Genomic DNA, 63,578 nt, shown 5'->3' on the forward strand with positions numbered 1-63,578 from the left:
CCTTCTTTGGCTGCTCACGCAGCTTCAGGCGAAGTGGCTGTCAGACCTGTTGCCAGGGCGCGGCTGAGGAAGGAATGAGTGGAGAACAGGCGAGCACGTGAGGAAAACCGTCAATACTGGGCAAGAGGCAGGCTTGCGCCAGCAAAGGACGCGCGCGTGCAAATTCCGCGTGCGTGTGCAAAGTCAGCATGCACGTGCAAAGTCTGCATGCACGTGCAAAGTCTGCATGCACGTGCAAAGTCCGCGTGCTTGCACCAGATGCAGAAGAAATAGGCAAGGGAACTGCGTGCCTGGTGCGTGCGTGGGTCCTGGGGGACTGTTGAGTGCTGACACTTGGATGTGATTCAGATCCCGCTGGTCCACCTCCTGACCCAGTGAGGTTTCCGGATCATCTCGGAAGGGTTGTAGATGCTGGGTTTGAGGGGTGGCAGCTATGGCAAGGCCAGGGATCTCTCCCCTCAGACTGGTGCAACGACCCTGCCCCTCCCCAGAGGCAGCCAGGATGGCAGCACAGATGGGCTGAACTCCGATGGACGTGGGGGCAGTCAGAGGGCTGAGCAGGCTCTTGCTGCAGGTTGAAGGTAGCTCTTGGGGCGTGGAGCACGTGCGGACTAGGGTGAGGCAAGGACACCTTGTCCTCCCTTGAAGGTGTGAGCTAGTGTTTGTATCTAGCGTTGCTATGGTGAGGGTGGGCGGGGCTTAGTTTGACAGCCGGGAGCTCTTGCAATGGCAAGAATCCCTCAGCCCATGGCCCCGCCCCTGAGCTGTCAGAGTTCTGTCTTCTGTCCTGCCTGGGCCTGGCCAGTCAGAAGGGGAACTGCTGGGGGGCAAGTTTCTTTTTTTTTTTTTTAAGAGAGAGTGGGGGAGAGAGAGAGAGAGAGAGAGAGAGAGAGAGAGAGAGAGAATTTTTTTTTTAATATTTATTTTTTAGTTCTGGGCTGACACAACATCTTTGTTTGTACGTGGTGCTGAGGATCGAACCCGGGCCGCACGCATGCCAGGGGAGCGCGCTACCGCTTGAGCCACATCCCCAGCCCCGATGGGGGGGCAGAAGGCCTTCTTCGGCTGCTCACGCAGCTTCAGGCGAAGTGGCTGTCAGACCTGTTGCCAGGGCGCGGCTGAGGAAGGAATGAGTGGAGAACAGGCGAGCACGTGAGGAAAACCGTCAATACTGGGCAAGAGGCAGGCTTGCGCCAGCAATGGACGCGCGCGTGCAAATTCCGCGTGCGTGTGCAAAGTCAGCATGCACGTGCAAAGTCTGCATGCACGTGCAAAGTCTGCATGCTCGTGCAAAGTCCGCGTGCTTGCACCAGATGCAGAAGAAATAGGCAAGGGAACTGCGTGCCTGGTGCGTGCGTGGGTCCTGGGGGACTGTTGAGTGCTGACACTTGGATGTGATTCAGATCCCGCTGGTCCACCTCCTGACCCAGTGAGGTTTCCGGATCATCTCGGAAGGGTTGTAGATGCTGGGTTTGAGGGGTGGCAGCTATGGCAAGGCCAGGGATCGCTCCCCTCAGACTGGTGCAACGACCCTGCCCCTCCCCAGAGGCAGCCAGGATGGCAGCACAGATGGGCTGAACTCCGATGGACGTGGGGGCAGTCAGAGGGCTGAGCAGGCTCTTGCTGCAGGTTGAAGGTAGCTCTTGGGGCGTGGAGCACGTGCGGACTAGGGTGAGGCAAGGACACCTTGTCCTCCCTTGAAGGTGTGAGCTAGTGTTTGTATCTAGCGTTGCTATGGTGAGGGTGGGCGGGGCTTAGTTTGACAGCCGGGAGCTCTTGCAATGGCAAGAATCCCTCAGCCCATGGCCCCGCCCCTGAGCTGTCAGAGTTCTGTCTTCTGTCCTGCCTGGGCCTGGCCAGTCAGAAGGGGAACTGCTGGGGGGCAAGTTTCTTTCTTTCTTTTTTTTTTTTTTTTTTTAAAGAGAGAGTGGGGGGAGAGAGAGAGAGAGAGAGAGAGAGAGAGAATTTTTTTTTAATATTTATTTTTTAGTTCTGGGCTGACACAACATCTTTGTTTGTACGTGGTGCTGAGGATCGAACCGGGCCGCACGCATGCCAGGGGAGCGCGCTACCGCTTGAGCCACATCCCCAGCCCCGATGGGGGGGCAGAAGGCCTTCTTTCGCTGCTCACGCAGCTTCAGGCGAAGTGGCTGTCAGACCTGTTGCCAGGGCGCGGCTGAGGAAGGAATGAGTGGAGAACAGGCGAGCACGTGAGGAAAACCGTCAATACTGGGCAAGAGGCAGGCTTGCGCCAGCAAAGGACGCGCGCGTGCAAATTCCGCGTGCGTGTGCAAAGTCAGCATGCACGTGCAAAGTCTGCATGCACGTGCAAAGTCTGCATGCTCGTGCAAAGTCCGCGTGCTTGCACCAGATGCAGAAGAAATAGGCAAGGGAACTGCGTGCCTGGTGCGTGCGTGGGTCCTGGGGGACTGTTGAGTGCTGACACTTGGATGTGATTCAGATCCCGCTGGTCCACCTCCTGACCCAGTGAGGTTTCCGGATCATCTCGGAAGGGTTGTAGATGCTGGGTTTGAGGGGTGGCAGCTATGGCAAGGCCAGGGATCTCTCCCCTCAGACTGGTGCAACGACCCTGCCCCTCCCCAGAGGCAGCCAGGATGGCAGCACAGATGGGCTGAACTCCGATGGACGTGGGGGCAGTCAGAGGGCTGAGCAGGCTCTTGCTGCAGGTTGAAGGTAGCTCTTGGGGCGTGGAGCACGTGCGGACTAGGGTGAGGCAAGGACACCTTGTCCTCCCTTGAAGGTGTGAGCTAGTGTTTGTATCTAGCGTTGCTATGGTGAGGGTGGGCGGGGCTTAGTTTGACAGCCGGGAGCTCTTGCAATGGCAAGAATCCCTCAGCCCATGGCCCCGCCCCTGAGCTGTCAGAGTTCTGTCTTCTGTCCTGCCTGGGCCTGGCCAGTCAGAAGGGGAACTGCTGGGGGGCAAGTTTCTTTTCTTTTTTTTTTTTTTTAAAGAGGGAGTGGGGGGGAGAGAGAGAGAGAGAGAGAGAGAGAGAGAATTTTTTTTTTAATATTTATTTTTTAGTTCTGGGCTGACACAACATCTTTGTTTGTACGTGGTGCTGAGGATCGAACCCGGGCCGCACGCATGCCAGGGGAGCGCGCTACCGCTTGAGCCACATCCCCAGCCCCGATGGGGGGGCAGAAGGCCTTCTTCGGCTGCTCACGCAGCTTCAGGCGAAGTGGCTGTCAGACCTGTTGCCAGGGCGCGGCTGAGGAAGGAATGAGTGGAGAACAGGCGAGCACGTGAGGAAAACCGTCAATACTGGGCAAGAGGCAGGCTTGCGCCAGCAAGGGACGCGCGCGTGCAAATTCCGCGTGCGTGTGCAAAGTCAGCATGCACGTGCAAAGTCTGCATGCACGTGCAAAGTCTGCATGCTCGTGCAAAGTCCGCGTGCTTGCACCAGATGCAGAAGAAATAGGCAAGGGAACTGCGTGCCTGGTGCGTGCGTGGGTCCTGGGGGACTGTTGAGTGCTGACACTTGGATGTGATTCAGATCCCGCTGGTCCACCTCCTGACCCAGTGAGGTTTCCGGATCATCTCGGAAGGGTTGTAGATGCTGGGTTTGAGGGGTGGCAGCTATGGCAAGGCCAGGGATCTCTCCCCTCAGACTGGTGCAACGACCCTGCCCCTCCCCAGAGGCAGCCAGGATGGCAGCACAGATGGGCTGAACTCCGATGGACGTGGGGGCAGTCAGAGGGCTGAGCAGGCTCTTGCTGCAGGTTGAAGGTAGCTCTTGGGGCGTGGAGCACGTGCGGACTAGGGTGAGGCAAGGACACCTTGTCCTCCCTTGAAGGTGTGAGCTAGTGTTTGTATCTAGCGTTGCTATGGTGAGGGTGGGCGGGGCTTAGTTTGACAGCCGGGAGCTCTTGCAATGGCAAGAATCCCTCAGCCCATGGCCCCGCCCCTGAGCTGTCAGAGTTCTGTCTTCTGTCCTGCCTGGGCCTGGCCAGTCAGAAGGGGAACTGCTGGGGGGCAAGTTTCTTTTTTTTTTTTTTTTTTTTTTAAAGAGAGAGTGGGGGAGAGAGAGAGAGAGAGAGAGAGAGAGAGAGAGAGAATTTTTTTTTTAATATTTATTTTTTAGTTCTGGGCTGACACAACATCTTTGTTTGTACGTGGTGCTGAGGATCGAACCCGGGCCGCACGCATGCCAGGGGAGCGCGCTACCGCTTGAGCCACATCCCCAGCCCCGATGGGGGGGCAGAAGGCCTTCTTCGGCTGCTCACGCAGCTTCAGGCGAAGTGGCTGTCAGACCTGTTGCCAGGGCGCGGCTGAGGAAGGAATGAGTGGAGAACAGGCGAGCACGTGAGGAAAACCGTCAATACTGGGCAAGAGGCAGGCTTGCGCCAGCAAGGGACGCGCGCGTGCAAATTCCGCGTGCGTGTGCAAAGTCAGCATGCACGTGCAAAGTCTGCATGCACGTGCAAAGTCTGCATGCTCGTGCAAAGTCCGCGTGCTTGCACCAGATGCAGAAGAAATAGGCAAGGGAACTGCGTGCCTGGTGCGTGCGTGGGTCCTGGGGGACTGTTGAGTGCTGACACTTGGATGTGATTCAGATCCCGCTGGTCCACCTCCTGACCCAGTGAGGTTTCCGGATCATCTCGGAAGGGTTGTAGATGCTGGGTTTGAGGGGTGGCAGCTATGGCAAGGCCAGGGATCTCTCCCCTCAGACTGGTGCAACGACCCTGCCCCTCCCCAGAGGCAGCCAGGATGGCAGCACAGATGGGCTGAACTCCGATGGACGTGGGGGCAGTCAGAGGGCTGAGCAGGCTCTTGCTGCAGGTTGAAGGTAGCTCTTGGGGCGTGGAGCACGTGCGGACTAGGGTGAGGCAAGGACACCTTGTCCTCCCTTGAAGGTGTGAGCTAGTGTTTGTATCTAGCGTTGCTATGGTGAGGGTGGGCGGGGCTTAGTTTGACAGCCGGGAGCTCTTGCAATGGCAAGAATCCCTCAGCCCATGGCCCCGCCCCTGAGCTGTCAGAGTTCTGTCTTCTGTCCTGCCTGGGCCTGGCCAGTCAGAAGGGGAACTGCTGGGGGGCAAGTTTCTTTTTTCTTTTTTTTTTTTTTTTTAAAGAGAGAGTGGGGGAGAGAGAGAGAGAGAGAGAGAGAGAGAGAGAATTTTTTTTTTAATATTTATTTTTTAGTTCTGGGCTGACACAACATCTTTGTTTGTACGTGGTGCTGAGGATCGAACCCGGGCCGCACGCATGCCAGGGGAGCGCGCTACCGCTTGAGCCACATCCCCAGCCCCGATGGGGGGGCAGGAGGCCTTCTTCGGCTGCTCACGCAGCTTCAGGCGAAGTGGCTGTCAGACCTGTTGCCAGGGCGCGGCTGAGGAAGGAATGAGTGGAGAACAGGCGAGCACGTGAGGAAAACCGTCAATACTGGGCAAGAGGCAGGCTTGCGCCAGCAAGGGACGCGCGCGTGCAAATTCCGCGTGCGTGTGCAAAGTCAGCATGCACGTGCAAAGTCTGCATGCACGTGCAAAGTCTGCATGCACGTGCAAAGTCCGCGTGCTTGCACCAGATGCAGAAGAAATAGGCAAGGGAACTGCGTGCCTGGTGCGTGCGTGGGTCCTGGGGGACTGTTGAGTGCTGACACTTGGATGTGATTCAGATCCCGCTGGTCCACCTCCTGACCCAGTGAGGTTTCCGGATCATCTCGGAAGGGTTGTAGATGCTGGGTTTGAGGGGTGGCAGCTATGGCAAGGCCAGGGATCTCTCCCCTCAGACTGGTGCAACGACCCTGCCCCTCCCCAGAGGCAGCCAGGATGGCAGCACAGATGGGCTGAACTCCGATGGACGTGGGGGCAGTCAGAGGGCTGAGCAGGCTCTTGCTGCAGGTTGAAGGTAGCTCTTGGGGCGTGGAGCACGTGCGGACTAGGGTGAGGCAAGGACACCTTGTCCTCCCTTGAAGGTGTGAGCTAGTGTTTGTATCTAGCGTTGCTATGGTGAGGGTGGGCGGGGCTTAGTTTGACAGCCGGGAGCTCTTGCAATGGCAAGAATCCCTCAGCCCATGGCCCCGCCCCTGAGCTGTCAGAGTTCTGTCTTCTGTCCTGCCTGGGCCTGGCCAGTCAGAAGGGGAACTGCTGGGGGGCAAGTTTCTTTTTTTTTTTTTTTTTTTTTTTAAAGAGAGAGTGGGGGAGAGAGAGAGAGAGAGAGAGAGAGAGAGAATTTTTTTTTTAATATTTATTTTTTAGTTCTGGGCTGACACAACATCTTTGTTTGTACGTGGTGCTGAGGATCGAACCCGGGCCGCACGCATGCCAGGGGAGCGCGCTACCGCTTGAGCCACATCCCCAGCCCCGATGGGGGGGCAGAAGGCCTTCTTCGGCTGCTCACGCAGCTTCAGGCGAAGTGGCTGTCAGACCTGTTGCCAGGGCGCGGCTGAGGAAGGAATGAGTGGAGAACAGGCGAGCACGTGAGGAAAACCGTCAATACTGGGCAAGAGGCAGGCTTGCGCCAGCAAGGGACGCGCGCGTGCAAATTCCGCGTGCGTGTGCAAAGTCAGCATGCACGTGCAAAGTCTGCATGCACGTGCAAAGTCTGCATGCACGTGCAAAGTCCGCGTGCTTGCACCAGATGCAGAAGAAATAGGCAAGGGAACTGCGTGCCTGGTGCGTGCGTGGGTCCTGGGGGACTGTTGAGTGCTGACACTTGGATGTGATTCAGATCCCGCTGGTCCACCTCCTGACCCAGTGAGGTTTCCGGATCATCTCGGAAGGGTTGTAGATGCTGGGTTTGAGGGGTGGCAGCTATGGCAAGGCCAGGGATCTCTCCCCTCAGACTGGTGCAACGACCCTGCCCCTCCCCAGAGGCAGCCAGGATGGCAGCACAGATGGGCTGAACTCCGATGGACGTGGGGGCAGTCAGAGGGCTGAGCAGGCTCTTGCTGCAGGTTGAAGGTAGCTCTTGGGGCGTGGAGCACGTGCGGACTAGGGTGAGGCAAGGACACCTTGTCCTCCCTTGAAGGTGTGAGCTAGTGTTTGTATCTAGCGTTGCTATGGTGAGGGTGGGCGGGGCTTAGTTTGACAGCCGGGAGCTCTTGCAATGGCAAGAATCCCTCAGCCCATGGCCCCGCCCCTGAGCTGTCAGAGTTCTGTCTTCTGTCCTGCCTGGGCCTGGCCAGTCAGAAGGGGAACTGCTGGGGGGCAAGTTTCTTTTTTTTTTTTTTTTTTTTTTTTAAAGAGAGAGTGGGGAGAGAGAGAGAGAGAGAGAGAGAGAGAGAGAGAGAGAGAATTTTTTTTTTAATATTTATTTTTTAGTTCTGGGCTGACACAACATCTTTGTTTGTACGTGGTGCTGAGGATCGAACCCGGGCCGCACGCATGCCAGGGGAGCGCGCTACCGCTTGAGCCACATCCCCAGCCCCGATGGGGGGGCAGAAGGCCTTCTTCGGCTGCTCACGCAGCTTCAGGCGAAGTGGCTGTCAGACCTGTTGCCAGGGCGCGGCTGAGGAAGGAATGAGTGGAGAACAGGCGAGCACGTGAGGAAAACCGTCAATACTGGGCAAGAGGCAGGCTTGCGCCAGCAAGGGACGCGCGCATGCAAATTCCGCGTGCGTGTGCAAAGTCAGCATGCACGTGCAAAGTCTGCATGCACGTGCAAAGTCTGCATGCTCGTGCAAAGTCCGCGTGCTTGCACCAGATGCAGAAGAAATAGGCAAGGGAACTGCGTGCCTGGTGCGTGCGTGGGTCCTGGGGGACTGTTGAGTGCTGACACTGGGATGTGATTCAGATCCCGCTGGTCCACCTCCTGACCCAGTGAGGTTTCCGGATCATCTCGGAAGGGTTGTAGATGCTGGGTTTGAGGGGTGGCAGCTATGGCAAGGCCAGGGATCTCTCCCCTCAGACTGGTGCAACGACCCTGCCCCTCCCCAGAGGCAGCCAGGATGGCAGCACAGATGGGCTGAACTCCGATGGACGTGGGGGCAGTCAGAGGGCTGAGCAGGCTCTTGCTGCAGGTTGAAGGTAGCTCTTGGGGCGTGGAGCACGTGCGGACTAGGGTGAGGCAAGGACACCTTGTCCTCCCTTGAAGGTGTGAGCTAGTGTTTGTATCTAGCGTTGCTATGGTGAGGGTGGGCGGGGCTTAGTTTGACAGCCGGGAGCTCTTGCAATGGCAAGAATCCCTCAGCCCATGGCCCCGCCCCTGAGCTGTCAGAGTTCTGTCTTCTGTCCTGCCTGGGCCTGGCCAGTCAGAAGGGGAACTGCTGGGGGGCAAGTTTCTTTTTTTTTTTTTTTTTTTTTTTTAAAGAGAGAGGGGGAGAGAGAGAGAGAGAGAGAGAGAGAGAGAGAGAGAGAGAATTTTTTTTTTTAATATTTATTTTTTAGTTCTGGGCTGACACAACATCTTTGTTTGTACGTGGTGCTGAGGATCGAACCCGGGCCGCACGCATGCCAGGGGAGCGCGCTACCGCTTGAGCCACATCCCCAGCCCCGATGGGGGGGCAGAAGGCCTTCTTCGGCTGCTCACGCAGCTTCAGGCGAAGTGGCTGTCAGACCTGTTGCCAGGGCGCGGCTGAGGAAGGAATGAGTGGAGAACAGGCGAGCACGTGAGGAAAACCGTCAATACTGGGCAAGAGGCAGGCTTGCGCCAGCAAGGGACGCGCGCGTGCAAATTCCGCGTGCGTGTGCAAAGTCAGCATGCACGTGCAAAGTCTGCATGCACGTGCAAAGTCTGCATGCTCGTGCAAAGTCCGCGTGCTTGCACCAGATGCAGAAGAAATAGGCAAGGGAACTGCGTGCCTGGTGCGTGCGTGGGTCCTGGGGGACTGTTGAGTGCTGACACTTGGATGTGATTCAGATCCCGCTGGTCCACCTCCTGACCCAGTGAGGTTTCCGGATCATCTCGGAAGGGTTGTAGATGCTGGGTTTGAGGGGTGGCAGCTATGGCAAGGCCAGGGATCTCTCCCCTCAGACTGGTGCAACGACCCTGCCCCTCCCCAGAGGCAGCCAGGATGGCAGCACAGATGGCTGAACTCCGATGGACGTGGGGGCAGTCAGAGGGCTGAGCAGGCTCTTGCTGCAGGTTGAAGGTAGCTCTTGGGGCGTGGAGCACGTGCGGACTAGGGTGAGGCAAGGACACCTTGTCCTCCCTTGAAGGTGTGAGCTAGTGTTTGTATCTAGCGTTGCTATGGTGAGGGTGGGCGGGGCTTAGTTTGACAGCCGGGAGCTCTTGCAATGGCAAGAATCCCTCAGACCATGGCCCCGCCCCTGAGCTGTCAGAGTTCTGTCTTCTGTCCTGCCTGGGCCTGGCCAGTCAGAAGGGGAACTGCTGGGGGGCAAGTTTCTTTTTTTTTTTTTTTTTTTTTTTAAAGAGAGAGTGGGGGAGAGAGAGAGAGAGAGAGAGAGAGAGAGAGAGAGAGAGAGAGAATTTTTTTTTTAATATTTATTTTTTAGTTCTGGGCTGACACAACATATTTGTTTGTACGTGGTGCTGAGGATCGAACCCGGGCCGCACGCATGCCAGGGGAGCGCGCTACCGCTTGAGCCACATCCCCAGCCCCGATGGGGGGGCAGAAGGCCTTCTTCGGCTGCTCACGCAGCTTCAGGCGAAGTGGCTGTCAGACCTGTTGCCAGGGCGCGGCTGAGGAAGGAATGAGTGGAGAACAGGCGAGCACGTGAGGAAAACCGTCAATACTGGGCAAGAGGCAGGCTTGCGCCAGCAAGGGACGCGCGCGTGCAAATTCCGCGTGCGTGTGCAAAGTCAGCATGCACGTGCAAAGTCTGCATGCACGTGCAAAGTCTGCATGCACGTGCAAAGTCCGCGTGCTTGCACCAGATGCAGAAGAAATAGGCAAGGGAACTGCGTGCCTGGTGCGTGCGTGGGTCCTGGGGGACTGTTGAGTGCTGACACTGGGATGTGATTCAGATCCCGCTGGTCCACCTCCTGACCCAGTGAGGTTTCCGGATCATCTCGGAAGGGTTGTAGATGCTGGGTTTGAGGGGTGGCAGCTATGGCAAGGCCAGGGATCTCTCCCCTCAGACTGGTGCAACGACCCTGCCCCTCCCCAGAGGCAGCCAGGATGGCAGCACAGATGGGCTGAACTCCGATGGACGTGGGGGCAGTCAGAGGGCTGAGCAGGCTCTTGCTGCAGGTTGAAGGTAGCTCTTGGGGCGTGGAGCACGTGCGGACTAGGGTGAGGCAAGGACACCTTGTCCTCCCTTGAAGGTGTGAGCTAGTGTTTGTATCTAGCGTTGCTATGGTGAGGGTGGGCGGGGCTTAGTTTGACAGCCGGGAGCTCTTGCAATGGCAAGAATCCCTCAGCCCATGGCCCCGCCCCTGAGCTGTCAGAGTTCTGTCTTCTGTCCTGCCTGGGCCTGGCCAGTCAGAAGGGGAACTGCTGGGGGGCAAGTTTCTTTTTTTTTTTTTTTTTTTTTTTTTTTTAAAGAGAGAGTGGGGGAGAGAGAGAGAGAGAGAGAGAGAGAGAGAGAGAGAGAGAGAGAATTTTTTTTTTAATATTTATTTTTTAGTTCTGGGCTGACACAACATCTTTGTTTGTACGTGGTGCTGAGGATCGAACCCGGGCCGCACGCATGCCAGGGGAGCGCGCTACCGCTTGAGCCACATCCCCAGCCCCGATGGGGCGGCAGAAGGCCTTCTTCGGCTGCTCACGCAGCTTCAGGCGAAGTGGCTGTCAGACCTGTTGCCAGGGCGCGGCTGAGGAAGGAATGAGTGGAGAACAGGCGAGCACGTGAGGAAAACCATAGCTCAACTACACATGGATATTTAGCACATAATAAAAGTGACATATTAAATCAGTGAACTTTTCAAATAAATGGTGTTGCAACCAATGATTGGCTCTTGGAGAAAGATAAAACTGTATCCATACAAGAAACAATTTAAAAACTCTGAATTACTCAGAGAACAAAATGTAAAAATATGAAGCTATATAACTGTTAAAAGGAAATTTGGAAATATTCTTTTTATAAATTAAATACAGGAAAAATCTTTCTAATTGTGGTTCAAAAATTAAAAGAAAATAAAAGAAAGGACATATTTTTTTATTTATATAGTAATGGGTATGGAACCTAGGGCTTTTCATATTCTAGACAAGTTCTTTCCCACTGAACTTTAGCTCCAGTCCCAGGATGCATAAAGTTAACTACTTAAAATTTATGAACAAAAGCTTTAGTACTGCAAATATCAAAAGATCTCTGGAAAGCCAAAAGGCAAATTAAAAACTGGAAGAATATATTTGTACTATGCACTGCTTAAATATGAAGAAATAAAAATTAAGACACAGAGATTAAAATACTGATATAAAAATAGTAGGCTTGCACAGAAAAAAAAGTAAACAAAAGTATTTGAAGCATGTGTTAGAAAGCAAATTACAACTACACTGAAACTAGCACTTCATACTTATTAGGTAAGTAATAATCATCAAATATGAAGGCTTTATGACCATTGCCTGGACAAAGATATAGTGAAATTGACAACCCATGCATTGCTGGTGACAGGTGAAAGCTGTCCTGCTATAAAAAGTGTTGGCAATATCCAACAAAATGGCATATGCATTGACCCTTTAATCTACCAACCTCACTCCTAAAAATTTACTCCACAGAGGAGATCATGTGTGAACAAGTTAATTTAGTGTTTCATTATTGCATGATATTAAGTAGAAAAAATGTTGAGAAAAACTGCAATACCCACTGTTTTAGTTAGCTTTTGTACTGCTGTGAAGAAAAGACCTGAAAAGAACAACATGGAGGAGAAAACTTATTTGGCCCATGGTTTCAGAGGTTCCATCCATGGTTGACTGACTCCATAGCTCTGGGCCCAAGGTAAGTAGATCACCATGGTGGAAGGGTGTGGCAGAGGAATGTAGTTCAGGACATGATATCCAGGAAGCATATAAGAGTTCTTCTATCATTTGTCATTTGTAGTCCTATGAATGTCATTAAAGTCCTTCCTGACATTATAAATATAGATACACACATCAGTATAGATATAAAACTTTACAGAATTAGAATTTTTGTCTTATAATCTTTTTCACACATAATCTATGGTGGATAGTTTCCTATATCACTGAGCAGTCTCATAAAATATTATCTTTAGTGGCTACTAAAAATCACCATATGCTTGAAATGATATTTACTAAAACAATTTTTTACTTGGGGACAGACCATTCAGGCGGCCTGGCCTGCTATCTATCTTCTCAAGCAAACTACTTGGAGTTTCCTCTTAAGAAAATTTGAATAGGCCCAGAAAAAATAATTACATGTTATGGATTTCATGGTCACTCAGTAAAGGAGACAGACCTTGTAGTATTAGCCCAAATCCTATAAAATCCCATCTTTGAATTCCTAGCTATTTTATAATCCCTTTTAAAAGCTACCTATGGTAAGCCCCAGGCCAACATCATTCTAAATGGAAAAAATAAATGAAAGCATTCCCTCTAAAAACTGGAACAAGTCAGGGATGCTCTCTTTCACCTTTCATCACTTCTATTTAACATAGTTCTTAAAACACTGGCAGAGCAATTAGACAGATAAAAGAAATTAAAGAATTTGAATAGGTAAAGAAGAACTCTAATTAGCACTATTTGCCAACAATAGGATTATATACCTGGAAGACCCAAAAAATTCCTCCAGAGAACTTCTAGAACTAGTAAATGAATTCAGCAAAGTAGCAGGATACAAAATCAACACCCATAAATCAAAGGCATTTCTGTATATCAGTGGCAAAGCCTCTGAAAGGGAAATGAGGAAAACTACCCCAATCTTAATAGCCTCAAAAAATAAAATAAAATACTTGGGAATCAAAAAAATAGGTTAAAGATCTATACAATGAAAACTACAGAACCCTAAAGGAAAAAAAAATCAAAGAAGACCTCAGTAGATGGAAAGACATAGACCCAGCTATCCCTCTCCTCAGTCTATATGCAAAGGACTTAAAAACAGCATACTACAGGGACACAGCCACATCAATGTTTATAGCAGCACAATTCACAATAGCTAAATTGTGGAACCAACCTAGATGCCCTTCAGTAGATGAATGGATAAAGAAAATGTGGTATATATACACAATGGAATATTATTCAGCATTAAAAGAGAATAAAATCATGGCATTTGAAGCTAAATGGATAGAGATGGAGAATATAATGCTAAGTTAGTCAATCCCCCCAAAAAACAAATGCTGAATGTTTTCTCTGATTTAAGGATGCTGATTCATAATGGGGTTGGTGGGGGGCATGGGAGGATTAGATGAACTCTAAATCGGGAAAACAGGAGGGAGGGGTAAGGAGGGGGCATTGGGAGGTAGGAAAGATGGTGGATTGAGGTGGACATCATTACTCCATACCTTACAAGTATGAAAACATGAATGGTGTGACTCTGTCTACAACCAGAGATATGAAAAATTATGCTCTATATGGATAATATGAATTGTAATGCATTCTGCTGTCATATATAACAAACTAAAATTTTAAAAATTGTAAAATAATATCGAGAAACAGAATATTTTTAAGGGAGTAAGAAGGATGAAGAAAACAAAACAAAACAAAACTTAGATAAAACAAACAATCAGAAATTGAAGGCAGCTTTAAATATATTTACATAAAGCAAAACAAAGCCAAATATTTTTTTTTATTATTTTCACAGAGATTGGAGAAGTCAGCCTTCCTTAGATGGAACAGAAAATCCCTTTTGAAAATTAACAACACATGAAAATATTTACTACAATGTAATGTATTTATCCTATGCTTTCACAATATTGATTAATTTTTTAATTTTATGAAGAGTTTGAGCAAAAATTATTATAAATCTATAGACTGTATCTCCATTGAAGTTTATGATCTCTTTCATTAATTTGTATAATTTGTTGTTTTTTTCAGTAAAATATCATTTTTACTATCTCTTGATTATATGCATTTCTTATAAAAATTATTCTTTGTTATTTTCTATAATTCTTTTTTTTCAGATTTGGAACTGTCTTTATTCACAGGTGACTTGACAGTATTTGCAGAAAATATCAGATCAAGAAATCCATAAAAGAACTGTTAGAATAAAACACATTTAAAGTTTGTAAGATCAAAATCTGCATATATATATATATATATACATATATATATATATATATATATACTATATTTCTACACTGTAGTAAGAAGGAATTTTAAAAAGAAATGGATTATAATGATTATATTCACAATAACCTCAAAAACAAAACAACAGAGATTAAGAAAAATATTCTAAATCTTCTATTATTCTTTATCTTAAAGGAATTTTTTCTCCTAAAACTCTGAGTGTGCCTTATTGGCAGTGTATTCTGTCAGAGACAACTGATGCTGCCCTCTCTCCTTTGCCTTATTAGCTGGAAAGAAAAGCATTGAATTATGGGTCATAGTTTCCTGGAAATGTGATTTATGGAAAGATTTATGTCATCATTATTCCTCTTTAACCACAACCCTAACCAAATAACCACTTCCTATGCTCAGGCAGCTTCTCGTTTCTACAAACATTGTGTGTTGTTTTTCTGAGGTTCTCAAGGTAATTTTAGATTAAAAATATATTTATATATAATGTGTATAAATGTGGTATATCTGTACAATAAAATGGTGCTAGACAATAGAAAGGAAGACATCATCAACATACACAACAATATCCATATACAAGATATGAATATATACATTCATTCATTCATTCTTTGGCCAATCCTCCAACATATGAAGAAGATCAGAACAAAACTATTCACAAGTAACAGCATCATAAAAGTATAGTTTAAAAGTATGGTCACTATAACAGAACTTTCAACTAGACTCTGTTCTACAAGACACTTTCTGGGCATATGAATCTAACATACACTAATTACATTGTAGAAGATTTCCCAAAAGAAAAGAAAGCAGGTGGTAAGTCCATGGAAATAAGAACAACCTGAAGTTGTGTGGTATGGCAGTGAGAGTGGTGGATAGCTCTGGGCCAGCCACACACAGCTGCCGTCTCCATTCCTTAGAGGAGTGGAGCTTGAACAGTGAGATTGCATTAACCAGGACTGTATATGTAGAGGTCACACTCAAGCAGAGATTAGAACAATGCTATCTGCCTGTTTAAACTAGTAGCAATACAAGAGCCCCCTGCTAGAAGCCAGTCCCTTGAGTCTTAAGCCCCATGCATATACTGGGCCTTGAATAAGGGCACAGTATAATTTTTGGAACATGAATCCTTCAGGACCTGAGCTATGTTAGCCAGGGCTTTACTGTCTCTGACCCCACTCAGTGGCAAATCAGAAAAATTTGGCATGATTTACTTTGCATTACACAATTTGCAAAATGTACAAATATGCCAAAATAGATTATACTGTAATGTATAACTAAAAAGAACAAATAAAAAATTTTAAAAATTAAAACAGAAAACCAGTGATGGCTGATATTTTGAGCCAAGTTGGTTTATAAATATTCCTGAATCAAGAGTGATATGTAATGGTAACCTGGGCATGAGAATAGGTTTATTTATTGCAGTGGAAATTTACCAGTGACAGATAATACATCTCACTACCCACTTTGTATATGTTTTTTTCTAGTGCTGAATAAATATATACATAATACTAAGAATTTTGCAATGACTGGTACAGTGAAATGCTCATTTTTAGCACTCTTGGATTTTCTCTCTTGCAGTTTTCTCTTAATGCAGAATGTTTTCTCTGATATAAGGAGAATGATTCATAGTGAGGTAGGAAGAGGGGCATGGGAGGAATAGATGAATTCTAGATAGGGAAGAGGGGTGGGAGGGGAAGGGAGGGGGCAGGGGGTTAGCAAGGATGATGGAATGTGATGGACATTTATCCAAAGGACATGTATGAAGACATGAAATGGTGTGAACATATTTTATAAACAGCCAGAGATATAAAAAATGTGTTCTATATGTGTAATAAGAATTGTAATACATTCTGCTGTCATTTATTTTTTTTAAATCAATTTAAAATTTTTTTAAACCTGAATATATTTTGCTCTTTAAAAAATATTCTCTCTCATTCCTAAAACTTCCCTATGATCATTTGTAAACCAGCCCCACCCCCAGCCAACAAGCAGTTACTAATCTGATTTCTGTCACTATAAATTAGTCTGTATTTTCTAAAATTTTATCAAATTAATCATAAAATATGAACTCATTTTCTGTCTTCTTTCATTCAGCTTAATTATTCTGAGGCCTAAGCATATTGTTGTATATATCAATGACGTCTTCCTTTTTATTGTCTAGCAGCAGTTCATTGTATAGATATACCACAAGTTCCTTATCTACTCACCTGTTAATGGACATTGGAGTCGTTTTGGGAATTTGGGCTATTACAAGTAAATTCTGAATAGACCATACAAGTCGTCCTATGTTAATTATTTCCTTTTCTCTTGGGTAAATAATTAGTAGTGAAATAATTGAATCATGATGTTTTATTTTATTTTTTTAAATGTTGCCCAAATATTTTCCAAAGTGATTGTACTATTTAACAGCAGTATAAGAGAGTTCTAGTTATTTCACATCCTTGCCCACACTTGGTATAGTGGTCTTTAATGTAGCCATTTCAATGACAATATAGCAGCATTTTGCTGTGGTTTTAGTTTTCATTTTCATAATGTCTGCTGCTATTGAATATTCTAATGTGCTTAATTACCATCCTTGATGAAGTGTCTATTCAAAATTTTTGACCACTTTTAATCGGGTTGTTTTCTATTTTTGCTAAGAACATACATGTTCTTTATTTATATAATATAAAAGATCTCTGTCAGACATTGGTAAATATTTCTCCCATTTTGTGGTTGTCTTTTTAATTTTGAAATATATCTTTTCAAAAACAAAAGTCTTTATTTTGATACAGTTAAACTGGTTGATTTTTTATAGTTTTTTTTTTTTTTTATTTCTGTATGTTAGTTAAGAAGTCTTTGCCCAAGCTGAAGGTACTTAGATTTTCTCATTGAATTTTTAAATTTTTCACTCCTGTTTAGGACTAGTATTCATTTCAAGTTAATTTTTGGTTGTGTAAAAGTCTAGTTGCAATTTTCATATATAGATACTCAATTGTTCTGGCACTATTTGTTAAAGAAGATTAGTATTTCCCCCATTAAATTGCTTGGGTTTCAAAAGTTGTTTTCATGCATATATTGGTGAAATATATGTAAGTAGACCTCTGGAATCTGTTCTATTCTATTTGTCTACATATCTACCTTTTCACTAACACCATACCATCTTGATGTTGACAACATAAAAAGTCTTAAAATCAGGAATCATAAACTTCCACCTTTATTCTTTTTTCAAAAGTATTTTTCCTATTCTATCATCTTTGAATTTCCATTCAATCTTAAAAATAAGCTTATCAATTTTCTTCAATAAATCCTGTATGTATTTGAATTGCAGTTGTATTGAATTTATACATACATAAGTTAGGGAAGAATTATGTTAACAATATTGATTCTTCCACTTCATGAACATGGTATATCTCTCCATTTATTATCTTAATTTCTCTCAACCATGTTTTATGGTTTACAATATAAAAATTGTCAGGTTTATCTCTGCATGTTTTGTATTTTTGATGATACTGCAAGTTAAAATTAAAAATTTCAATTTTTGATAGTTCTTTACTGCTACATATAAATAAAAATGGTAATTGTTATTGAATTTGTATCCTGAAACATTGCTAGTTTCACTTTTTCTTTATCCTGTTTGTTTGTTTTTGGTGGACTCCATAAGACACTCTGTTGTAGGGGCTGACAAATCATAGTCAACAGGCCACATCCTGTCGGGGTTTTTAGCCCCCTGTTCCCTCCTGACCCGTGGGAGAGATTGGCAGAACATGCCCCTACCAGGAGGAACCAAGAAAGGTAAAGGTGGACTGGCCGCCCACACCCAGCCCTCCCTCTCTGGAGGACAATCAGATGCGCCAGGGAGAACAGTCAAAGCAGGATCTCGTTTATGGAGAAAACACACACAGCTAGTGTAATGTACAGGAGCCAATCAGGGTAAAGGTCAGCAGGGTGGGGAGAATTTACATCTACACCTATCCTACAGGCAATAATGGGAGACACAAGCTGTCCAAGCTGAGCTGTCCATGAGGGCAGAAGGGTTCTGAGCCTATCCTAGAGGTGGTCCGATTCTTCACCACAACCCATGGCAATGCCTTCTAGCTAATCACTAGGTGCTATCTTAGCCTCATGTGGCCCCAGGACTGGGAATCAGCAAGTTAGGTTTCCTTTTTTTCTGATGCAACATGTCCCACATTACATCATGCCCTACAAAATCCAGCCAACCACCTGTTTTTGTACAATCTATGAGCTAAGAAAAGTTGTTACATTTGTCAATGGTTACATTTGAGATGATTGTACAAGTATCTATACAGTATCCTTGATTTCATGTCTTAGACCACAAAGCCCCAAATGTCTGCTTTTTCTAGAAAAAAAATGCCAATCCCTTTCAATCATGTTACCTATGGGGAAAAAAAAATACTTTGCCCTTTCCAATTGGAACCTCTCTTATTTCTTCTCTTGCTTTTTCCACAATTGACTAGGAGTAGGAACAGCAGACATTCCTTGCTGAGTCCCTATATAAGAGCAAAAGCTTTATTCTTTCAATATTGAGTTTGATGTTTGTTGCCCTTTTTCAGATTGATAACATTTCTTTTCTATTTCTAACTTTCTAAGTATTTCCATCATGAATCAATGTTGATTTTGTCAAATTTTCATTTTTGCAAAAATTGAGTTAATGATTATTTCATTCATTTTTTCCAATAATATTATAAACCACTTTGGTAAATGCTGAGAGCCACGGCCGAGTCTGTATGGCCCCTGGCATTTTGCCAACAGTATTGATTGACAGGCGAGGCATTACTATCCGCCTCTGCCGCAACTTTTGAGTTCTCGCACTATTTTGGAGTTCTCATGGGGATTTCCGGGGATTCCCCGAGAGTTCCCATTGGTTGGGGAAGTGCAGGAGGAGGGATTTCCGGGAGAGATATTTCCGGCTGGGGGTTCCTGGACAAGCCTCCTGGCGCGTTTGGGAGGATTCCCCGGGAGCTGTGTGAAGTGTTTTCCTGCAGTTTAAAAATAAAGTTTGTTCCTGCTTCAGTGGCTCGTGATTTGTGCCCAGCCAGACTGCGGCAGGTAAAGTTTTTCAGGCTAAAAAAAAACTTGCATTCTTTGATTAGTTGTGCTTAATTATTCTTCATATATGTTGTTGAGTTTGGTTTAACTAAAATTGCATTGAGAACTTTTCATCTATACTTATGAAGATATTAGCTCATGAGGGTTTTCTTGTAGTATATTTAATGTGGTAGAAGATTAATTTGATGACAAGAGGTGAGATGTATGCCTTCTTCTTTCATTTTCTGTAACAATTTATATAATGATGTTATGGATTCTTTAAGTGCTTGGAAGAATTTGTCAATGAAATCACCTGGGAGGGCCTGGAGCATCCTTGAGGAAAGGATTTTAGCTAAAAATTCAATGTATTTATTAGGTACAAGGCTGTTTTAGGTTATTCCTTTTTTGTGGGGTGGGGTACTGGGGGATTGAACCCTGGGGCACTTAACCACTGAGACACTCCCCAGATCTTTTTTATTTTTTACTTTGAGACAGAGTCTCACTGAGTTGCTTAGGCCCTTGGTAAGATGCTGAAGCTGGCTTTGAATTCAGATCCTCCTGCCTCAGCTGCCAGGATTACAGGCATTCACTACCACGTGGGCTAAGTTACTGCATTTTCTTGAATGACCTTCAGCAGTTTTATTTATCAAGGAGTTTTCCTATTTCATCTAAGTGGTCCAATTTATACGCATAAAGTTTTTCATAATTATTTTAATCTTTGCACAATCTGCAATGATGTCTCTTCTCTCATTCCTCATATTGGTAAATTGTCTTTTTCTTTCCTGGTTAGGCTCACTATAAGCTCATCAATTTTAGTGACCTCCAGAAAAATAAATATATTTTTATTTCACTTAGTTTTCTCTCATTTCTCTGGTTTCCATGCCAATGATTTGTACTTTATTATTTCCTTTCTTCTGCTTAATTTAGGCTTATATTGATATTAAGTTTATAATTTCTTATTTTGTACATCAGAAGGAGGCTTTATTAGGATTTATACTGCAATGGAAAGGGAAGTAATACATGGTTTTCTAATTTCTTTTTTTAGCATTTAAATAATTTGTTATTCAAATTAAGAAATTATACATTTTGTTTTGATTGACAGTCATTGTCTTAAAAGTGTCGTTCTATTTGTTTTCCCATTTAGAAGCATATTGCTAATTCTGGTCTATTGACTACAAAGGCCTACAGGCCTCCAGTGGAGGGGACTTGGGTGCAGAGGGACGGGGTCTGCAGCTCTCCCCAGCACCAGCTCGGCTGCCCAAGTAGCCAGCACCCCGATGCTGTTGAGGGGACTGAGGACCTGATAAAGTGCCTATGTGAGACTCCCTGTCCCCACACGCACCAGGGATGCCTATCTCCATGTCAGAGCAGCAGCTGGAAGCACAGGGTGTAAGGTACCTCAAGACGCCCTGGGTGATGGGCACTGCAGTCAGACTGAGGAGGGCGTGTGGTCACGGAGAGACACAGCCTGCCACTTTGGTCAAATGACTTTAATAGAAGCTGATGGGCCTCCAAGCCCCCAGCTACTATTCACTGCAGGTTACATGTGTGCTTGGCCTCCCCCGGAAGCTCTCCAGGCACCACGTGGAGATACACAGAGGAGAATGCAGTGACCACCTCACACCCTCACGGCAATACCCAAGCCATCATGATGCAGGTCAATGCTATACTGAGAACAAGCATGTCAGTCCCAGCTGAGAGAAATGGTAAGAAAAACACAATTACCACTACCATCACCTACTGTCCAAACCTAACCAGGGTGGGGGGGGAGCAGCAGAAAGTGCCTTTAGTTTTAACAATTAGGCTTGTAAACAATCAACCACATGAGAAGTAGTGGCAGCACCTGGGCCTCTCAGTTGGTCACAGACTTTGGGGTGCCCACACAGGAGGTAGTGGCCAAGGCTCAGAAGGAGTCTAACAAGATCAGCAAAGCCAAAGCTTCATCTTTGGTTAATTTCACTGAGATGCCACTAGTCTAAAAACTGTGCTCTTCTTGGCAAAGTGACTACATCAGCCACCTGGCACAAAAACAATTGTTATTTTAAGTTATCTGAAAAGCAACGTCCATCTAAATAAGTGACCATGTTGTAATAAAAATCATCTAAAAAATGAAGGGAGGGAGGAATGTCAGAAGGAGGGAGGAGCCTGGAGAGCCGGGGTCCATCCTGAGCTCTCTCTGGGCCTGGGAAGGTGCTGGCTGCTCTGTGAGGGTCGGGTCCAGCTCAGCTCAGCTCGAAGCCAGCAGCACACTGGATGGCATAGAGCAGCTTGATTCGCAGAAGGGTCTCCTCGTAAAACTCTGGGAGCTTCAGTAGGTTCATGCAGGTGCTGGCTGTGGGGAGCCCCCATTGTGAATGCAAAAGGCCGGGTATAACTCCTGGAACCCCAGGAGAGGGGTCACAAACTTGAGCAGCTTGAGCTTCTCTTCATCAGTGAAACCTTCTACCACTCTCCAGAAGATTTTAAAGACAGGGTGATTGGCAGAATAGCCTCCATAATAGTTCGTAAAGGATTTTAGGTCCTCCAGACTTATGGGAACTTGTGCACCAGAAATTAATACCTGAATTTCCTGCTGGTCAAACACTAGGAGCCACTCCAGGCTAAGGATGTTAGGCAGGCCCTGTGGGAAAGCCAGGCAGTGTGGGTGGATCTGCTTGTTCAGCCTGTAGTCGGCCACCAGGAGGATGTATGCAATGTGGTTGGCACTGGTGACAGGGATATCTTTCCCACCAAGCTTGAGTTCAACCACCTGGGGCTCTCCCAGGTCATTGTTCACCATGGTGAAGTTCAGTGCCAGCTCCTCTGTGTCTTCCTTGAGCTCTTGAGGAACAGCAGGTTCCTGTAGACCTCGGGGTCTAAGGAGGTCAGTGGTGGATGGCCACGTCAGCACTGGTGCCCAGCGGCTTGGAGAGGAAGAAGCCAGCAAAGGGCAGCTCCACCAGCAGGTTTTCATAGAGAGCCTTTCCAAGCACCCTGCCTAGGAAGTAGTAATGTCTGTCAAAAGAATCTCCCAGAGCATCTGAGCAGCTGGGCTGGGGTACAGAAGCCCTTTATTAGTAGTCTTAAAGAACCCCTGGTTAGGGTTAAATCCTGATTTTAGTAGTTCATTTAAAAACTCCCTGAAAATACCACCACCATCGATGCCAGCTTCATCCAGGCCATGGACGTTGAGCAAATGCACACAGATCTGCTTTTCCAAATCAGGTTCATTTTCTGGGGAAAGTTTGTCATAAGCATCTTTGTAAATATAGTTTCTTCTTATTGTGACATTAATTCCATCCAGAAATGGGCCATCCCCTTGAACTTCTTGTTAATCTGCGTAAATCAACCTTGAAAGATCTTCACTTGCTCCTCAAAGGGGACCACAAAAGGCAGCTCTGTCAGGACAGTCAGTTGCCACTCCTCAGACACAGACAGCTGTGGGGACTCCAGGCCCACCTCCAGGGTAGACTGCAGCGGGCCAATCCTCCCCATCCGAAGGAGCCTCCATACATGTCTGGATGTGGGCACATAGAGCTGGGTGACCTTATCTGCTTTAATATCTTCTTGTTCTGATAGCCAATGATTTGGAGGACAAAAGTTTCCCCTCGTGTCTCTGGACTTCAGCATTTTCACTAGGTTGGTGATAACCTTAAACAACTGAATTCCAATGCTTCTGCTCCATCTGTATACACTGCTGCATCTCAGAGCTGGTGGTCACGCTGATGCTCTGAAAGGTGGTGACATGCTTTGTTTCTGGGTAGGCCAGCTTGATGATGCCCAGGCAGGCATGGCGCAGGCAGCGGGACAGGGCGACCAGCTCCTCCAGCGTGAAGGGCATCATGGAAGACCGCCTCTGCCCTACAACTTCTATGGGATCTCAGAAGAATTCGTTATCATGGATGGAAATCAGTGAGTGACTGAAGAGGGAGCTGAAGAGGTAAAAGAGCGGGGTGATGTGGCCTGAGTCCTCCAAGGACATGGGATAGCCCCTGGATATCACCTGAAGCAGCAGCACCATCGGCCCTGTGATCATCCGTGTTGTCATAGAAGAGATGAGGACCCAAAGATGCCACAGAAACCTGGCATTGAAGGCTAAACTGTAGAGAAGCCTGACTTTGGGCACCATCAACGTGTGGCAGATGGAGCCATCCTGGTGAAGACCTCCTCACTGGCCGAGTCCCTCCACACCAGGTTCAGCAGGGCACTGGTCTGTTGCTTCGTGTCCAGCTTCTTCAGACATTCCTGGGTGATGTATGGGGCAGAGACTCTGCAGTCCTGGGGCCTGGCGGGCTTGTCGGCCTCCTCACTCTCATTCTCAGAGTAACTGGTGGAGTCCTGGGAGCTGGCACCTTCAGGGGAGGCAGGTAACTGGGAGAGGAAAGTCTGGGGCACGTGCAGATACACCAGCAGGCCCTCCTCAGAGAGCACCCCCAAGTCATTTTCGCCAACAGTTAAAACAAAATAGAAAAGCCAGGTGCTCCACCACTCCTTTTTGAACATCTACTCTCTAGTAACAATAGTGCATTCAGAAAGGGCTCTTAAGGGACAATGGTCTGTACATCTGCTAATGCCAGAATGACAAGCGGAAAATCTGATCTGTAAAAGGTGCTGCCAGAAACTCCTCTGTGAAGGCTGAAAAAGCTTGCTTCCTTGCACCTTCTGGGCAGGAGCTGTAGGTAAAGTGCAACGGTTTTAGGACATTCTCCAGCAAAATGTTTGCTATAGGAACTCGTGATAAATCAGAATATTCAATACTTGATGGAATCTTGCTGTTAATCAACAAATAGAGAGACCTATAATACCCATTGTGGATCATGTAGTGCAAAACCTGTTCAATTACTGACACCACATAGCTAGCATCTAGTAAAACAGGCAAGGAAGTATTCTCAGAGGAAAAGACCTCAAGCATTCGCATTGGAAGTGCAACATTCAAACGGTCATCATTACACCTCTGCAGCCACCTGCAGCAGAGGCTCATGAGCCTCTTTATCTGAAATAAGCATGTTGGTCTCTCGGATCCATCCAGTTGCTTGACAAACAGGGAGCTGTGTTTAATTAAGCTCTAATACAGCCATATCAATCATTTTGCGTCTTCGTTTTGTTTGTATAAAAACAGAAGCTGCCTTACCAGAAGGGTAAGATAGGGGGCATTAGTGATGGAGAAAGTGCTACCAGACTCTGCCGAGTGTGCACAGAGATCGAACGCACTTCTCTGGAGGGAATATTGCTGTTTTCTTTCTCTGTAGCCTGGAATAAATGACTGAATAATTATTGCATTTTTTTAATCTTCGCCTTTCTTCTTCTTTTCCTTCTTTCTTCCTGAGTGCGACGTAAAAGAGAAGCCTTTTCTTCCTTCCTGCTGGCGCCACCAAGCTACACCTTGGGCCTCCTTTTTAAGACCCCTTTGAATTTGAACATCTTTGCCTCCTATCCCATCTGCGCGGCCGGACGTGGGGGGAAGGGGGGACGCGGGGCCTCTGGCGGGTCTGGCGCTCCTGGCGGTGTCTGCGCTCCGCACTCCGCCGACGGCCACGCGCGGGCGGCAAAGGGGCGGGCATCCTCCAAGCTCCTGTCTGGTCCACGCCCGCCGCCAAGCAGAGCCCGTGGACCCCGCGTCTTCACCGCTGCTGTGACCGGACGGAAGATGGAGGCCACCGAGCTCCAGGGTTTTCTAATTTCTTAGGGTAGTTTCGTAGTTCATTGATTTGAGATCTCTCTTCATTGTTTTCTGTCTCTGTAGCCTCCAATAAATGACTGAATAATTATTGTGATTATTTATTGAAACACTGCTTTAGATGTATAAATTGTGGTATATTGTGTTTTATTTCATTCATCTCAAAATAATTTTTAAATCCCTTTCTGATTTTCTTCCCTAATCCATGTTTTATTCAAAAGCACTGTTTTAGTTTTCAAATATTTGACAATATATTTTTGCATTTATTTCTAATTTTATTTCATTTTGGTCAGTAGGCAAACTTTGTATAATTTGAATCCTTGCAAATTCATTGATCCTTAGATAATCCCCAAAGAAGCATTTAACATAACTCAGAGTCCATTCATGTTTAAATTACCCAATAAGAATCTATCAATATTATTATTATTATATATGTATGAAGTTCCCCCGTTTTTTACTAAAACACCTCTCTATTCTTTAATATTTAAAGTATGTGTACTCTTCTGATAATTTTTAAATATAAATTATAAAATGAAATATGACTTGTTGAAGTATCAAGAATTCATTTGACAGTGGCAGAGAATTATGAAAGCAGTAGGAACAAGCGTTGTGGCTTGCACTAGAGGGAAGGTAGTGAAGTTACTTTCCTAAGCATGTAATTTTACATAAGTAACCTCATAGTTTCTGAGTCTGAAAGCAAAAGCAGAGTTGAAGTCCTGCTCTATTTCATGCTTTTTTGCTGCTCAAACATCCAAACCCACACCTCAGATAGCGTCATTTACTAAAAATATGATGGAATAGTCAGTGAAATCAGAACTGAGCTGGTTGCCAGGCTCTGGGTAGAACTGCTGGCCTTTCCCAGGGAGACCTGGGAGGGGAAGGGAGAGCAGCAGTGCGCCTGGAACTCCTAAAGTGCAGAGTCTCCCCCTGCTGGTGCGCATGACCTAATTAATACCCTTCAGATGTGGATATCCTAGGCATCTTGAACTTCTCACAGCAAATCAATGTGTTTTAGCACAATTTTTCAAAAGAAAGACCAAACATAACTCAAAAAATGTTTACTGTAATTTAAGTCTCTGAATGCATGGCAAAAATTTTGAATCTGCCACACAAGGAAAGGAAAGTTTTGAAATAACTCTTCTTAGCAATACTTTTCCCCACTATTTCCAATGGTTGTTGCTCAGTTTTTCTTCTTTCAGAAAATAAATATTTTCTGTTTGGTTCTTATCCTTTTACATATAATTGTTGGCCTATTGCCTTTCTGAAAGTTTCTTAGACATTTTAAATATTTTTTTTCTTTTTCTTTTGTTTCTCTATCTTGTAGTCAAAATTTTTATCACTACCTATGAATCTGCAGATTTAATTCCTGTTTAATTCCTTTAAATTATGAATGAATCTTTTCCATCCAAAGACTTTACTCAAGAAAAGTGTTCTATTGTTTTTTTCTATTTTCTTCCTAATGTCTTTTTTCTAGAATACCTGTACACAGCAATATATTTTCTTAATTATGTGTTTCAGTATAGATTGAACAGGAGTCTAGTTTTTATTTCTTCTTTCTCTCCCTCCTCTGGTTTTCCATGACTGTGACACCATTATCCAAAGACTCTAAATTGATAACTGTTTAGTACTTCTGCATCTGCCTTAAGGACTGCCCCCTTTTTATACCCAAGAATGAAAGCAATTTAGAAATAGAATAACCCTAACACTGTCTTATTCTTTCTTCTTTATGGATTTCACTCTGTGTATGTTTGCCTTCTTTTGCCTGTCCTCTGTGCCAATCACTGCATCACTGTGGCAGATGTACCACAGGAAGATCAAATGGATAGAGAATTCAGTCACACAAAGGATCCTCTCACCTGTTCTCTCAGCTGTTGTCCCTCAACCACCTCAGCAGAGAGCACACAGAGAAGAGACTGTCTCAAAAAGATTGATGGATGTGGCTTTTCACTCTACTAGTTTGAATCTCCCTGAAATACGCTGAAAACACAACAAAGGTTTTAAGAAACGTGTTTGCCTAAACTAAATGGGAAAAAGCAGGTGAAAGCAGCCTTGTGGATCTCAAAATTCCACTAGCAGGAAGTGAATGGATAAAACTATTCAGTTGCAAACACATGCACATTCCATGAAACAAGAAGGATGATTCAGGGCAGACCCAAAACCCAGAGAACACAGCAAAGAGCCACCGAAGCCTGGAAGAGTAAGGGGCATTGTCATCCTGCAAGAAGGAAGCTGGCCCTTCCCTTCCACACCTGTAAAAGGGTGTAGATTACTCCCAGTCCTTAGAACCTAGCCCAAGTGGTCTGGATAGAGTTTTCCCATCTGGAATTCAGAACCAGCATGGACCAGTGAGCCCTTTTAACTTTCTACTTTCTCCCTTTTTAAACAAGAATGCCTGTATCTCTTACCCTATGCCTGCCCCACAAGGATAAACTGGGTATTTTGGAGGTAGATAATTTGTCCCTAGCTTCACAATTCCACAGATGGAAAAGAATCCTATTGCAGAAGTTGTACTGAATTATTCCCAGGTGCCTCATCCTCAGCTGGACCTGATTTATGTGAAATTTTGGACTGTGGGCTGTTGTTATCATAGAATGAGACTTTTGGACTTTGGCATATAATAAATATATTTTACACATGGGAAACATATAAGCTATTAGGGCCAGAAGGTAGATGTACATCAAAGTGACCCCTAATGAGTAACACCCTGTGTAATCTCCTCCCTCTAGTGATTTGAATTTAACCAGAATGATGTGGCAAAGATGATAAGGCTATGCTACTTGGCATATGTAATAGGATGTCCTTCCTTCACTAGAAGTTATAGGTCAAAGGTGATAGAATATTGCTCCATGGTTGTGTTTTGTATGTGAAACTTTATCTTAACATGTTTGAGAGATTCTCTCTTGCTGCCTTTGAAATAAATTTCAGGTTGTGTTAGCACCTGTGAAAGTTCATGTGGCCTGTAGCAACTAAGTGGGGATCCTGGTCAGCAGTCTGCATGAAACAGGACCCTCAGTGCTTCACCCCCAAGTAGATGGATCTTGCCTACTTGAGCTTGGAAGTGGATTCTTCTCTAGTCAAACCTCCAGTTAGCAATGCACCCTGGCCTAGCTTGATTGTAGGCTGTGAGACCTCAAGTAGAGGACCCAGCTAAGTTGCAACTGGACTTACGGCCTACAGGAATTATGAGGAAATATATTTGTGTTATTTCTAACTGCTCTTCATGGTAACATGTTTTGCAACATTAGGAAACTCACGCAATTGCTGATACTCATTTACCTATTTACTTCATCATCATTTTCTTTACTGTTCTTATGCCATTTTACAATGCCCTTTGTTATGTTTTAATTTCAAAACTTTATTCATTTGTCATTTAGTCTTTGTTTTCAAAGGGATTTTTGTCTTTTTCTTCTTTCCTGAGTTAACTCATGTCTTTCTGTATTCTGTTCATTTGATTTCTAATTTGAATTTTCCTTCAATTCATGAATGCTTGATTCCATCTGGGCCCGGTGTTACACTTCCCTTGGGCTTCATTACTGGTGTTGAAGTTGTTCTTGTTCCTCTCTTTATTCTTGTATTGGAGACACTATATGCTAGATAGCAGAGTCTTTAATAGATCACATCTGCAGTTTTTGGTTTATTCTGTGAAGTCTATTTTCCTGTGCTATGCACAGTGGTTTGAATATTAAGGGAAGAATTTTTGTGGCTTGCTGAGTTTCTTAGTTCAAGATGACCCTCTAGTGCTAGTACAGGGCAGTGCAGTTTCAATAACGTATCAGAAGTTAATTGGTCTGATTTTGTGATTCCTTTTTGTTTCTGAAAATACTTCAATCCCTCCACTTACTTCCTTTTTCTTTTTACTGCTATGTCTCTTACAGGAGCCCAAACCATTGAAGTCCCCACTCTACTCCCAAGATCAACACCTTCCCAAGTCTATCACCTCTGATTCTGTCCACATTCAAGCCCCTTTCATTAGATTCCACAGCAACCGTGGAATACAGCATCCTGTATTCTAGGTCCCAGGCTAGTTTTCAAAATGTCTTCACTCAAATTAGAAGGTTATTTTTACAAGATTGATTTTCTGTCTATTCCTCTGAAGCCCCCCATGCAATACCTTCTTCTCCAGTCAGTCTCCATTAGATGAGTCATTAAACCAGTATCCAATGTGGCTTTGATAGATTTGGGTATTTATTTCCCTATTGATGCATTAATTCAAAATTCATAGTATTTTCTGCCTTTTGGTTATACTGTAACAGTGGGTTACATATGAATTTCTTGTCTGCCTTAGAACATAAATCAGAAATGGAGAGTTGGATTATTGTTAGCAATGTGAACACATCAGTTGGACCAACACTATATCGAAATATATGAGATTCAGTTAAAGTAGACCTCAAAGGGAAATTAATCCCTTTAAATATATGCACTGCAACTGAAGAGAAGTTTAATTAGTGATATGAGTTTCAACCTTGAGAAGGCAGAAAAAAGTCATAGACCTAAAGAAAGTATAAGATAGAAAAAAATATAAAACTAAAAGCAGATACCAATGCAAAAGAAAACTGGCAAACAGCATTATCAAACACTAAAGATGATACTGTGTAATTATTAATAAAAATGTATAAACTTCCAGGAAAGAAGAAAGAAAGAGAAATTACCAGTAAGAAAATGAAAGTAGGTTGGGCTGGGGATGTGGCTCAAGCAATAGTGCGCTCGCCTGGCATGCGTGCGGCCTGGGTTTGATCCTCAGCACCACATACAAACAAAGATGTTGTGTCTGCTGAAAACTAAAAAATAAATATTAAAAAATTCTCTCTCTCTCTTTAAAAAAAAAGAAAATGAAAGTACGTCTATCGTTACAGATCCTACACACAGCAAAATGATGAAAGGAGATTTATGAATAGCTTATGCCAACTAATTGAATGCATATATTTACATATGATTTAGGTTACATTTACTTCATTATCATTGTCTTTACTGTTTTTATGCCAGGCTACTAAACAAAATTTTTATCAAATAATAACAGATCAAATAGCAAAAAGTGTTTGGTCTGCTAATTATACGGTAAGACTTACCATTTCTGTTTTATAGATAAGAACACTGGGCTAAGATTATGTACATCAATTGTCCAAAGCCACGTAGCTGATAAATGAGAGAGAACTTAAATTCCTGTCTTTTTAATATACTTCTTTAGTTGTAGATGGACTCAATATCTTTATTTTGTTTATTTATTTTTATGTGATGCTGAGGATCAAACCCAGTGCCTCAAGTGCGTCAGGCAAGTGCTCTACCACTGAGCCACAACTCCTGCCCCAAATTCCTGTCTTTTTAATATGAAGTCCATGCACTATCCTAAGTCTTGCTCAACTCTCCTACCATGATGAACTTCAACCTCAGGTGGATGCTGTGACTACAAAGAGGTTATGGAACTAATAGCAAAACTTTGATTGTACAGCCCTTGAAAAAATACAGATTTTTATTGTATTATCCATGTTGACTAATACTAACTTGAGTGCTGTTCAGGAAATCACTCAGAAAACCTGCATTAAAGAAAAGAAGGATGGGCACTGTATACCATTCACTTTGAGTATAACATTTTATATCAAAAAATATTTGCCCTTAGTATACTTCTAATGTTTGAGACTACTAGCATATTGTTAGAAAAATTTACATGATTTAAGCTTCAGTATACTTCTAATGTTTGAGAATACTAGCAAATTATTAGAAAAATTTACATGATTTAAGCTTCCATCTCCTCCCACTAAATTAGCAAGAGAAACATTTTCTTTCCTCATCAAATAAAAGGAAACCTTGTGTTAGTCATTATCAAAATGTTATTCTTTCTTTTTACTCAGATAATTATGCTAATAACTTTGCTTTGCTAACTGTAAAGTTACCATGTTAGGCTCAAAACAACCAAGAAGTGGTTAAAAGTTTAATGGATACCTGAGCACAGTGGTGCACACACACCTATAATCCCAGAGACTTGGGAGACTCAGGAGGATAACAAGTAAGTGACACCCTGTTCAAAATTAAAATTAAAAAGTGCTGGAGGTGTAGCTCAGTGGTAGAATTTTCCTGGGTTCAATCCCCAGTACCAAAAAGGGGGAAAAAGTATAATGGATAAAGGAGACAGAAAAACAGAAAAAGTAATTGATCTCCCCAATCTTCCTCAAAGTTGCATGCACAATACACACACAAATGCATGCATGCACATAAAAATCTGCCATCTATTATCTGGTAGCAGGAATTTGACTGGATTTTCCTTCATCCTATCTGAGCTCTGAAACTAGACACTGTTTGATGGTGTTCAGATCTAATGCATTAAAAATCTCAGACTACTAAATGAAATTTTTTATCAAAAAAATAATAGATCAAATTGCAAAAAGTGTTTTGTCTGCTGCTAGAAACTTGCCGCAGTCTGGCTGGGCACAAAATCACGAGCCACTCACAGCCTTGTAGATTCAAACAACAATTCTTTATTCCCGAACTCACACCGGCACTCTACACACGTTCTGGGGGAAAATCCCAAATACTCTCTCAATTCCGCGAGAACTCAACGGGAACTCAAGGAGCAGGCGCGCCTGAGGCAGCAGGATATGCCCTATTCCCAGCAGGGTACACCTTAAACCTGGAACCGCCTTAAACCCGGATTGTCCTAAACCCCCATCCGCCCTGGTCCTTGAGCAAGGTCACCTTACATGCAATGTCACTGCAAATGACCTGGGTCATGCCATGCGTCATTCTTACTTAGCAATGGCCCTCAGCAGAAACTCAAGAGATTTTAAAGACAGAATGTAAGTTAGAATGATAAAAGCAACAATTATGGTGTGTTATTCAGAAAGTTAGAAGCTACAAAGTAAATGGAATAGGTCCTGAGTGGATCCAGAAACAACTTCTAATTACAGATGCATATGTGGAAATAGTAAAGCATAAGACTTTCAGTAGCTTCAAAAATCTATGCCAAAAGTTTTAATGCTAACTTTAGATAGATGTGAAACTCCACAGGGGTTCATAGTTTCTGGGAGGCATAATTAATGGAGGCAGTTATCATTGATGAACATATCCACAAACTTCAACTTAAAATATGTAACACCATACACAGACAGATCATAAGGAGCACATTAAGTAGAAAAAAAATCAGGAAGATGTAGAAAAGGACATGTAGTGTGGGTGGTTCTACTTGATACTACACATTTTTTTAATTATTTGAAAATATAGATGTTTAAATTTCTGGGGCTTTTGAGACTATGAATGAAGAACTTGCTTAATTGGAAGTACAGAAATAGGACAACATAAAATGTTACTTGATTCCTACTAATTGAGATCTTTTTGAGAATAAAGCTAACCCAAAATATAGAAAAACATATTGAAAACAAAATTTTGCTTATTTGGTTTCTCTAATGTCCCAGTCACCAAAAACACTAGGAGGAGGGATGTGGAGTGGGGTGGAGTGGGACATGACACAATGAAGATTTCCTGGAGAAGTAATAATTAATACAGACTCAATGGACACCATACAGTGACCATCCATGAGGCTTCCCAGCAACATCCACCTCCAGGCTCCTCCCTAGATCTGCACATTCTGCCAGGGTCCATGGAGGTTCCTGTTCCTCTCCTCCATCTGCCGCAGTCTGGCTGGACACAAATCACGAGCCACTGAAGCAGGAACAAACTTTATTTTTGAACTGCAAGAAAACACTTCACACAGCTCCAGGGGAATTCTCCCTAAAGCCACGGCTCATCCAGGAACCCGCAGCCGGAAATATCTCTCCCGGAAATCCCTCCTCCTGCACTTCCCCAACCAATGGGAACTCTCAGGGAATCCCCGGGAATCCCCAGGAGAACTCCAAAGTAGCACGAGAACTCCAAAGTAGCTCGAGAACTCCAAGTAGCGCGAGAACTCAAAAGTAGGAGGCGGATAGTAATGCCTCGCCTGTCAACCAATACTGTTGGCAAAATGCCAGGGGCCATACAGACTCGGCCATGGCTCTCAGCATCCATCTACAGAATGAAAGTTCCCTCTGCTCCATTGTGAATCTGTGCTCCTACAGCATTCAAAACAGGGGAAGTTCACAGGCTCCTTCCAGGTCTCTTTGTAAAAGTACTTCAACTGGCAACTGAGGTGTCAGCTCTAGGGGTTTCTCTAATGGGCTGAAACCCCAGACAGCAAGGGTAGCTCTGGGCTCCTCCTAAATGCTTTCTTCCAGGAGTTCTCTTTAGGTCACTTTCTTTGCACAGTTCTCATCCCTTCCCCCATTCAGAAAAGTGACTTCGGAGGTTTCCCTTAAAGGACAGTGGCCATGAAGAAAGCTCTGATCCTGGAGGCCCTCACCCTGCCGGCCATCGTGAGCCCCTGTGGAGGTGAAGACATAGTGGGTGAGTACATGGTGGAGGATTTAGGACTGAGAGAGAAAATTGAAAAACAAAACCTGTCTGAATTTGTTGCCCCATAGTAGTATATGAAACCACAGTTCCCCTGAATCTGAATTGTTATACTTATTTTCCCTCCAAGAAACCAAAACCCCTAAAACCTAATCTTAGTAGACTAAACTGAATTCTACAATGTCCACCTCTCACTGAGTATTCACAGAGGGCATTATTGTCTTTCTAAAGTCAGAACCAAATGATATACTCAAGCATTATTACAGCATTAATTTATGATAAATCCTGAAATTAGAGATCTTTCTCCAAGTGTATTGCTTTCCTTTCACAGCAGATTATGAACCTACTACTCCTCGCCCACTTTAAACTCTTTCTCAAAGCCATTACAGATTTATTCTTATTTTATCCATTTTCTTAGGATAACTAAGTCCATAAATGTTTCTGCCATACAGAAAATAGTATGTCACTTTTTGGTTTGTTTCCAACATAATTTAAATTTTACAAGTTTGGGCTTTAGAGGCAAGGAGAATAAATTTGACTGAAGATCATTAGAATGGAAAAAATTAAAAGGATTAGCAGAATAACATTGAGCAAGTCAGTTCCATATGTTGATCTTCAGATTTTCCATGTGTATAATTAATTAACACAATATTCGGAGAAACACACAAATAAAATAAATAATCAAATATATATTCTAATTAATAAAGAGCTCTATATGTGCCAAGGTTTGGCATTATTATAAGTGTAACATCTTGGTTTTTTGTCTCAGAAAACTGGAATAATGTGTGATGGAAAACCTAGGGACTTAGAAATAAGTTAGTCTCAGCTGGTCAGATCATACTCCAAGTCCTGTCACATCTAACCATCAAAGCACTAAAAGGAGGGCAAAACAGATTAAATTAAGTCAGTCTTTAACTTTCTCTGATTTCCTGTTTCATTTCCACAATACCTTCTTAATCTATGACTCACCCCAGTACATATCAGCCTCCTCTCTAGGCCTTTACATGGCTATGTCATGGACACTGAAACAATCATTAAAGTTTAAACCCCCCAAAAAAAAATCCAAGCAAAGAAAATTATTAAAAATGGAATACAATGAAATCTTTAAAACATTTCCTAATCATCATTTATTTATTTATCTAATAAATGTTACTGAATTCCTACTGTGTGCCATGAAGTTTACTAAGTACTCAAGGTACAGAAGTGAATAAGACATAACATCCCTATTTCTTATGAAGTATACATTATCATGGAAAACACAATTTGCATAAAAACAAATTTAATTTTTAGTTAATTAAAATTTAAAACTTAGTCAATTTTTTAAACCTTATCTCTCAATAACTTAAAGAGGGAAAAGACATAAATGGAGACTTTGACATCAGACTATGCAAATTAGGAAACCACATGCTATTAGTCCCTTTACCCAAGTTCATATGTTCAAATCCTACCTTCTGAGATGATGGTTTAAGAGATTGGGACTTTAATAGATTATTAGACTGAGACGAGTGCCCCTATAAGATATTTCTAAAAATTCTCACTGGATTTTTATTTTTCTTTCTTTCTTTTTTTCCTTTTCTTTCTTTCTTTCTTTCTTTCTTTCTTTCTTTCTTTCTTTCTTTCTTTCTTTCTTTCTTTCTGTCTTTTTGTAGTAGGAATTAAACTTAGGGGTGTTTTACCACTGAGTACATCCCCAATTCTTTATTTACTTTTTTGCTTTTAGACAGGGTCTCACTAAATTACTTAGGCCTTGCTAAGTTGCTGAGGCTGCTTTTGAACTTCGATCCTCCTGCCTCAGCTTCCTGAGTCACTGGGATTACAGGTGTACACTATTGCACCCAGCCTCACTTGCCCCTTCTGCTATTGAAGTTATAGTGAAAAGATGGCCTTCTAGAGAATAGGCTCTGCAAAAGTCACATCTGCTGGTGTCCTGATCTCAGTTTTTCTAAGCCCCAGAACTAAGAGAAAGAAATTTCTGCTGTTTATAATTCAACCAATTTATAGAATGCTGTTAAAACAACCCCAAATGGACTAAGATAGAAAATAGATACCAGGAGAAGGGTACGGTACTGGTGTAACCAGTATGGAAACAGCTTTGGAACTGCAAAATGGATACAGGCTGCAAAGATTTTCTGCTGTGTGCTATAAAAGGTCCATACAATCATGGACAGAACGTGAAGAATGATTCTTGCAGAGGCCCAAAAGGAAAAGAAGAGAGCTATAAAAAGAGAGCTTCAAATTCTTAGTGAATAGCTAAGTAATACCTAAGAATCAAAGTAATCCTGAAAAAATTTCTTGTAGATTTTCAGAAGTAAAGGTCATTCTGATGATGAGGTCTCAGTTGGAAATAAAGTACATGTTATTAGGAACTGTGGTAAAGGTGATTATGGTAAACTGTGGTAAAAGTGATTATGGCAAAGAATGTGGTTAAACTGTGTTTGTATCCTAGTGTTTCCTAGAAGGTAGATGTTGTAAGAAATTCAATTGTATATTTGGGTAAGAAAATTTCTCAGCATAGTGTTGGATATTCTTGGCTATTTGTACTATATGATAAATGACTTAAAATGAAGTTGTTAATAAAAAAAATCAGGAGAACTTTAAAATTTGGATAATCCTCAGCCTATACATATTGTTAAAAATGAGATGGCCTGGAAGGAGAAGATAGCCAGAAGAAGATGCATCTAATGAGCTCCTGATTCCGAATGACACCTGCAGAGATGCCAACATTAAATCACCAGCCTTTGCCTTTTCTCTTGTGGCAACAGCCCAGTCTGCTCCAAGCATTATAACAGGGACTGTGTCTGTCCTCCCACCAGCTGCTCTGAGTACTTCTACTCAGCTTGCCCTATTATAATGCCTGTGATGGGACAAATACAGACCTCTATCATGCTAAAGTGAATGCCTCACTGGACTGCTGCAATAGTCCCTCCCGTGCCTGAGGCTGGGTTCCATCTACACACCCTATAAATACCCTTACAAGGTGAAAGTGGTTCTAGAAACTGCACAGAATAGAAGTAAAGAAGTAAAGCAATAAAGCCCAATTCATCCCACAGCACTGATCATTTTTTCAATGTGCCACCGCCAAGCAAATGGCAAGAAGGTCTCCTTAAAGAGGGAGACAGATGGCCCCTAACTACTCAGTGACAGAAGCAGTTACTGTAAGAGACTTTTAGCAGTTACTGTGAGTAACTTCTAGCAGTTGCTGACACTCTCTCTCTGAAGGAACTGTGTGATGATGCATCATGCATGAATCTTCTTTGGTCAGTCAGTGTCAGCAGAAGCTCGGTTGGCAGCTTCACAGTGACCTCTCCATCAGGTTGTTTCACTTGGAACCATTTTCAGTTTATGTCCTATGCAATAGACAGTTGTATTGTATTTAACTAGCTTTGGTTTAATGTGCCACTGCTCTGTCTTTCTGTTACACATGCCATTGTTTTGATTTATTTACCATGCGTTCTCTGCCATTATGATTTTCATTTGTTTGGCTGGTTGAATAAATTTGTGACACTTAAACACTTGAGTTGATAGTTTAAAATGATACCAGTATTTGATCCAGCTTCATCTCAACTATGTTAAACCTGGATATTTTAGATGTTTATCAACAGGCTTTTATGGAGAAGAAAGTAAATGTATGAAATAATAGATGTGTGATATTAATAAGTAATGTTGGCTGTGAACAAACTTTTGAACATTTAGTTGACAACATATTGGATCAACTGAAAAGTAGTATGATTTTGAAACCTGAATGCCTTGGTTCTCAGTATTATCATTGTTTATTGAATTTATTTCTTATTAAAGTGTAGTTTTTAAGAAAAAAAAATGAGATGGCCTGTTTGGGAAAGAGCAGGCTATGGCCAAGGAACCATTTGATAAGGATATTAGTATGGATTAGTCATCTCAACCAAAGCCAGGCGCTAGTCTGAAGACAATGGCAAGGTTAGTCAGCCATCTAAAGAGAAGTCAGGACCTGTTATCCAAGGCAATGGAAGAATGACCTCAAATGCATTTCAGAGGTCATTGGAGTTGCTACCATCCAGCAAAGGCCTAGGGGGCAAGTGCCCTGGAAACATTGAAGTCACTGCAGAAAGCCCCTATTAGAGTAAAGCCCAGAAGATCCAGGGCAGTAAGACCCAGGCACACAGCCAATACCTAGGTTGGGCCATGATAAAGAAATGGCATGAAGGTGGAGCCTCCCAAAGCCATGGGGTCAGTACCTTCTGGAGCCTTGTAGGGCTAAATACTACTCCAGGCAAGACCTTGAGGTCAAAACATCAAACCAAAGAAAATTATTTTCTATTTGCAAGGTTTTGGACTTGATCAAGACCTCCCATTCCTTTCTTTTTTCATACTTTGCCATTTTTGAACAGGCATGTCTATCTGATATCTGCCTCACCATTGTACTTTGGAAGCACACAACATGTTTGATTTCACAGCTTCATAACTGGAGAATAATTTTCCTCAGAATATCTTGAATCAGGGATATCTGATTTAGGTGATATTTAGATGGGAGTTTGGACTTCATACTTTTATGTTGGTGCCAAAACAAGTCAAAAACCTCTGAGACTCTTGAGATAGAATAAATGCAATTGGGAAAGATTTGGATTTGGGAGTCCAGAAGCAGAATAATATAGGTTGTTTATGATATTTTATTATAGCAACCAATTCGAGTAATACACTGCAATATTCACAGTATTTCCTATGCCTTCTTGTTTATGAAGTTTTTTTCCTCTCCCTATATCTCACCTGCCCACTCTTATCTTCATGCTCCGGAATGGTTATTCCCCAGCTGACCATGTCTGCATTTATGCCACAAATATCTACCAGACATTTGGTGATTATGGCCAGTTTACATATGAATTTGATGGAGATGACCTGTTCTAAGTAGACCTGAAAAAAAAGGAGACTGTGTGGAGGCAGCCTGAGTTTAGCAATTTGCAACATTTGAAATTCACAAGGCCCTGAGAAACCTTGTTGTGGTCAAAAAAAAACTTGGACACTTTGAATAAAGATTCCAAATTTACACCTGCCACCAATGGTAAGTGTCCACATTCTGCTTCTCTTCACTGTGCCTACCTCACATTCCAGGTCTGAGCTCTTCCTTCCCCGGGGGCAAGTGTTCTTTCCATTACATGGTAAATTCTTCCCCCTTTCTAGTACACGTATAGTCCACATCATATTCTTTTAATCTTTAGATATCCCTCTGCTAGGTTCCATGAGATGTTCCTTGAATTCCTACACAAGGATATTCCCAACTTCTTGGCCTAAGAAGCTCTAAGCTGGTTCATTTCTTTCTCTCTCTCTCTCTCTCTCTCTCTCTCTCTCTCTCTCTCTCACACACACACACACACACACACAAACACACACTCTCTCTCACACACACACACCCTGTGGGTGCCCAAAGAGAGAAATGTGTTTTGTATTTCAAAGTGAAAAAATAGAAGCAGTAACTGGTATAAAAATTATTCTAAAATGAGAAGAAAATATCTCATTAGTATCCGGGGAATACTAGGTGCCTCCAAAATGATTAAAAATCTCAAGGCACAGTTATCATAAATGCCAATAAATGTGATGTTTTTATTGTAGAAATCCCTGAAGTGGCTGTGTTCCCCAAATCTCCTGTGACCCTGGGCATTCCCAACACCCTCATCTGTCTAGTGGATAACATCTTTCCTCCTGTGATCAATATCACTTGGTTTTGCAGTGGACATTTAGTTCCAGAAGGTATTGCTAAGACCATCTTCTATCCCAAGAGTGACCACTCCTTCCCCAAGTTCAGTTACCTCACTTTTGTCCCCTCCACTGAGGATTTCTATGACTGCAAGGTGGAACACTGGGGCCTAGAAGAGCCACTTCTCAAGCACTGGGGTATGTTGAAATCCCATTATCACTTGTCTACCTTCCAATTCTATCCCCAAGCTACATTGTCTTGCCTGAAACCTTTAACCCCCATTGCCACAACTTTATTTCCCACAATTGCAAAGTTGTCCAATAATTGACTTCACTCTTTCTCAAAGTCTAGGTGTCTTGTGCATTTCTAAACACATGCACCATTTTCCCCACAGACACACCCTGTCCTGTGACTATGTTTCTTTTTTCTCGGAACCTGAGCTTCCAACCTCTATGTCACAGCTGACAGAGACTGTGGCCTGTGCCCTGGGGTTGGCTCTTGGCCTCATGGGTGTTGTGATAAGCACCATCTTCATCATCCAAGTCCTGCACTCCCGTGGATCTTCCAGCCACCATAGGACCTCATGTGTGATAACCTAGAAAACAGACAGGTAAGGACTCAGATGTGTCATATCTGGAACTGGAGATAGGGAGCCTGGGAGTGCAGGGTTGGCATCCCGTATGCCTAAATGTCTTTGGAAAACTTCTAGGCTAATTGAAGAATGGGCTTGACCTTGGACAGGGGCACAGGCTCCATCAACCTCGTGCTGTCTGCTGTTTCAGATAATCACAATTTACAAGAAAGAAGAGGAATGGTTGGCTGACTCTAGCTCTCTGTGCAGGCCTTGCTATATGACTTAGACCCACTTCCTGTTCTGGTTTATCGTATTGCTCCTTCCATGCCCTCCTCCCTGCCCTGCTTGAGTGGAATTCATGAAACATTTTTCCCACAGAGATTACTTTCTCTTATAAAATCTTCCAATTTAGTCTTACATGATTGCCTACCTTTCACAGAGAGATCTGTCCCACCCATTTACCTACTTGGCTTTTGGGTCACCCTCATCCAAAATCTGTGTGAAAATTAAATAAATAAATCTCTTTCTGTGGTGTCTTTGCTTAGAGTATACTTTTCCTCTGTCTTTTTCCTAGAACTGATTTAAGTTGTGCACAAGAATGGAAGAGCTGATGTTGAAATTTTATCAGATTTCTTAGGTCCTTAACTTATTTATCAGGCCATATTAATAACACCACAGCTGAAGTATCAAAATGATATTGTATCATAATAAAATATTTTTTTTTACATTCTGCATTTCCTTTTTGCTCTCACTCTTTCTTTACCTTTTTCGGGATCAGTGAGTATGGTGAATATTTTATTCCCTAAATGTAGTATTTTTGAGAAAAAAGAAAGAGCAATGCTTAAGTTTTCAGTTTTTAAATAGCATTCTAAAAGTTTTGGAAGAAATAAAAACTTGAAATAAAATATTTTTAAAGTCAAAAATTGGATTTTCAAGAACATAAAGTCAAAATGTTCATCACAAATGTTGGATTTGTGAAGATGGCAGAAAGATTCAATATGTCTGCTCCCATATTTCACCCCGGATGAGATGGAAGCTCTCTGGATTGGCCAGAAAGAAGATAGAAGTGAGAACAAGAAAATAAGAAAATGTTGTTTGTGTCCCAGAAAGTGCCCCATACATTTCTCCATTTGTGGGTAACATCAATGAAAACAAACAGAGAGAGACAATATACTGGATAAAGGCACCTATATCAGAGGCAGCTAGAGCCTCATCCTGTGGACATTTATAATAGTATAAAAACATTTAAATCCACTCCATGCTCAAGCTCATAAATTGAGATTATTGACATTATAACTTAGGCACTTTTATTATATAAAATATTGTATATTTCCTGAACATGTTAATCACCCAATATTTTAAATGTATGCCCTTCCGTAACCTCAAAATAGGTTGTTGAGGAGATGTTAATGCTAATTCATACCATTTTCACTAAAGGTCCTAGTCTAGGTGCTCAAGGTGTATGCATTATGGGCAGCATACTGAAAAAAGTAGTATAAAACTGTGCAGAGCAGTGACAGATGATGGGACAGCAGTGACTGAGATTTGAGGGTCTCTGATGGCCTTATGTCTGTGGCACACCAGGTGCCTGGGAAAGTTTCTATGCAAGGATACAGGATGCCTTGATGCTATGGTAAAACCTGGCCTAAGGAAGCTCTGTGCAAGAGTTTTATCAGGTTCAACCTTGATCTCAGGCACATATCTCCTGAGAATAGAAGAATTTTTATGCCAAACAACCACAATGTTTCACCAGCTCTTCTACTTCTGAGCCTGTGAGCCTAAATAATGTACCCTCTTTAGCACTACACAACTGCTCCTAACATTGCACATTCCAAGTGTGGATTGCAACTGTGGAACAGCTGCATAGATGTTTCTAATTCTGTAACTTTCCTAAATATAAAGAATAATGCTTGCCCTTCAATAGACGAATGGATAAAAAAAATGTGGCATTTATACACAATGGAGTATTACTCTGCATTAAAAAATGACAAAATCATAGAATTTACAGGGAAATGGATGGCATTAGAGCGGATTATGCTAAGTGAAGCTAGCCAATCCCTAAAAAACAAATGCCAAATGTCTTCTTTGATATAAGGAGAGTAACTAAGATCAGAGTAGGGACGAAGAGCAGGAGAAGAAGATTAACATTTAACAGGGATGAGAGGTGGGAGGGAAAGGGAGAGAGAAGGGAAATTGCATGGAAATGGAAGGAGACCCTCAGGGTTATACAGCGGAGGGGGTAGAGAGAGAGGAGGGGAGGGGAGGGGAGAGGTGGGGAGGGGGGAGGGTGGAGGATGGGAAAGGCAGCAGAACACAACAGACACTAGTATGGCAATATGTAAATCAATGGATGTGTAACTGATGTGATTCTGCAATCTGTGTATGGGGTGAAGGTGGGAGTTCATAACCCACTTGAATCAAAGTGTGGAATATGATATGTCAAGAAATTTGTAATGTTTTGAACAACCCACAATAAAAAATTTAAAAAAAAAGAAACCTAAAAAAAAAAAAGAATAATGCTTGCATAGTCTTTATCCTGATAATGAGACATAAATAAATAAAGATTGCTGGTGTAACTCTCTAGATCTGCTTCTCTATCAGAGAGCAATGCTCCACCAGATCTCAGCTTTATCTCCAAAATATGCATGTGTGAATCTCTGTATTTTTCTAATTCCCCATGGCCCCTCACCAGAACCACTAGTTTGTCTGTGCTGGTCACAGTATATAACTTCTGAATGATGGTTCTCCTTCTTAGAAGAGGTGAAAAATCCTTGAAAAGAATATACCAGTGATTTTTTTGTCTAAAATACAATTCACTGTACAGATTTTATTTACAGTTTTATACACTGTCTTTAAATGAGTGGGGCTACTTTTATACTTGAGCCATTTTAAATCAAAGCAAAATTACCTAAGTAGTGCAAAGTGTTAAAATACAACATAAAGATATGAAATCAGGAATAGTAATTCTAGTTAGGAATGTAACTATGATGTCCTTTTTTATAATCCATAATTATGTTCAGGAAATCACACAAAGATAAGTCACTGATTTGAATGAAATATATGAATTTTTAGATAGTTTTGTAGTTACAAAAAACAAAAAAATCAAAGTATGCACAAAGTTAATATTTATATCATATTCCTGGATACTTCACCCATGTTACATGAGGCAAAAAACAAAAGCAAAACAAATGGAAAACTGGAATCAGAATCATTAGTTGTATCGAGTAAAGGAACAAATAAACTAAAATCTAGCAGCCTTCATCAGGAGAACAGTAAGTATAATGCTGTCAAAAGAAACAAAATAATTTCTAGAAAACTGTATGCATCATACTCTTTCAAACCAGCAAATATGTTCTGCACACAATGAAATATAAACTCAATTCTTTTCTTATTAAGGTATAGACATGCAAGTTCTTTTGAATATTGTCGATGAGTAAAATTTGTTTGTAATGGCAATTCCACTAAGCTAATACAAAATGTGCCAGGAACACATTTATGGAATCTAGGGGACTGTGTTGATTGTAATTCTTTGATTGGGATAGTGGACACTCTATTTTTAATTTTTTTAAAAATGGACATGGAAGTACAAGACAAAGGCAAATGAGACGTCCTTATATCTCAGCAACAATTAAATGAAATCAAATTTAAATGCAGTCCACTCTGCTTTTGAAGAGGCTTTGGCTCAAACCCCAAATCTCAATTGCTTGAGGCAGTCTTCTTTGAGAACACTCAGAAGGCCTCTTCTTAAACACAAACCTATTTTTAGAGGTAGAGCCTCTCTTGGTAGCTGTGTCTTCATGAGACTGATAACCAATCTCTATCTTTCTTAAACACTCTCCATATATGTGTAAGAGCCTCTCTGTTTTCACATTCAGTAAGTCCATGTTGCTATCTTATCACCTTTAGCTATAACATGAACAACAGCTCCACATACATCATCACTGTGGTCATCAAAAGATTCTCCAATAAGGCACCGCAGTGTCTCTAGACAAAAGAAGTCAAGGTCACTTCGTTTTTGCTGTTTGTTCAGTGTCATGAGCCATCTTCCACCCCATTTGTTTTTCTCCTCTTCCCACACAGGTTCAAAACCATCCTTAAAATTTGAATAGTCACAGTCAGGCATTAAATTACTAGACAACTAGCTATGGCTGTATATAACCCCAAAGTCTTCAACTGTAGCAGACTTAGAGATAGGTAGAAGGTTTGCTTGCCAAGTTTTACTTTTATCATTTTTTTAAAAACCAGAATGCCCATCTATTCTGTAGAGGATGCTTAACATAGTGTTCTGGGTTAGCAACCGCCTGATGAGAGTCTGTTTTCTCCTTTTCTGAAGGCAGGGGATTAGCAGTAGGGGTGGTTCCCAGTTCCACAGTCACCATCCTACATGAATCTCCCCAGTGTTGATTGAGGCTAAGTTACAAATGCCAAACTTAGACCTGAAACTAGAAGTGGCAGGTCTCATGTGACAAAAATCAAAACAAGAGGGAAGAGGTGAGTACTTCATGGAAAAGTAAAAATCTTATAAAGAAACAAGGAAAGAGGGAAGTGGTATAGCAAGTTACTAAAATGTGGGAAAGCAAAATTTAAAATAATAAATCAGGCTTTGGTATCCTGTGACCCAGAAGATCTGTTTGGTTCCAATTTCATTCTTGCAGATATTCATTTTTAAAAGCATGAATGTTAAATTCTAATTTTTGGTAGCTTCATCAGAATAATTTTCGTTCAAGGTTTGTAGTGACAAAAAGAACAAATAAATTATTTGGATCTAAATGGTTTTCTTTTGTGTTGGAAAATTGTGAAAAGAGGTATCTTGCATGTATTAATAAGAAAATACCAAAGGGGTTGATAAGTTATTCCTTTGCTTCTAGACTCTGTTTAAGAGTTCTATTGATCATGTAAAAGGGACACATGGCTCTCAGATAGCAATGTAGGACAACAGTTTCAACAACTCCATCATATTCAAAAACTAGTGATTTCTTGTCTTTCTAAGTTTACAAAGTACTAAAAGCTATGGGAAACCTGTTACTGATCTTGAGATAAGAAATTATATTAGAAGAAAATAAGTGTAGTTTGAGGGGGAAATTAAGTATAGTTCCACATTCTTGGTAAAACATAAAGTATAGCATATTTCTCTTTGGCATTTAGCCTGCCCCTTAATGAGGATCACACAGATAACTAAATCATCTGAAACTGGTGTCCCCTGTCTAAGAGAAGACTTAGGTACAGGTGATTTAATTGGGAACAAGAATGATGGAAAAGTATAGGGAAAGGGTAAAGGAGGGAAAATACACACACACACACACACACACACAGAGAGAGAGAGAGAGAGAGAGAGAGAGAGAGAGAGAAAGGGATGTGTTGTTAAAATTTCTACCTGGGCAATGGAGATGATATTGCTGCACAGTAGGCAGAGCACCTTCCCTAACTGCCACCTGAAGGACAAAAGTCTTACCTATTGTCTTCTACCCCTATTGGTTGAGGACTGCCTCCAGGGGCACTGACACCCCTATGTTCCTAGGCTACACGTTAACATAGGCCAGATGGGTTCCTGAAAATGGCTCTGAGTAGCAGGACAAGATGTGCTTGAGGGAGGGAGTCTGGATTTCCTCATAACCTCCCACAGCAGCTGCAGCTGACATCACATGGACCACAATGTCATGGTGGAGGTACCATATTCCAGCCCTTCTACTACCAAGATCCAATGACAATCCTCATTAAACCTATTTTATCACTGAGTCTTCATGCTTATGGATGATTATAGTCATTATAAAAGACCTAATAAAGAAGGTAATTAAAGGATATTCCAGTCCCTAATAGCCCCCAAACTGCTGTTGGTATTCATCTTCTCCCAGCTCTGCTGCATGTTCAGGCTTTCCCTCACCTGGACCTGCATTCCAACCTGCCCAGCTGGCTTCCCTGATGGGAACCACAGGTTTCATCACCCCAGTTGGCTCACCTTGTATCATTGTTTTATTATATCTTGTTTATCATATTTCTGTGGCTCTTAAAGACGTTTTATCTTTAATCTTCAGTAATTGGATTAGAATGGTTCTGGTGCGTGGTTTATTTTATCTTTTCTGGGGTTCACTGAGCCTCTTCAGTTTGTAAATTTCTGTACTTGAATATGAACTTATTTCTTTTTCAAGTACATTTTATGCAACTTATCTCTTTAATCTCTTCTTTGGGGCTCCAGTGACATGAACGTTAGGTCTTTTTATATTGTCTCACAGGTTCCTGAATCTGTTCACTTCTTTAATACTTATTTTGTTTTTCAAATTGTATACTGGATATTCACCCATCTTCAAAATCATTTGCACTTTTACCTGTCATTTCCATTGTGCTATTGAATCTGTCAGTGAATTCTTATTTTGCTTAGGTCATTGTTTTATTACAAATTACTCTTGTGGGGGATGTTGGGGTTTGAAACTAGGGACACTTAACCACTAATCGACATCCCCAGACAGTTGTTTTTATTTGTTATTTAGAGACAGGGTCTCACTAAGTTGCTTAGGGCCTTGATAAGTCGCTGAGCCTGGCTTTGAACTTGTGATTCTCCTTTCTCAGCTTCCCAAGACACTAGAATTACAGACATGTGCCACCACAACCAATTCCATTTTTTAAAATAATATGCTGTGTGGTATGTTTCCCTGATAAAAACCTCTAGAAGTGGTCATATTTCCCAGGATTATTTGTGTGCCAAATAAGTTTGGATTATATTCTTCACATTTTGAATATACATGTGGGCTCTGTGTTCTATTAAATCCTCTGGAAAATGTTGAAATTTTTGCTTTTAACAGGCAAATAACCTCATCAGGACTAGAAGGCAAGCTCTGTCTCATCTCTGTGGATGGTAGCACTGATGTCAGTACAGTTTCTCAATCCTTTGCAATGCTGCTCTGTGCCTGCCCTGAGCATATGCCACTCAGTGTTTTGTCTGACACTTGGATGGTGGTTTATTTCATAGCCCAGCTCCTAATGCATTTGGGGAGTTGGTGGAAGACTGTGCCACTCAGGTGCAGCCTGAGATCCCCAAAAGTTATGATGATGAATTTATAGAATGACTGTCTGCTCTGTGCCATTTCCCCCACACACTCCAGTTTCTATAGGTACCTTTACCAGTTTCTCAGTCCAGAAAGATGAGCTTCTCTCAAAGTAGTTTCCAGTACTGTTATATGATTCCAGCCAACTAGAGCTTCTTTTGAGGCAAATGGAAAAATAATGTGAAAATACCCCCAAGCTCCATAAGTCACAGTTTTTATGGCTGTCAAATGGGTTTTGCTCTCGGAGTTTTTAATGCCTCCACCACTGCACCTTAGTGCAGCTTCATGGTTTTGGCCATGCCCAGGACAGAGCTAGAATAGAAAAAGAAAGAAGAAAAATAAAGCAAAAACAAACAAGGTGTATTTCCCACATACTCTCTATAACTTTCAAAGAACCCCTTTCCAATCTTCCGGCTAGGAACAGGGAGTGCCTTTGGAGTTTCTTCTCTCTGCTCCATGACCACAGTTACCCCATCAAAGCCAAGAGAGAAAAGAGAAAAGAACCAGGAACCCCCTCCCTGACTGCCATTTCTTCAGGTTCCACTTCCCTCCTGCTACTGGTTACTTTTCAAGGTCCACGGGTGGCACTTTACACATTCAATTCAATATTTTTCATTATGATCATTGGGAAAGAGAGACTATAGTGGGCTATGTTCCAACTTAGCCAGTATAGAAAGATTCTGAGCATTACTGCTAAAGAATGTTTTCGAAGATTTTGGGATTCTAGGTTTCTTTGAGGGCCAAAAATATTCTTGATAGATTCTAATGATGTCTTCCATTGTTTTCTGGATTCCATTCTTTCTGATGAAAGTCAATCTCTCGCCATGCACAAAAGTTAACTCAAAGTGGATCAAGGAGGTAGATATCAAATCAGAGACTCTGCGTTTGATAGAAGAAAAAGTTGGCTCCGATCTACATATCGTGGGGTCGGGCTCCAAATTCCTTAATAGGACACCCATAGCACAAAAGTTAATAACAAGAATCAACAAATGGGACTTACTTAAACTGAAAAGTTTTTTCTCAGCAAGAGAAACAATAAGAGAGGTAAATAGGGAGCCTACATCATGGGAACAAATTTTTACTCCTCACACTTCAGATAGAGCCCTAATATCCAGAGTATACAAAGAACTCAAAAAATTAAACAATAAGAAAACAAATAACCCAATCAACAAATGGGCCAAGGACCTGAACAGACACTTCTCAGAGGAGGACATACAATCAATCAACAAGTACATGAAAAAATGCTCACCATCTCTAGCAGTCAGAGAAATGCAAATCAAAACCACCCTAAGATACCATCTCACTCCAGTAAGATTGGCAGCCATTATGAAGTCAAACAACAACAAGTGCTGGCGAGGATGTGGGGAAAAGGGTACACTTGTACATTGCTGGTGGGACTGCAAATTGGTGCAGCCAATTTGCAAAGCAGTATGGAGATTTCTTGGAAAGCTGGGAATGGAGCCACCATTTGACCCAGCTATTGCCCTTCTCGGACTATTCCCTGAAGACCTTAAAAGAGCATGCTACAGGGATACTGCTACATCGATGTTCATAGCAGCACAATTCACAATTGCTACACTGTGGAACCAACCCAGATGCCCTTCAATAAATGAATGGATTAAAAAAATATGGCATTTATACACCATGGAGTATTACGCAGCACTAAAAAATGACAAAATCATGGAATTTGCAGGGAAATGGATGGCACTAGAGCAGATTATGCTTAGTGAAGCTAGCCAATCCCTAAAAAACAAATACCAAATGTCTTCTTTGATATAATGAGAGCAACTAAGAACAAAGCAGGGAGGAAGAGCAGGAAGAAAAGATTAACATTAAACAGATACATGAGGTGGGAGGGAAAGGGAGAGAGAAAAGGGAAATTGCATGGTAATGGAGGGAGACCCGCATGGTTATACAAAATTACAAATAAGAGGTTGTGAGGGGAATGGGAAAATAAACAAGGAGAGAAATGAATTACAGTAGATGGGGTAGAGAGAGAAGATGGGAGGGGAGGGGAGGGGAGATAGTAGAGGATAGGAAAGGTAGCAGAATACAACAGTTACTAATAGGGCATTATGTAAAAATGTGGATGTGTAACCGATGTGATTCTGCAATCTGTATTTGGGGTAAAATTGGGAGTTCATAACCCACTTGAATCAAATGTATGAAATATGATATGTCAAGAGCTTTGTAATGTTTTGAACAACCAATAAAAAATAAAAAAATAAATAAAATAAAATAAAAAAAGAAAGTCAATCTTAACTCTTACTCTTTTTTGAAAATAATGCACTTTTTCCTTTCATCAAATGAAAGCTTTTCCCTTTATCTTTGGTTTCCAGCAAGTTATTCATACTATTTAAAGGCATATTATTATTTGCCTATGTTATGATTGAAGTTAAGTTTTTGAACCTGTGTTTGTCTTTAATTGGTTTTAGAAAGTTCTCTGTTATTATGTTTCCTTTCCTGCATCCTTTATCACTTCTTTCTAGAACAATTTTAGTTATATTAGACCATTCAATAATGTCCCACATAACTCTAATGCTCATTTCCTTCTTCTTTATTTTATTTTATGCTAATGTATTATAGTGATTGGTGTCATCTAAAATCAGGGTTAACATCTTAGTGAAATTAATGTTTACATATGTTATTTGTTTAATTACATAATATGAGCCAGGTAATATTCCAAGTTAGATGGTAGTGAATGCCCCCTAAAGGAAAAAAAATTGAGGGAATGAGTAGGTATGGCTAGTCTCATATATACTATTTGAACTGAGACTTGACTGACAAGAAAAAGTCAACTATTCAAAATCTACAGCAAACCACTCCAGTCATCAAGAACAGTACGTGCAACTCCTAAAGCAGGGACCAACTTTGCATGTGAGAGCAACAAATAGGGGGACAGTATAGCTAAGTTAATTGGGAGACTAAAAAAATGCTATGTCATGAATGAGTAAAAACACAGAAAAAGACATAGTGAAGGAAGTTACTTGGATTACTCTGTTATTTTCTGAAAACTCCTGGCCACAGCTGATTGAAAGGGACATTGTGGTAATGCTGACTTTTCTCCACTGAAACCAGAACTTATGGTTTGAGAGATGAAAAAGCAAGAAGGCCATCATTCATTAAAGAAAACAAGTTGTAAAAATATATTAAAATAGAGCATAAGACACAGGCAAGTCAATTATTTCTTGAAAAGAATTATATTTAAATTAATGTTCTGTGAGTTTTAAGGAAAAGATTAACTTGAATTTATTGTTTTGTTTTGTTGGAGTAATTGCTGTTACATGTTGGGCCTAAAAGCCATTGATTTACACATGATCTAATCTGGAATAAGACCATCACTCATAATTTCCATGGAAGAAGATTTGATCTGAAAATTACTTATGCTACTAATAGAAGTGAAAAAAAAAATGAGAGCCCTATTCCCATATGTAGTGGGTTGGAATAAAACAACTCTCAACCTCTTCCAGTGCATTCGTCTTGACTTCAAAAGGTGCAACGCTGAAGAGGACTCTTCCTGGGTAACCTTTGGCATCATTTAGATTGACTAATCAGAAACATTTTGTGAGAGTTGAACATGATTAGATGTTCTTTCAGCTGAAAAGGTACCTTAGTTTTCTGTTTTGGCATGAGGAGAGATCTTCATATCTGATAACTCTCTTTAGAGATGTAAAGAGGCAACACACAGCAAGTCCCCTTTACCAGTGCAAATTGATCAGAGCAGCTCACTAAATGGAGGGGCTTCCCCATGTGGCTGTACCAATGTGTTTCCCTGGTTAGAGAAGAGGGAGTAGCTTCTTCAGTGACCTTATTCAGTTCCTCCAGTTCCCCTGGTAATTCTCTGAGGTATATTAAGCCTTGTAATAAACTCTTATTTTCCTAAAATCAGCTAAAAAAGTTTTGCTCTGCCATTGTTCTTTTATCAATATTCCATGTCTATCAGTTGAATAGAAGAAAGAATCCTCGGTGGCAATTCAGCTCCCTCTTGTGCAGTACCTATGACTTTGAACTCCTTTGTTGAGCATTATATTTAAGAACGTGGTTTTGTCTGTATCAGTGAATGAAAGACTTCAGCAATATTGAAGAATTAGCCATCCTCTGAGTCCACATAAAAATTAAATTAAATAATGGAAAGGATATCTTAGAGAACCCCTCTTTTTAACATGCTTTCTCTGGTTAATAGAAATTAGAAAACAATCATTTTTCTCTTGCCTTTGGCATAATCAAGAGAAACCTTAGAATAAGAACTTCAAAATAGGCGATTTTGAATGAAACAAAAATGGTAAGAGAGCCCTATTCCCATACAGCAACACCCTCTTGGTAGTTTAATGAATGTGTCTCCCAACGTTACAGAAAGTTAGAAAGGGAGACAAAGCTAAAATAGCAGAAAAGGAAGAATACAAAATTATCTTTTTAACAGTATAAATGTGATACAGGAAATGCAAACAATTCTAGAGATGACTCATGAAATTTACTTTTATAAGAGTTTAGCAAAATTACTGACTTCAAGATCTATATGATGAAGCATTCTATTTCCGTTGAAAACACAGTATTGAAGATTTTATTTTTTCTTCCTACTACAGATTAAACTCAGGGGCACTTAACTGCTGAGCCACATCCCCAGCCCTTTTTATATTTTATTTAGCGACAGGGTCTCACTAAGTTATTCAGGGCTTGGCTAAATTGCTGAGGACGGCTTTGAACTCGCCATCCTCCTGTCTCAGCCTCCCTACCTGCTGGGATTAGGAGAGAAGATTTTAAAAATAAGGTCATTGCAGAATCAGTTCTGGCAGAGAGGATGGTGAGAAATGCAGCACAACCTGCTCCTGGGGACCCTCTGGGGCCCTCTGCCCCAGGCCTGCAGGTGAGCTGAGGGTCTGGGACAGGCCTTGGCCTCTGTCCTGCAGACCCCAGAGCTCCTGCAGCGCCTACGCACTGGCTGACCCAGGATGTCCAGGACCCCCTGGCTGGATGACCTGAGGGTGGTCGCTACCTGTCAGACCTGGACCTTGTGGGCTGCCTGGTCTTCTGCCCCAGTCCTGTCCATCCCAGGCAGAACCGCCACTGAGGACCTGGTGCGCCTTTGGGTGGTGGCGGGCAGGACTAGGCGAGAAAAAATGGAGGTTCCCCAATGCGGTGGAGACCAGTGGGGACTTCCAGGGCCAAGAAGGCAAGCAGATGACAAAAGCTCGACCACGATTTGGACAGCAGAGCAGCGCAGACCAGGGCCCTCTGTGACTCCTGGTTGCTGGCTCATGGCGACACCACCTTGTAGGACAAGGCAGAGGCCTTAACGCCCTGGAAGGTGATTGACGCACCGGTGACCAGGGTGGACCTGTTAGCGGCCTGGCGCTCCGTGTTCCTCCTACACAGAGAATCTGCAGAGCAACAGGCCGCAAGTGACCCGCTGGAAATGCCACCGCCCTGCGGGAAGATTCCGCGGCCGTTTGCAGAAGCCTGTGTGTACAATATGAAAGGCCGCTCTCAACTCCCCACCTTTAAAGCTAGTGCTACGTCTGGACCTTGTAAATGTAAAGAGGTTGCCCACGTGTGATAGAGGTAAACTGTGAGGTCTGTAAATGCCCTTTTTAAAACTCAGAAATATCTTCTGGAAGGGACTTTGAAATGGACTTTTTAGACCAGCTCTAGGAGGGACACTTGTCCACGTTTGTCCAGTGGGTTAGAGGACACGGAGAAGCCTTTGACGGCGAGTTGGAGGAGGTCCTGTGCCAGATATTTTTTGTGTAAAAGACCTTTTTCATAAAATAACGATTGTTTTGTGTGCATTTTATCCCTTATTACTATATATATATATATATATAGTACTTGTTTTGAAATATCTAGACTTTCTAGATGTTCTAAAGTGCCTGATATATGTTAAAAGTAGAAATGGTAAAATACAGCACATTTTGTAAATTATCTTATGAAATGATTTGGGGGGAAATAGCCAAACCCCCTGTTGAGTGGTGCAGATTGTGAGCTGCTCCTCAGGAGCACCATGCCAGTGTGGCAAGGGTTGTTCCTGGGTCCATGGGTTTTGTTTTACTTTGCTCTGTATGTTGTGTATATAAAGGACAAATGAGTCCTAATCTAGTCATTTCTGGATGTTAAAGAGGGTGCAGTATATGACAAAACAAATTGTGTATATTTTGCGTTAAAATTCCTAGGGAAGATTCTCTTCTGAAAATTTGAACATTATAGCCCACTGGGTCAGTGAAGGGGCAGAGTACTCACATTTTGAAGACATTTTCAAATTAGAACTATTGTTACATGTGTGCAGTTTATTCAAGATTATCGTGTACACAGTGAACAAATTGAGTTCTTACTTGAAACTTCTAGTCTGTCTAGATCTTTAAAAATGCCCTCTGTATGTTAAATATAGAGGTAGTAAAATTTCACTTTTGTAAATATCTTTTTGCTAAAACTCATATGAAATATTGTCTTTTGGGAATGGAACTGTGAAACCACCTCTGTGAGCAGTAGAGTACTGTCTGTACATGTTGAGTGATGTGGAGGAGGGCGGGAACAACTGCAAAGGGAAATGTGTTAGTGTGTTCATACTTAGACATGTTCAGACATCAGTTTTCTGCATGTTTTGTGTACTGTGTTTTGCTGTGAATCTAGTATCTATGATGGACAAATGAGTCCCAATTTTGCAACATCTAGTCTCTAGATGTTAAAGAGTGTATGACCAAGTAGTTAGTAAAATTAGCACATTTTGTACATTTTCTGTTGAAATTCATAGGAAAGCTTGTCCTCTATAAATATAAACTTTTGGATATGAATTTGTTCGACGCATTACATATGCTTCTACTTGTCCACTGCACTGAAAGAAGAGAAAAGAAAGTGAGGATGGAAAGGTTCAAGGACAAAATGTTAGAAGATACCTCTGATTATAGCCATTGTTACATGTGCAATTTTATTTACCAGTTCTGGGTGCATCATGGACAGGTTCTTATGTGGAATATCTAGTCCTATTTAGAAGTGCTTGATGAACTTAGAAGTAGTAGGATGAATCTTTTTGTAAAAAGCTTTTAAAAACTGATGGGAAATACTGTGTTTGGAATTGTTAAACCACCTCTGAACAGAACACTCTCTGTACTTGTTCACTGGGTTGAGGGAGGCAGGAGGGAAGTTGCAAAAGGTGTTTGGTTAGAGTGTGCTAGACAATTTCAGCTTACCCATTGCCCTGCAATGTGCATTTCATTTGTCTTTGCTGTTCTGTATATATTGTGTATATACTGGACAAAGGAGTCCTAATTTTATAATATCTAGCCTTTAGATATTAAAGAGATTGCCATTGCATAACAAAAGTAGAGTTAGTAAACTAACATATTTTGTACACTTTATGTTAAAATTCATAGAAAGGCAGTCTTCTGAAAAGTCCTTTCGGAAGTGAAATTGTAATATCACATTATATGACACTCAGATATGACACATGTGACATTGAAAATAGAAGTGGAAGAAATGAAGGATTCTAGGCCAGAATTATCCTACTTAGAAGACACTTTCAGATATAACCATTGTTACATGTGTGTAGTTTATTCAACACTACTGTGTACTTAGTAGACAAATTTAATTCCTTATTTGAAATATCTAAGATTTGTAGATGTTTAGAAGTACCCAAAGGATGTGAAAAGCAGATGTAATAAATGAAACTTTTGTAGACTAAAAAAATATATTGCATATTCCAAAACAAGAGAATATAAAAACACCAAAGTTAACACTGAAAAATAAAAAATAAAATCCGTCTCTATGGAGATATCCCACCATCACTACCAGTATATGTGTCAAAGTGACAAAATAGCCAAGACAATTTTGCCATCATGAGTGAGGGAAGGAGACACTACAGACATCAAAGGGTATGATAAAAATGTATACAAAAAAAGTAAAAGGATTCCAGGAATAGGCTAACCCATGAAACAAAGGTCTTCTTGGGCAACCAGTGAATATTTAATGAGCACTTACTGAATACCATAGGAAACAGCATTTCAAAATATGTGATCTGAATAGTTAAAACATAAATAATGCAGGACTCTGAGAACCTGGGCTACTACTGATCTCTTTTTAGAAAAATCCAAGTAGCAGGACATCCTGGGGATCCATATTGTAAATGTTTACCATCAGACTTACATGGACAGATGAAATCTCAAATGTATCAATACCTGCCCTAACTTTGACAACTTTATTTTCCCTGATGACCCCTCCAAAGTAGATAGTAGTGGCAGATATATGTTGGAAATGAGTGTGGGGGTGTTCTATTATATAGTTCCAGAAGCTACTGCATTTGTATCCCAGTGGCTTCCCTCCTCCTTATCTGGTAATAGGTAGCATAAATAAGCAATGGGAAACTGACTTCACCCAGATTATCAAATACCACTTTATGCTGAGCAAAGTGATTTCTGATTATACTTTCATTGTCATTATACTATTATGTCCTCATGTTTTGAAGGTAGATGAGTTTATCCTTTCACAATAATTTACAGGGTCAGTAAGAACCACCCAAAGCAGAGCTTGGATTTGGAGGTTGATATGATTTGAAATTCCCTTTCTATAGTGACATAAATGAAACTTAAGTTGTATGTAAACTACACAAATTATACTTGAAGCATCATGGGTGTGGGGACTGAGGAGCAAGCCCAGGACCTCATGCATGTTAGGAAAGGGCTTTACCACTGAGCTATTCCTTCAGGAAAAAACTTTTAATGGGTAGAAAAAGAAACAGAGAAGGACACTTCCTATATAGAGGGAATGACAATTGATATCACTATGATTATATTATCATTATTACAGTTACCATCTATCCAGCCTTGCTTGGTTTTTCATACTTTTCTTTTTTTGAGGAAAATAAAATCTGTCTTTCTGCACAGAAATTGGTTCAAAACTAAGGCCTGACTTACAGTCCTATACCCCATAGCTAAAATGATTGGTTGAGAAATTGGAATGTCACTCTATCAGGGATTTCTCCAGATGGTTAAACTGGAGTTGACATACTTGAACTCTCGCTATTCAGGGGATAGGCTGGAAGTCTGAGATGTTCCTCTACATACCCATATTTCCAGAGGAGAAAATAAGAACTATCAGGAAAAGCAGTACTCAGACAAACACAGAGAGCACAAGCAAGAGAGAAAGAAACACAGGCAAAGACGGATAAAGAGAGGCAGAGAGATAAACACAAAGAGAGAATGCAGACAAGGAGAAAGATAATGGTCTATAGAAGGACAGAAAGAAATGATCATGTGCACCATGAGCACAGGCCAGTGAACTGATTGAGGAAAAATAAGAAAAAAGAGACAGCAAGACATTCTAATGCAGGTAAGAAATAAAAGACGTGTGAGAGAGAAGTTCATGGAGGAATGCAAACGAAAGAAAGTTACAAAAACCATCTAATATATTAACAGAGAGAGGATCCTTCAGATAGACAGAGATACAGAAAAATGCATGATAATAAAGAGACAGCCAGGCACAGTGGTGCACACCTGTAATCCCAGCTGCATGGAGATATAGGAGGCTGAGGCAGGAGAATTGTGAGTTCAAAGACAGCCTCAACAACAGTGAGGCACTAAGCAACTCAGTGAGACCCTGTATTTAAATAAAATACAAAATAGGAATGAGGATATGGCTCAGTGGTTGAGTGCCCCTGGGTTCAATCCCTAGTACCAAAACTAGATAGATAGACAGACAGATGAAGAGATACAGAGTAGAAAAAGAAGCACACTGAGAGAAGAGAGTAAAGACAGGAGGAAAAAGTCAGAGAGAAAGGAAGGAGTTAAGAGACAAAGGAGAAAAGAATCTCAACTTAGTCCTTGATCTAAGCATTTTTCAGAAGCCAAATGAATTTATGAACTTTTAAATTATATGCCAAAAAAAATATTTTTTTTCCTTAAGACGGTATTAGTAGAGTTTCCATCACATTCAATCAACATATTACTTTCTAATAAAACTCCCACTGGCAATTATATAATCTGGTAGTTCAGATGCAACCCATAATCATTGTCTTTTTCCTCTGTGTACATAGTCAACAATGCCAGATGACATTTGTGGGGCGAGGTTGGCTAATTTATAGTGTTAGGTGTTGTTAGGTAACATGATGGCACAAAATAATTCCAATGCCTCAACTATGTAAAACGTGTCAGGCTGCAGCAGAATCCAAGAAATACTGCTGCACACAACCCCACTTCCAAGCCCCAGATAGTGGACAATTGAATGTTTTCATACCTTTTCACATTCTTATATGGCACCTGAATTAGACCAGGTATGGGGACCCATGACTTCTCCTAGTCTGCTCCCCTTTGGGGCTTCACTGAACTAGCCCTCTAGAATCTGGTCTTTTCTGTGCCAGTATCTCCCACCACCACTTTTACTCAATCAGAATCAGAAACACAAGGGACTCACAAATCTATTTAATTTTGAAAAAATATACTGAAAGATAAAGGAGTTTGACATGTAATTCATGGGAAGTCTTCAGACAGAGGACAAGATCAGGAACATGTTGAAAGTACTCGTGGCCCAAACAGATGTGGCAGCAGCACAGGGAGCAGAGTTGGGTGGAAAGCAGTCACAGAAACTCAGGAAAGACCAGAACAAGAAGAGGGCCAGGGGCCTGGGGTTTTGGCCCAGTGGTAGAACACTTGACTAGCATGTGTGAGTCACTGGGTTCAATTCTCAGCACCACATATAAACAAATGAATAAAATAAAGACCCATCACAACTAAAAATTGTGTATGTGTGTGTGTATGAGTGTGCAAAAGAAGAGGGCCTGGCATCTGCTGCTCAGGCACTTTGGGACTCAGGTCTTGATGGGGGACAGGGCTGGCAGAGGTGGATTCCTCACAGGCCTGAGAGAAGGGAGGCTAGGAACTTGCACAATGGTGAAGACAGCAGTAGACCATGGAACAGTGGTAACAGGAAGAAAAATGTTGGAATCTGTGCATGATCCCTGAAGGAAAGAGAAAAAATAAGTCATAAGTTAAATCCCTAGAGAAAGTCAGCCCCCTACCCAATACCCCTGGGGCCTCTCTGCAACTCGGAACACTAAGGGTGATTTTGTACAACCACCCACTCCTCACCATCTCTCCTGGTATCTGATTAAAGAGGATATTGTGCTAAAGTGAACACAAAGCTTCTGCAGAGGCATGTGGAAGAAGGCCCCAGTCCCATCAGCAGTCTAAGTGTTTTGGTGAAGCACAGGTCACATAGTTAACTGGACAGGTAAGAACTGTAACCTCCTGTCATCTCACCTAACATCCAGCTCAGCACAAGAAAGACTCATGGCCTCCCAAATTTCTGCAATCTACTTCTATCCCTAGTTTGGCTCCCCCTTTTCACTGAGATAAGAAAAGTTACAACAGAAACACTTAGTCCTAGAGCCAGTCTTGCCCATTTTCTCTAAAGGTGACTTACCTTTCTTATTGCAAAAGTAGACACTAAGGCCCAAGCCAAGAAAAATCAGTTCCAGCACAAGACTCCCAATTCCATTCAGCATCTTGTTCTGGGCAGATTCTGACAGTGCCCCTGTGAAGTAGAAGCCTGTGCATCAGTGACTGTCCCCACATCCCACAGAGTCCTCATCAGGAAGTCTGGAGACCAACCCAAGATATAAGAGACAGAGGTACCCCACTACCAAACAGAGGAGGGTGAAGGGCATGAAGAGACCCCAGGAGAACAGTGGATGGATGAGGATTTAGGGGGAAAAGGTAGAATGGATCCTCAGGGTAGGTCCATCTGAAAATCCACAGACCATCCCCAAACACCAGCCTTAATGTCAAAGCCCAGAATTTCACCACTGCAGGAGATATACTGCCCAGCCAAACCTCAGCCTGGGGATCAGGTTATATAAAGCAATAATATCTTGGAAAGAAAGGAGGTCAGTACTCAGCATCTGCCTTTTAACTTCAGATCACAAGCCTCCATGACTCTAGGCTCAGAAATGACACTAGGGGTTGTGTAGGAGAGAAGGTATGAATGTGTCCAACAGCAGAGGAAAGAAGGACCCCAAGCCCACAAGACCCAATGTCCTCCCTGCCTTTGCTTCTTTCTGCTGAACCTCTGGTATCAATGAAGTGGCCCTTATACCATTCTACAGTGATGGGGCTCTGGAGGCTGGGGTGCGCCACGTGGCTAGTGTAGACATCTCCATGCTGGGGTATTACTTCCAACATCACAAGAATCTGGTAGGTCCAATCCCCATTCTGAATAAGTGGTGTGGACACAACTCCAGAAGTCTCTTCCTCTTTATTCTGGAACCATCTGACTTTAACTTGTTGAGGATAATATTTGTCACTGAGCAGATCAGCAAATTGTGGTGGCTTTTTCCTGGCTGGAGAGATGGTGACTATAGGCTCCACTAGGATGAATGACAGCAAAAAATAAAGTCAGAGAATGAGGCAGCATAGTGGGTCTCAACATGGGCTTAAGTCCCTCCTTTAATATGAAAGTGGAGAAAACAGTAGATATTAGTGTTCACAAATACCAAAGGTTTCACCCATTTGTGGAATATTTTTTTAAAAAGTTGATCACATAGAAATAGAGGGTAGAATAGAGGTCACCACAGCCCAGGAAAGGAATAGTGAGATGGTGAATAATGGGAATCAAACATACTTGGAGGGGAGCACTTTTAATGTTATACAGCTCAACAAAGGATAGTCTACAATAATTAATTACACACTTTGCAAAAACTAGAGAAGAAGAGTTTGGGTTGCCAGTACACACAAATGATAATATTTCAGGAAGTGGAAATGCTGATCTCCCCAGTTTGATCATACCACATTGTGTTGAATTACAACAGTGTACCTCATAAATAAGTACCAATATTATATGTTGATTTTTAAATGAAAAAAATAAATTGAATGTCCCTTTTATAAATATATAGGTCAGCAATGCATATACCATTATGGTCCCTTAAGATTATTCTGACTAATGATGTCCTAGTTGTCTTGCTGTAAGTACAGTCTGTGATTTTCACAGAATACAATTAACTAACAATGTTCTCCTCCTCTGTATTTCCCCACGATGTTGTGCTACTTCACCAGGGGCTCAAAATCAGTGCTATCAACCAACCATGGACTAAATTGTGAATCAAAATAAACTTCTCCTCTATTTAAGTTAATTATCTCAAGCACTGTATTACAGTAACTCAAAGCTGACTAATACACTCTTCCAATGCTGCCTATCAAGTATTTCAACAGTTTTTCCTTCAATTCAAATGCCCTCCCAATTTTACCAAAATCCTAGGAATCCCAAAAGTTGCTTTCCCCACAGGCCTTCCACACTAGTTCAGAGGTGTGCGCACTTTGATCAGTCCTAAACTAACCTCTCTGCTGAACAGTGAAGGAAGATGTCTATTAATAGTGGTGTCTGCACAAGGTGTCTACATGGGCCTGATACTCAGCCAGGAGGTCCTTCTGGGCATTCCAGCTCTTGGCACTTGACATCCTCTGCTCTGTTACAGCCACAAACACCCCCACATCACTGTCAAAGCACAGGATCTCCTCCTTATTGTAAATTTGTCTGGCCATGCGCCTCACTCGCTGAGTCCTATTGGTGAAGTAGCAGGTGCCCTTAAACTGGTACATGAAATCCTGTGCAGGAGAACCAGGCCACATTAGATTTAGCTCAGGCTGTGTTTGGTTTAGGGAGACACAGGGAGTAAAGGAACATGACAACAAAGACCAGTGACTAAATAAAATCTGCTCTAAACCCTCAGAATTTTATTCCCAGGATGAATGAAGTGATTTCTCTACCTCAAATCCTGCATTGATCATTTATTGGATAAAATTAAAAATGTCAAACAAGGAAGATCATGGAATAATGTTTGGAATACAGAAACAAAATTGCCAGCATTTTCATATGCTGGATCAGTAAATAACCAAAATCCTAAATAATCCACTAACTAAAAGAATTTAAAGTAAGGGAGAGTTCAGCAAATGGCTGGATACAAGATCCATTTTTAAATGTTTTACATATAGATGAGCAACAAATGTGAAATATAATGTGAATTACATCATTTATAATGGCATGAAAAATTATGAAGAAATCTTATAAAAATATACAAGAATTCTAAAAGGGAAACCATGAAATTTATGAGATACATCAAAAGGGTCCTAAGTAAACACAAAGATACACCTGTACATGAATTGGAAGACTGAATATTATGAAGAGGACATTATCTCAAATGGTCTTATGTATTCTGTGGGTATAATTTAAAATTCCTACCAATTTGTGATTACTCAAAATTTACAAGCTGATTCTAAAATGCAATAAAGGTTCATAAGGCAAAGATGGTAATTAAACACCATATTTTGGATACAGACATAGATAAATAAATGGCAATAATGTATTCCAAAATAAGTTTCATGCATCCATTTAGACTAAATATATTACAAGGGTGGCACACAAGGTGGTCAGTGAGGAATGAATACTTTTGTTAATAAATGATTTTCTAATAAATGGGAATACATCAGAAGGAGCAGAAGAAATTGGGCATACTTCTTGCACCATATGTAACATAGACCTAAGTATGAATGAAATGCTACAAATCTGTTAGGAGATAAAACTAGAGAACATTTTCATGATGTTGGAGTTGTGGAAGATTTCTTAAATCATTAAAAGCACTAGACATAAATAAAAAAGATTGATAAATTCAATTCAATAAAAGTAACAGCTTCTGCTCATCAAGAAATATCATTAAAAGACTTACACAAGGCCAAAAGTACAAATATTTTCAAAGCACATACTGATGATGGGCTTTATTTGAAATATATTTTTTATCTTTTTGAAATAAATGAGAAAAAGATAAATATGGAAAAGAATAGAAGTTCCCATAACACTACACACTCACCAGACAGGGAAACATTAAATAGCCTAAGATACCAAAAGCTGTCAAGAATTGGATTTTCTTTTGAACAGCTCATGAGACAACTATGTGAATAACAGTTGGACTTTGTCTTGTCAAGTTGAAGATAGGCAGACATTGCAATTGAAGTATTTATTTCAGTCTAGAGAAACGCAGACCCAAAGGTTCCAGGATTCCAGGGTACATTTTCTTTTAAGTAAGACCAGCCCAAACATCCATCCACATAAGAACAGGTTAAGTACATTGCTCTGCCCTCATAAAATGGAATATACTACCCAACAATGAAAATGGATGAATATTGCATCAGAGATTTGTGGCAAGTCTTCTCAGACATAATATTGAAAAAGGAAGCAAGACAGAGCACAGCATTTATAGAACATTTAGAGGAGGAAATATTAATCTATATTGTTTAAGGATACATTCTTATATATGCTAACTGTAACAATGAGCAAAACAAATTAGGATTAAAAGAATCACAATAGAACTTACTCCTGGAATGTGAAAATGGGTACTGTTGGAAAGGAGTACACAGAAGTCATTTGGAGAATTGGTAATATTCACATATGTTCAACTTGATTAGAGGTTATTTGGATACTTCTTTGTAATTTTTGTTATGTGTGTGTGTGTTAAGATGTCTGTTGTGTTATTTTCCTAATAATTAGTTAAAAATACACTATAATAATACATACCCCGGAGTCATCAATTTGTATCTGTGTGTGTGTTTTAGAAAGACCAGGTGAGACAGTTGATGTAACACTATCACTACAGGCTTGGGATTTAATGGGTGCAAAATAAATATCAATTTTGGAGTTTTTTATTCACCATTGTCATAGCCCCCATACACCATCAATACTGAATCAAGGCCCTAATTAACCCAGAATTAGTAACTGCCTGTCCTTATCCCATTCTTCCTCCCAAGTCCCACAGTGTCATCTCCATGACCCCACTGCTTATCTCCAAGGAATGGGTGATTAATTATGCTCTTCAGGTATTGAAGCTCCAGAGACTATAGCTCTGGTCTGAATTTGTCTGATCCCAAGCCCCTAAATAGATGAATACTATTGGGCCCAGAAAATCCCCAGAGTGGCCAGTTCTTTTAACTTACCTGATGCTTCTCAAGTACCTCATTTGCATTTTGTACTGTGTCTGGTATAGAAATGTACTTTGTCTTTTTCTTCCAATTCTGAGATCCCAAAGTCCTTTAGAGATATTAGGCTCCCTTCCACTGCAGAGGTTGAAAAAAGGAATCTAGCAAAACTCTAAGAAGGAGAAATCAGGACTCTTGTAAGAGTCCTTCCAAATTCTACCTGTGGTTTGTTGAAAATACAACAGACCCAAGCTTAGGCTCCAGAGCCCCCAAGAAATTATTTCCAAATCTGGGCTCTGAATAGCAGCTGTCCTGCACTTACTTGGGGAATCTCTTCTGTTAGCCAGGGGAGTCCTCAGCACCATGAGAACCACCATCACAATTCCAGCTTTTATCCAAAGGTTCCTGGGGATTATCACAGTCATCTTTTCAAACTTGGAACAGAAGCAATTTAACAAAAGCACTTGGCTTTCAGCACAACTGCTACCAATTGACCTGAAATTTCACTTCACAGAGATGAAAAGTAGGAAATCTCCTATGAATTTTAGGATTGGACAGTTCCTAAGGAAGAAACCAATCAACCCTATGACTTAAGTCTTCATTTATCTCTAGGTAAACATTTTTAATGGAAGTTCTCAACTCAAAAAAAATATCTATTGTTGAATACACCACCAGTAAACACCACATCATGTACAACCTCAAAGTGGGATCCTAATTAGAATAAGTTATACCCCATGTATGTATAATATGTCAAAATATACTCTGCTGTCAGGTATATCTAAAAAGAACAAATTAAAAATTAAAAACTAAATAAATAAAAAATAAAACCAAAAAATTGTAGAAACATTATCCATTGATCATTTGCTAGGTGTCTAGTGGTAGATCATCTTCAAATATCATTGAACTTTGTAAAATGCTGAAGATATGTTAGGAAGATTCAGAACCAAGAACATGACTCAAGGCATGTCTTCTTGTGACATTTATTTAAATTCTGTTTCTGATGTTTGGGGTTTGATGGTGGCTAAGGATGCCAGAGGGCAGGAAGAAGTGGAATACTATTCCTTGGGACATAAAATTATTATCTAAGAGCTCTTCATTTTTCCCTCTAGACTTAACACTACAAGAACTAAGATACAATATGAAAGGAAACAGATTATAAAGAAAATGTATTTGTATCACGGTTGAAGAATTTATTGATTTTTTTACTCTGGACAGATTAAATAATCTCTATTAGCCTCAGTCATTGT

General features: G+C 41.7%; 1 long non-coding RNA gene and 3 pseudogenes across 1 annotated transcript; 1 reads left to right on the forward strand and 3 right to left on the reverse strand.

Moving 5' to 3' along the window:
* Nucleotides 1-21,301: 21,301 nt before the first annotated feature.
* LOC124079533 (ubiquitin-protein ligase E3C-like) lies at nucleotides 21,302-24,479 on the reverse strand (annotated as a pseudogene).
* On the forward strand, nucleotides 24,306-39,380 carry LOC124079539 (HLA class II histocompatibility antigen, DQ alpha 2 chain-like; annotated as a pseudogene).
* A 3,614-nt stretch (nucleotides 39,381-42,994) lies between these two features.
* Nucleotides 42,995-43,780, reverse strand: LOC124079534 (eukaryotic translation initiation factor 4E-like; annotated as a pseudogene).
* Nucleotides 43,781-56,773: 12,993 nt separating this feature from the next.
* On the reverse strand, nucleotides 56,774-60,148 carry LOC124079537 (uncharacterized). The gene is made up of 3 exons (XR_009225018.1): nucleotides 58,466-60,148; nucleotides 57,794-57,904; nucleotides 56,774-57,329 (listed from the first exon to the last, which is right to left on the reverse strand). It is a non-coding gene; the product is annotated as an uncharacterized LOC124079537 (long non-coding RNA).
* Nucleotides 60,149-63,578: the final 3,430 nt, after the last annotated feature.

Source organism: Marmota monax, unplaced genomic scaffold (genome assembly GCF_021218885.2).
Source record: "Marmota monax isolate L192 unplaced genomic scaffold, Marmota_monax_Labrador192_F-V1.1 WCK01_AAM20220418_F8-fsc01406, whole genome shotgun sequence".
NCBI lineage: Eukaryota > Metazoa > Chordata > Mammalia > Rodentia > Sciuridae > Marmota > Marmota monax.